Genomic DNA, 51,586 nt, shown 5'->3' on the forward strand with positions numbered 1-51,586 from the left:
TAAGGTAGGACTTGATCTCACAATCCTGAGATTATGACCTAAGCCAAAAATCAGGAGTGGGACACAACAGACTGAGCCACCCTGGTGCCCTTCTGTCCTGCATTCATGTTCAAAGTTTGGGTATAAGATTTTTTTTAAATCTGCCAGTAGAAAATGTACTATAAACTTACATTGTGTGAGCTGTTTCTTATTCAAAGATCTGTTACCAAAAATAGATGAAAAGGAAGTAGAAGACAGTGCCATATATAAGAAAAAATCTTTGGAGTCAGTTAACAGTTTCTCCTGAATATGACCTGAATCTCTGAGCTTGTGTGTGTGTGTGTGCGTGCGCATGTGTGTGTGTGTGTAAAATGGAGGTAATCTCCTTCCTCAGAGTGGTTATAAGGAGTTCACAAGAGGATATATATGTCCATAAAGTAGGTACTCATTAAGGTTGCAACATTTCATAATGGGAAGAAAGAGATTAACCCCTTATTTAAAAACCCTTTCCTTTTAATATGTATTCTTTATTGTAGAGGGAAAGATTATCAACATATTCCCAAAAGCACAACTCTGAAATGCCAGTTTTGTTTTTAAAGGACTCAAAACTTTAATGGTGTTCACATCATACAGTCAGGAAGTAGAACCACCCCTCGGAAAAGGAAAAAAAAAAAGGCAAAAATGCCAAGATCTTCTCCAGCCACAATTATTTTTACTATGAAACAGAAATTCCTTACAAATTAAGTAGTTTTTACAGTGGTGACACTATCATTGATGTGATCTGTTTAATATGACTGTAGTCAGAAGGGAAGTTGGGCCTGTTATTTTTCCAGAAATTGAAAAAAGTACCATCATTAAGAAAAGGAAGAAAAAGATTTGTATCCATCTTTTTGGGACATGTAAGGCGAGAGTGCAGTCTCACAGCTGGAGAATCTGTGGATGTTGCTGGAGGAATTGGAGATGCTCTCTAGCAAGCGGGTAATCCCGCGCCCCCGAACACTGCTGTTTTGGCCGGAAATTCTCACCCCAGATGGATAGTCACCTAAGGATATTGGAAATACAAGAAGAGAAATGTAGCAATTTTAAGGTTTTATTATACAGAGATCCCTTGACTGACTCTTATTCCACTGTAGACCCTTCATGAACAGGACAGAGATCCCTAGGAAAAGAAAACAGATACTCAGAGTAAAGGCAATAGCCACAGAAACCTTAATTGAAGTTCTTCACACACCAATTGAAAGTTCATGTCCCTAGGTGTTAAATTTTCCTGTCTGCCCAAAGACATCACCAAACTATAAAACTGTAACTGCTACTGGATGCCTGAGTGGCTCAGTTGGTTGAGCGACTGGCTTCAGCTCAGGCCATGATCCTGCAGTCCTGTGATCAAGTCCTGCCTCAGGCTCCCAGCTGAGTGGGGAGGCTGCTTCTCCCTTGGACCCTCCCCACCTCTCATTCTCTCAAATAAATAAAATCTTAAAAAAAACAAAACAGAACTATAACTGCTACAAGAATAACATGCTTTATTTTAAATGCCTTGAACAAAAGTCTGGAGGCTAAGTTAAATTATGTTAAAGTGATACAAGAATGTACATATCCAAATTGTTTCAGGTGCTGAAAGTGCCAAATTAAGCTCTCTATTCAACAAGATCCTGTAACTTAAAGCTAATTTAGAGCATCTGTTTAAGTACCATAATGTACCCTACACTTGCTGAGGCTCATTCTTAGGAAACAGAAGATGCTTACCAGTGGGTGTGTTTGGTCTTTGTTCCTGATTAGAAGGGCTGAAATGAGAAAATCCTGGACTCTCAACCCTTAGCTTCTATAAGTAACAAAGAAAAATACAAGGGGAGAAAGTTTTATTTCTTATAATTATTGGATCATCTACTTCAATTTCAAAGTATTTTTTACAAAATACCAATTAACACCCATTTTTCCAATGTGCAATCAACTTTTGAAGAGTACTGCTGTACAGGGAAGCAGAAGGCAGTGTCTGGAGGGGAATTACAGGATCAGGAGAGGGTTATTTTTAAAGATGAGACTGTAGCATGTTTCCTGATAAGGATTCAGAACGGAGAGAAACCCTGATGATGTAAGAAAGAGAAGTAAATTGTTGGAGCCATATCTTTGGGCAGGTAAGAGAGTAAGGTCTATAACATAAACTGAAGGACTGGTCTTAGCAGGAGCACAGACAATTCATGCATTAAAACAGGAGTCAAAGCAGAGTCCATGGTAGATGCAGTGGTCGGCAAACGTAGCAGAGCTCTTCTGACTGCTTCGGTTTCCTCAGAGGAGAGGAGACAAGGGCATCAGGTGTGCCAAGCACAGACTGAAGCAACCCAGGAGACTGGGAGAAATGGACAGTGGACAGTGTTCCACTAACAGCTCACTTGAAGTGGGCAGTAAGATTTAACAAGACCAGTCAGTAATGACAGTTTCTTTTCAGCCTCATTTAGCTACATGAGCATAGGAATAGAGCAGGTAAAGAGACAGAGTTAATCAGGGTTAGTGTTTGTCAACCAACTATTGGTTGTATCAGTTTTGGGGGTTTCCTTTTCATTGTTTTATGAACCATTTTAAAATAATATTTTATTTATTACCTATGTTCCAAGGCAGAGTTCTTGGCATTTTCATATACAGTTGCATTTAATCCTACAACTACTAGCCCTTATTACTGTTCTTGTTTTACAGATAAGGAATCAGCACAGGAAGTTCAAGTAATTTGCATAAAGTCACCCAGCCCGTACAGAGCAGACCTGAAATCCAATTCGGGAATTCTGACTCCAGAGTCTATACTCTTAGCTGCTATGCTGTTGTAGTAGACAGAAGTCTACTAGTAAATTACAAGCACGGAAGCTGGTAGGGAAATTAGCTTTTAATCAAACCCTGAATCAGGTCTCATACATTTTAGAGGTAAGTATTTTAAATGTTTATATTATCTACATTCAGATTTTAATTTCTGGAATGAATTCTGGATATGATTTGTATAAAGACTAATTGCTAATGTTAACTTTCTTAAAACGTCATTAAATATAGTAGAAAATATACCAGGAAGGAAATAAGATTTATGCAACTGGGTCCCACTGGATTAAGAAGCGTGTGACATCCCAGGCAGGGGTGCCTGGGTGGCCTCCGTCAGTCGAGCAACCAGCCAACTCTTGATTTCAGCTCAGGTTAAGATCTCAGAATCCTGGGATGGATGCGGGCCCACCCTGGTCTGACTCTGGGCTCAGCCGGGTAGCTGCTCCCTCTCCCTCTGCCCTTCCCACTGTGTGCTCTTTCTCTAAAAAAAAAAAAAAAAAAAAAAATCTTTTAAAAAAAGTGATATCCCATAAAAAAAACCTTAGAAAATGTTTCAGAAAAGAGAACGAAAGTCCTGATCTTTAGCTCCTGTTGAGCAGGAGCGCACTGAGCGGCACAGGTAAAGTGATCAGTAGCTCTGAAAAGTCAGTTCTTCACCTGGTAACGCCCGGCATCCAATACAACCATTTTGGGTGTCACACTGTTGCTGGCCTCATAATCCCGAAGCGGTACGTGAGTCTCTGTAAGCTGGATTCCAAAGAGAGTGGCTAGAGAATTACTGATGCAGTACCTTCAAAAGGAAATAAAAGCTCATTATCAGAACCTGATCTAATTCATTCTAAAATGATTCATATTTTAACAATTTCTAATATAAAGAAAATATATAAAATATATAAAGATATACATTTCTAAATTGGGGAAAAAAGAAACAGAGATTTGGAGAAGACATGGGGCTGGGTAGCATACATACCATTGACCGGCCATTACTGGAAAGCAATACTCTGAGTACCACATAGAATTTCAGATTCATTACAAGGGAATAGGATTAAAAGTAAAGATTATCAAAATTCTCAAATGTTTAAGGCAGGTAAAGGGCATAAACAGAAATTAGGCTACAACTTTAAAGCACTTATTTATCTCAGAACCAACTATAACCAGCCACGTGAAGAGACCACCAAAGCACCCAAAGATCTGAGGCTCTAGGTACTTTCACTACAAAAAAGAGAAAATTGTCTATATTTTTTGAGCACTTTAAAAAGGAAATGTTGTTGTTCATGATATTAGGGAATGTCATGTCCTACAAGGAAAACTTTCACTAAGTGCTTCTGAAGGTTCACCCAAATTACTCAGGTGGGAACTCTACCAAGCAAGTATGACATGGACAGAATAAAAATAACATGAAGTTAGAAACAAAAAAACCCCAAAAAACAAAAAAACAAAACAAACAAAAAAAACCCCACAGAAAACCAACCCTTTGTCTTAGAAGGGAATTACAAAAATGGAGGTCAACAGTATTTAACCCTGTTTGTAAAGCCAACAGCAAGCAAAGTGGCAAAGCACTCAATGCAGAACAGAGCATTTCAACAAAATGCCTTTCTCCAACTTACGCAATTTTCTTGCAAACAGCTAAAGCACAGAAGAGAATATCGTTTTCTTCATGCCACTTGCACCTGTATGGAAAAAGGATTTAATATCCTCAATGGCAGTAGCACTGCTTAAAGATTTTTATATGCCAGGTTTCTAACTTCCCTAGTTAAAATCATTTAAGAAAAACTGACACTGTTGCTCAAAAATTAAGGTTTTTCATTTAACAAACAAAAAATGGATTTTTAGAAAAGATTTTTAAAAATGTTATCTCCTCTGATGCAAATTCATGATGCTATGCAAACCATACATAATTGGAACAGGTAAATTCTACCTGGAAATAAAATGAGCATCTTAACACACAGACACACATTAACAACTACGGTTAATGTAAAGTTGTCTGACAACTGTTTACTGGTGCACCCTATTTACCAGGTACTGTTCTTGGCACCGGGGACGCAGTATTGAATGATACATGGGTTCATGCCTGCGGAGCCTCGTTTTAAAAAAGGGGGGAGAAGGAGGAGGGAGGAGGAGGAAGACGGACGAAGGAAGGAGGAAAAGAAAGCGAGCGAAACACAAACTCTTGCCCACACAAAACCTACTTTCTAGTAAGGAAGACAGATAAAAAAAAGATGTAGGTATAATACACAGTAAGTTAGATAAAGAAAAGTTCTGAGGAAGAAAAAAATGTTAAGGGGTGGAGGGGTGACATTTTAGATAAGGCAGCCAGGAGAGGGACCACTGAGAAGCTGATGTTTTGGGGGGGGGGGGCTCTCAGAAGGTTAATAATTGAGAGGAACAAACAAATAGCATATTTTTCAATGAAAATCAGTAAAAACCTGTATCTTTTCACTGAGTACAGTGTATTGAGACTCAGAAGAATAATACCCACGTAATTCAAAGCTTGCCTGAACCTAGCAAGAATCATTTAAAATTACAAACTTGTTAAACCTAAGTGTAAAAAATCAGTTATCTACACTTAAGTTATTTAAACGAATGGAAGACTACCTAAATATAAGATTAAGAATTTCTCCCACTGCTTTTCTAAAAAGTGATTCAGTAAATAGGATTAATAAAACTCTTACTCTAAAATGAAGGCTCAGGTTGAAATTAAGCCTATGTTCTTACAGATACACACAGAATCAAGTAATATTTAAAATTCCAGTTAATTTGGCTCCTTTTCCAGAACTTAAACCCCAAGTTTAGTGCCTCATATACACATTTCCATTGCAGATCATATTTGAAATAGATGCAACTGAAAACCCAACAATGTATTCCAGAATTAAAAACAAACCCAAGAACAAAGCTATAGAAATCTGATCCCAGGGAAAAATGCTTCCAAACCTACAGTTAAACTGTTAAAAATGACATTGTTGTCATCTGTGTGTTTTTTTTTTAAATATTTTATTTATTTATTTGACAGAGAGAGAGATCACAAGTAGGCAGAGAGGCAGGCAGAGAGAGGAAGGGAAGCAGGCTCCCTGCTGAGCAGAAAGCCCGATGCAGGGCTCGATCCCAGGACTCTGGGATCATGACCTGAGCTGAAGGCAGAGGCTTTAACCCACTGAGCCACCCAGGCGCCCCTGTTGTCATCTGTTTTTACTTAATTTTTTATTTAAATTCCAGTTAGTTAACTTAGAGTGTAACATTAGTTTGGGGTGTACAATTTAGTGATTACAAAGTTGCATACATCACCCTGCACTCATCACGAGTGCACACCTTAATCCCCATCACCTAGTTCACCCATCCCCCATGCCCCTGTCCCTGGTAACCATCAGTTTGTTCTCTATAGTTGAGAGTCTGTTTCTTGGTTTGCCTCTCTCTTTTCCCCCCTACAATCATTTGCTTCTTAAATTCCATATATGACGAAATCATATGATATTGGTCTTTCTCTGACATTTCTTCTTGATTCTCTTCCCAAAATCATCCCACCAATCCCCCTAAAAATAGGAGTGTATTTTCTAGTAAAGGAAGATTCATTCTAAAAATTTGTCAAAAATCAAAACTGCTTTGTACACTTTGTTAAGCTATTAATATTCACTTTGGAGCTTCAAATCTAGCTCTAGCTTTGACACATCTTCTTTTATGATATGTCAAATTTATGATGGACTTCTTTTATGAAATTCTACTCTAACGTCATAAGGTCACAAGTGGGTCAGGTCTTTTGGGTAATTCTGGCCAACACTATATCTCATTCGCTCAAATGATGCTAAAGGCCTCGACACTCCTCTTTGCTTCTCTGAAAAGGTCTCAATGGTCGCCTTTCCTCCTGTTTCAGGGTTAAGATTCCTCCTCCTTTTCAAGGACAGCCCAGCCCAGACCTTGCTCAGAGCCACTATCACCTGGCAGCTACACAGGCTCGCTACTCTAGCTAAATGGAGTCTCTAGCTTCTCTTCAAGGTTCTGTTCTTTCAGTCCTTGGAGTCACTGTCCAGGCCATTTCCTTCTCTTGGAAGGTCCTCCTTTCAACCTAGATCTCCATTCATAGAAATCCTATTCGTCTTTCCAGGAGAACCATATACCCCATAAAGTAGTTCATATGTTTTCAGCCCTTACACTGAAGTGATTTCCCCCGGATGTATCATCTTTTGAAATGCTTTTAAGAGTTACCAGAAATTATCATAGACAACCCCAGCGTCTTCACTGCTCTCGCTAGACAGGGGACCCGGAGGGCTAGGACAACCCTGCCACTCGTTCCCATATTTCCCACAAAACCTAGTCTCAGGCCTTATGTACAAGAGCTGCCCCAATACTGGTTAAGAATAAACTCAATAAATTGGGTTAAGAAAAAACGATTCTAAAGGGACATCAAAATATAAAGTTGCATCCTTTAAAACTCTGATTCTGGTGCTTCTGATTTAAAAATGCATAAATTTATCTCCTCTTGCTCCCAAGACTCCACCAAATGACAGTCAAAGAAAAAAAGACAGTAGCAGTCCCCAACAAAGGGAAGAGAGAAAGAGGCCTCCATGGAAGGGAGTTTAACAAACGTGTGGGGCAGAAAGTAAGTGAAGGAATGGTAACCAAGGAAGCCAGACCAAGGAAGTCACAGCCTTCAGCCCTCACAGACCCAGCCACACAAGAGATCTGCCTACAGGAAGTCAAAAGAGGCTGTGAACCCACGCGCATGTCCCTGGCCAGAGAGCAGAGGTAAGACAGGAAGCTGAACTACTTCTGAACAAAGAATAGTCAACTCCCTGATGCTGTACAAAGAAGTGACCTGTTCGTAGGAGAACCCGGCAGCGAGAATGGGTGCTGGTACCTTAAGGCAAAGTCCTCAATATCGTGACATTCAGGATTCTCACTTAACATCCAGCTCCCTCGTCTGCTTTCCCTATAGTAAAGCCCAACTAGTTGATTTTCCCCACAAAATACAGAGCACTTAAGTCAGCTTTGTAGCCCAACTTCTAAGCATGAGCATAAGCAAAGACAATCAGACATTTAAAGAAAGCACACCAGACAGAAACACCACAACTCACAAACCAGAAGAGTGAGACAATCCAGAGAACAAAAGCCAACAAACGTCCCTGTCCTACCAGGTACCCCAATGAGATCCGTGAAATTACTGCATCTATGATCCTAGTTTTCTTCCTCCTATCTTCAACCCAAATCCGCACTGATGATGGCTCTGACAATATGTCACATGCCGTAACTGCTGGCTGAGGGGCTCAGACCGCCAAAAGTCAGAGCCTACAGGGCTCTGTGCTGGGTCTCTTTTTGCCCTCTGCCAAGTGACCTCGTCGATATGTTGTAAGATCCATTGAAGGAGAAGCCTGGTCTCTCTTCATTGAATTTGCAGTGCTAAGAACAGTGCCTGGCACCTTGTGAAATGAATGCTGGCATTATCCAAACCTCTCCAGTGAGTTCTAGACCAGGACCACCAGCTGCCTGCTTGTTATTTCTAGATCTTACCTCACAAGGGCCTCAAAATACATTCTAAACTTGCTCCTTCCCCCACCCCGACTAACCTAAGCATGGTCTTTATTTCTTTTCAATCTCCCCCCCTATATGCAGTCCACCAGCAAGGTCCACTGGTTTTTACTTACTCCTCTCCATTTCTACTGTCACTCCCCTCCAAGCCATTTCTTGCCTAGACTAGAGAAATAGTCTAATAGTTATAGACTGTACTTCCTTTTTTGCCCTTTCTCAATATAGCCATTAAAAACTCGGGAGATCTTTTAGAAACTTAATCAAATTCTGTCAATTGCCTGCTTGATAAAATTCCTTCCTGTACCCCCTAAATATAGAGAACTGATAGTTGCTGAAGGGGAAGTGGCAGCAGCCGGGGGGACTAATTCCTTCCTGCAGCTAAGAAGGCTCAGGGCATTTATGGTCCCTGCTGATTTCTCCAACCTCATCTTGTGTAGTCTTCCCTCTGCTCATGCCCTTCCAGTCACACTGACTTAATTTCCAGTGAACACCAAGCTTTCACCTCCAGGCTTTTGCAATTCTCTACCCAGGATGCTGTTCCATTTTCACATGGCTGCATCACTCTCTCGCTTCGGATCTGTTTTAATTTTACATTCTCAAAAAAAAAGTTTTCTGGACTACTCTAGAAAGTAGTCTTTCCACACACTCTTCTCTGCTAAAGGAGGAGTAATATCCTGTTGATTTCCTTCTTAGCACTAATCACAAGCTAAAATCACCATTTTATCATTTACTCCAAGTTTTACTTTACCACTAAAATGTAATTAGCTTCAGGGCACCTGGGTGGCTCACCTGGTTAAAGGACTTTCTTCAACTCCCGTCACGACCAGGAGTCATGGAATCCCAGGATCTAGTCCTGCATCAGGCTCCCTGCTCAGTGGGGAGTCTACTTTTCCCTCTGATCTTACCCCCTCTTGGTGCACTTTCTCTTTCCCTCTCTCAAATAAATAAAATCTTAAAATTAAAAACAAAATGTTAGCTTCATGAAGGCAGAGACCTTCAGCACAGTGCCTGGGACAGAGGAGATACTCAATAAATACTGGCAGATTAAAAGCTGCCTTGGGGCACCTGGGTGGCTCAGTGGGTTAAAACCTCTGCCTTTGGCTTAGGTCATGATCCCAGGACACTGGGATCAAGCCCTGCATCAGGCTCTCTGCTCAGCAGGGAGCCTGCTTCCCCCTCCCTCTCTGCCTGCCTCTCTGCCTACTTGGGATCTCTGTCTGTCAAATAAAAAATAAATAAATAAAAATCTTAAAAAAAATAAAAGCTGCCTTATTTCATCCATAGGTCATACACAATTATGACAAGAAGCAACAAGGAGATGGCAGATCTATGAAATCTAAAATACCAGGATAGTCATCAATAGCCTGTTTAAGATTCTGATTCTCACTTTGTCTAACTATTCTCAATTTCACCAATACCTATCCTTTTCACCTATTTCTCCTAAAGCTACAGACAAAAATTTATTACAAACTTTAATGTACAAGCAGAACTTTAAGACAAGTGTTTGCTTATATTAACCGATTCCAACAACAGTTCCTATTGGCTACTAAACCAATCTCTCTTCTAAAACACTATACAGGGTGCCTGGGTGGCTCAGTGGGTTAAGCCACTGCCTTCGGCTCAGGTCATGATCTCAGGGTCCTGGGATCGAGTCCCGCATCAGGCTCTCTGCTCAGCAGGGAGCCTGCTTCCCTCTCTCTCTCTCTGCCTGCCTCTCTGTCTACTGTGATCTCTCTCTGTCAAATAAATAAATAAAATCTTTAAAAAAAAAAAATAAAATAAAAAAAAAAAAATAAAACACTATACATTGGAATCTTACACTAGGAAGCTCAGAAAAAGGCAGATCTATTCTGTTTGAAACAATTTTACTACCAAGGTGCTTACAGTGCTATGTAATTGTTTCCTCATGAACAAACCCCACAGCACAGCCCTTAATGTCTTACACCAAAGCTACTCTTGTCACAGCCTGTACTTACTCAACTGAGCTCAACAATATTTCTTCAATTTCAAAACTTTTTTTTCGCATTTTAACTTAAATTGGAATGCATCTTACAATTGAAGGTATTTTACAATTGCTATTGGTTAGTCTAGAATTAGTTGGATCACCTGAACATGAACAAATTTGGTTGTTCTTGATGATAAAAAACTATAACTCAGTTTAGTCAATAAACCATTGGAAGATTATTTGAGAAAGTATTGATTTGTCTCTGAACACTTTCCGCTGACATTATCTGACAAGATCACGAAAGAATCAAAACTCATAGAAAAGGTGTTTGTCAGTGGCAGAAAAAGTATTTTAATAGACCAGCATATAAATACATATAACATTATGTAAGTTTCATTTTAATTCATAAAATTCACTTTCTTTGTAGAATACTGACTCAGTCTATTCTGTTTCTTTTTTCTCCTAATAATCATACATTTTATCCATCCCCTAAAATTGTTTTTCATTTTAACTGAAGCATAGTTGGCACACAATGTTAAATGTTTCAGGTGTACAACAAAGTGATTCCACAAGTCTACACATTACACTATGTTGACAAGAGTAACTACCATCTGTCATCACAAAACACTATTAACATACCATTGACTATATTCCCTAGGCTATATATTTTTTTCTTTTTCAAGATTTTATTTATTTATTTGACACCCAGGGAGGTGGGGGGAAACACATGCATATACAAGCTGGGAGAAAAGCAGCAGCGGATTCCCCACTGAGCAGGGAGCCGGACATGGGGCTAGATCCCAGGACACTGAGGTCACGACCTGAGCCAAAGGCAGACGCTTAATCAACTTAGTCGTCCAGGTTCCCTTATACTTATCATCCCCCAAACTTAGCCATTCTGTAACCGGAAACCTGTACCTCCTACTCCTCTTCACCCATTTTGCCCAATTCCCCACCCTCTTCTCTGGCAACCATCAGTTTGTTCTCTGTATTTATGAGCCTGTTCCTGCTTTTGTTCTGTTTTTTAGATTTCACATGTTAAGTGGAATGCTATGGTGTCTGTCTTTCTCTGACCTCGTTCACAACACCCTGTAGATCCATCCATGTTTTGCAATCGGCAAGATCTCTATCTTTTTTATGGCCAAGCAACATTCGTGTGTGTGTGTGTGTGTGTGTGTGTGTGTGTGTGTGTGTTTACAACACAAACATATGACATCTTTTTTTATCCATTCATCTATATATGGACATTTGGGTTGTTTCCATATCTTGGCTATTGTAAATAATGCAGTAAACACAGGGGTGTATATGTATCTCTTTTCCAATTAGGTGTTTTCATTTTCCTTGGCTAAATACCCAATAACGGAATTACTGGATCATTCGGTATTTCTATTTTTAATTTTTTGAGAAACTTCAAACTGTTTTCCACAGAGGCTACGCCAATTTACATTCCCACCAAAGATAAAAACCTCCTGATTTCTGAAGGAGTAACTTCTTAACTTCACACCTGAGACTTTATATGGCTTTTAGGGGGAGTGGAGTCCACAAAACACTGTGGGGGAGGGGAGACGGAAGGGAAATGCAGAGTCTATGGTTAAATTATAATCATTCCAAAATGAGAAGATCTGTAAATATTCAGGAACTTGATAGTTCAGAGCAGAGAGACTTAAAATGGCCTGTAAATCTCTAGGAGGCCATGTGGAGGGGAGGGAGGGAGAAGAGTCATTTAGAAACTCTTTGGAGGGGAAAAAAGGAAAAGGAAAAGGGGGAAAATTTAGCATTTTTCAGGGCAAAAGAAAACAAAGAAAAATGGGAAGCCCCACAATCACACCCCTGCCACCCTGAAAGTATTCAGAGAAACCAGTTTGCTGCACTGACAGAGGAGGGAGCACTTGAACTATGAATCTCACACGTCCCCAAATCACCAGCCCTGTCCAAGAAATACAAAGGAACAGCATACCTTCATCTAGAGGAAGCTACCACAGGAAGAAAACGGAAAATAAAGCTCAAACTCTCTAACTGGGAACTCCTCTCTTTGCCTTCGTCCTTCGCCTGCCGAAAAGTCAGGAAGGGAAAACGGGCTGTTGGATTAAAAATCCTCAAACAAGAATTTTAAGAAATGAAAACATGCCTTGAATGAGAAATTCCAAAACTAAAATCAGCAATAAAAAGAAATGAGTTGATAAAACTCTGGAAATAAAAATTATATCAGAAAAGAACTAGATTACATACACGTGCTGGACTCCCTTCAGAAGAGAAATTAAATAAAACAGAACTAATATTAAACTACCATCAAAGACAAATTTCCAGAAATAAGACCTGATTCTGCATACTGAAAGGGCTCACCACACGTTGAGAAAACGGCCTGCAATAATATACTCAGAAAAATACCCTAATAAAACCATTAGACTTTAAAGATGAAAAAACATCCTTAAGGTCTCCAGGCAAAAAGATCAAATAACTTAAAAGGCCAAAAGAATTAAATGAGCAAACTTATTAAAAGCAGCACACAAAGACATACAACAATACAGCTGTATTTTCCAGAAACTCAAGAAAATAAAGGTCAAATAAAAAGTTTTCAATAGACAAGAACACAGGGACTGCTGGTTCCCAAGAGCCCTAATCAATCTACCAGATCAAGATTCAGCAAATTTTTTTTTCTGTAAAGGCACCAAATACCACAGTAAACAGCTTAAAACTACAGAGATGTAATGAAACATAAAAACACAATAGTGGGACTCCGGCATGGCTCGGTGGGTTGAAGCCTCTGCCTTCGGCTCAGGTCATGATCCCAGGGTCCTGGGATCGAGCCCCGCATCAGGCTCTCTGCTCAGCAAGGAGCCTGCTTCCTCCTCTCTCTCTGCCTGCCTCTCTGCCTACTTGTGATCTCTGTCTGTCAAATAAATAAAATCTTAAAAACACACACACAAGATAGTTACAGCAAACTTTTAATGCACCATTTTCATCACATGACAGATCAAGTAGACATAAATCAAGCAACTGAGACAATTTTTTTAAATAACTGGAAGTTTGTATCTCTTTATCTCCTTCCCCTATTCAGCCCATCTCCTCCCCCACCTTCCTTCTGGCAACTACCAGTTTGTCCTTTGTCGTTGAGAGTCTGCTTGGTTTTTTGTCTGTTTTGGTTTTCAGTGTCCACATTTCTGTGACATCATGGTCTCAGTCTCTCTGACCTATTTCACCTGAGCATAATACTCTCTAGGTCTAGCCATGTTGCCATAAATGGCAAGATTTGATTTTGGCGGCTCGGCAGTGTTCTCCCGTGCGGGCACGCGCGTGGGCGCCAGTAAGCTTGATCCAGTCATTTGTCAAGGAGCATCTGGATTGCTTCCATATCCTTGCTATTATTCTAAACGTGTATTTAGGGGCGCATCTATCTTTCAAGTTAGCGTTTTCATTTTCTTTGGATAGATATCCAGTAATGGAATTAAGTGGATATTGTAATATTTCTATTTTTTAATTTTTTGAGGAACCGCCATACCGTTTTCCACAGCAGCTGCGCCAATTTACATTCCCACAAGTGGTGCACAAGGGTTCCCTTTTCTCCACATCCTCACCAACTCTGGTCTTTCTTAAGAGATAAAACAACTTAAACCACACAATCAAAGTAGACCTCAGGGATAATAAAAACACGCTTACAATATTCTTCTCACACACCCACAGATCATTCACAAAACTGATTATATATTAAGTTAGCAAAAAAATGCAAAACTTTCATAAAGTAGAACAAAACTGATCACAATGCAAAGATACTAGAATTTACTAACAAAAAAACAGAAAGGCCTTTACCTCTGGATATTTAAAAGTCTCATATTAACTTGTGAGTTAAAACTACAGAATTTTTTTTTAAAATGACAAAATACTGTATATATCAATCTAGGAGATGCACTGAAAGCAGCGATTAGAAGAAAATTGACTCAACTAAACACAAGATAATAGAGGCAGAAATTAATGAGAGAAAGAATTTTTAAAAATCTACATCTAGGGACACCTGGGTGGCTCAGTTGGTTGGACGACTGCCTTCGGCTCAGGTCATGATCCTGGAGTCCCGGGATCGAGTCCCGCATCGGGCTCCCAGCTCCATGGGGAGTCTGCTTCTCTCTCTAACCTTCTCCTCGTTCATGCTCTCTCTCACTGTTCTCTCTCTCAAGTAAATAAATAAAAACTCTTTTAAAAAAAAATCTACATCTAATGAAATCCTGTTGTTTTGAAAAAAAGAGAGAGAGAGACACCATAAACTAGCTTTATTTAAGGGAAAAAAAAGGCACAAGTATACAAGAATAACCACTGAAGCAGAAGGAATTTTAACAATTATAAGAGACTAACTTTGCAGACTTTTAAGCAAATTTAAAAGCATATATAAAATGTACAATCTCCTTGAGAAATACAGATTACCAATATCGATCCCATTAAAGCTAGAAAGCCTAATCAAACAGACTTTCGTAGATGAAACAGAGAAAGTTGTCAAAGAACTGCCCCCCCCAACCATATGCCCAGTCCCAGATGTGCACAACTTGTGTGAGAAAATTTTGGAAGTCCTGAAAGATTCAAAAGTAGATTTGAGAAATGGAAACACATCTTGTATCTTTGGATAGAATTCAACATTATAATCATTTCAATTCTCCCCAAATTAGTTTATAAATTTAATGCAATCTAAGGAGTTTTATGGAATTGGATTGAAGTGAAATGATACTGCTGACTATACTTTTTTGTTTAAACACATTAAAAAGGTAAGAGAATCAACAAGGATCGCAGAAAAACAGAAATGGAATAAAACAAGAAAATGGACTGAACCATGTTTCAAAGGAATAATTCAATCACACTGAAGGGGGAAGAACCAACCCAAATAACTTTTGAACAAAGTGTTTTGACTATCTGCCTTCAGACTAAGAAACAACTGAAAGCAAATTCTGAACTATTAATTTTTTTTTACAGGGTATCACTTAACAATTCTCTAACTGATTTTTAATTAACATATTCTATGACTGAACAAACAAGAAAGAATATTGAGTGCCAGGTTTTTCTCTCAGAGAAGGGAGATACAAAAATAGAAAAATGGAAAACTAGAAAACAGTATGTGTTGAACTGGAATTATAGGTACTTAGTATGAACTCATGGTGAGACAGACATAAAAATGTGTGTGGAGGCTGTGTATATACGTAGCTCTCTCCACTGAGGGGAACTAGAATGAGCACACCTAACACCCACATCCTATCTCCTAAATACTGTCCTCCGTTTAAAGGAACAAGGGCTCCATGCAGAAATGAGTAATCCAAAACTGAAGCAGGGAAAGCAAGGATGAGCCTGGAACATATGAAGCCAGAAAGCAAAGAAGCATTCGGAGAACAATGAAGAAATGTCAAAAGGACACAGAAACCACTGCTCTGAAGGGATGCCCACTGGCCATAAAATCAAACTGAGCATAAAAAATAAGTTGATAATAACAGATAACAGATTATAAATTGATAATAACAGATTACAGCCCATTTATAGGATTTCAAATAGGAATCCATAAGTCCATACTCATAAATTATTTTTTAAAAATAAAAGCTCTCTTGGGGTGTCTGGGTGGCTCGGTCGGTTGAGCAGCTGACTCTTGGTTCCGGCTCAGATCATGATCTCGGTCCTAGGATCAAGCCTTGTGTTGGGTTTCCTGCTCAGAGGAGAGTCTGACTGAGGATTCCCTCCCCACCCCCCTTTCTCTGTCTAAATAAATAAATCTTAAGAAATAAAAGCAAAGCTCTTCCTTACAGTAGAATGCCAACTAACAAACGTAAAGTGAACTACATTAGAAAAATCACCATTTTACAAATATAATAATTACTGATTCAGGCAAAGTCATCAAAGGATATGAAATTAAGAGGCAGACTGAAGTTTGAGAATATCTACCAAATCTCAAAATATTTCCCTATAAATATTAATTACAAGGTGAAAACCAGTAGCTTTTCAATGGAGAAATCTGGGAGGCATTATCTTAAGTGACCATAATCATCAGTAATGGAACAAATGGATAACATATACATCCAGATATGATACACTGAGAAAACATATAATTTTTGTGGTTGCTCCTGCCAAAAATATATGAACTCAAACTAAAACTAAGAAACATTCTATAAAGTAACTACCCTGCACCCTTCAAAAATACCAAGATCACAGAAGTCAAATTAAGTCATTCGCAACTATCTTCTCCCATTCTGAAGGCTGCCTTCTAGTTTTGTTGAATTTTATCTTCGCTATGCAGAAGATTTTAGGTTGAAGTCATCCCACTAATATATTTTTCCTTTTGTTGCCTTTGCCTCGGGAGACAGATCTAGTAAGGAGCCACTACATCTGATGTCAAAGAAGTTACTGCTTGTGTTCTCCTCTAGGATTTTGATGGTTTTAGATCTCACATTTAGGTCTTTCATCCATTTTGAATTTATTTTTGTGTATGGTTTAAGAAAGTGGTCCAGTTTACCCACACCATTATGTATTTTTAAAGTACTTATAAAACTGAACACCCAAAAAACAATGCAGTTAAAAGGTGAGAAGACATGAACAGACAGTTCTCCAAAGAAGACTTACAGCTGGCCAACAGACACATGAGAAGATACTCCACATCACTCATCATCAGGGAAACACAAATCAAAACTACCATGGATATCACCTCACACCTGTCAGAATGGCTACAATTAACAGCACAGGAAACAACAGGTGTGGTGAGAATGTGGAGAAAGGGAACCCTCATGCATTATTTGTGGGAACATAAACTGGTGTAGCCATTCTGAAGAACAGTAGAGAGATTCCTCAGGAAGTTGAAAATAGAACTACCCTACAACCCAGCAAGTACACTACTAGGTATTTACCCAAAGGATACAAAAGTACTGGTTCAGGGGCACCTGGGGTGGCTCAGTCCATTAAGCTCCTGCCTTCAGCTCAGGTCATGATCCCAGAGTTGTGGGATCAAACCCCAGGTCAGGCTCCCTGCTCAGAGGGGTGCCTGCTTCTCCCTCTCCCTACTACTCCCCCTACTTGTGTGCTCTGTCAAATCAACAAATAAAATCTTTAAAAAAAATACTGATTTGAAGGGATACATGCACCCCAATGTTTATAGCAGCTTTATGAACAATATCCAAACTACGGAAAGAGCCCAGATATCCATGAACAAACAAATGGATAAAGAAGATGTGGTACATATATATAACAGAATACCACTCAGCCATAAAAAGAATGAAATCTTAAAGGAGGGGGGCAAGGTGGCAGCAGTGGAGAGGATCTTATTTCATCGGATTCCTCAAATTTAGCTAATCAAACCATTCTGAACACACACAGATTCAACCTGACATGTAAGATTTATCTGGATCTCCACAAGCAGAAAAATGACTATTTTTGCAAGGTAGGAGGTGTGGAACCTTGAACTTTGGGAGAAATACCGTAAGATAAATGGAGGAGCCTCCATAAGCTGGCCACCCAGAAGTGATTAACACCGGAGCAAAAAATTGGGAACCCTGGAAATCTGCCATAGTGAGAGGTACCTCCTTCTGAAAAGGGCATAGGGGATGAATAGGGCAGAATTCTAGGGGAATCACTATGGTCTCAGGATTCCAGGAGACTCAGAAAGGGGTAAGCCTAAACGGATGGACTGCCCCAGCAGTAGATGGGGAGAATGGTTACGGTTAGCGAGCCCAGAAGGGATTCTCAATTCCTTTCATCATCAACTGTGACCCAAGCCAGTAAGGAGGCCGCCCTCTGCCTGACCACCCTGAAAGAACTAGAAGGTACAGGCTGTTTAACACCCTAGGGGAGATATAAAACAGCTTGTAGCTGTTATATCAGAGACAGCTCTCTGAGCAGTGTGACCCGTGAGATGACACTGGGGCAGCACCCAGCATGACCACGGAACTGTGGAAGAGGGTACATGCTTGAGTCCACGGCCACTACCAGTTGCAGAGTTAAAGCACAGAGATGTTCATGGGTCCCCATGACTCCCTCAGGAGAGGAGCAGTGGGCATGAAATGCATGAGTCTGTGCAGTTTGGTATGTGAAGAGATAGAGACAAATCCTGGAGGATTTGTTGTGGGGTGGCAGGAAGGTGGAGGGGGCAGTCCACCACACTGCTGATCTGGGCGAGATTCCTGAACAGCCATATTTGCTCCTACCATGTAAAGGCAAGCCACCAGGGAACAAAAGTCACACAGTCAACCAGTCACATTATGCCCATCCCGCTGACAAGGTAAAGGGACACTCCACCCAGGCAGAGAGGCCTGAGAAGCCCCGCAGCAGGCCCCTCCCCCAGAAGACAGACTGGAACAACAGGCGAATGACAAGCTTATTTCCCACAGGACTGTAGAACTCCAGCAGCAGGGGAAAATAATACAGGGAGCTCCAGGTGTTCCCTCATGACTCATTTATACCGCAGGCTAAAATTTTATATTTCTTTTCTTGGTCTTTTTTTTTATCCTGTTCCTATTTTAAACAGATTCTTTTTTCCCAACCTATGTTTTTTAAGTTGCTTAACTTTTATTCACATCTATGTTTTATAGATTTATGACCCACACTAGCCCATTTTCATTCTATTCAATTTTATCTTGATATATATAAGTTCTGATTTCTTTGCAATTTTGGGATATAGTGTCTTCTAACACAAAGAACAAAAATCAATCAAGAACAAGGAGATCACCCTGCTTTGTCTCCCTGAGAGATTATAATCTCTTTCCCTGCCTCCCTTTTTAACTGACTTTTGCATGGGTCATGTTTGATATTTTGGACTCTGTTCGTTTGCTCAACCATCTCTTGAAAGAATGACTAGGAGGAAGAACTCCCAACAAAGAAAAGAACCAGAGAAAATGTCCTCTGCCACAGAACTAACAAATGTGGATATAAACAAGATGTCAGAGATAGACTTCAGGATAGCAATTATGAAATCAACAGCTAGGCTTGAAAAAAGCATTACTGACAGTACAGAATCTCTACACGCAGAAAGGAAATCTAATCAGACCAAACTTACAAAAATGCTCTGAATGAGATGCAGTCTAAACTGGGTACTCTAACAGCCAGGGTAAATGGGGCAGAAGAACAAATCAGTGACCTAGAAGATAAGCTGATAGAAAGGAAGGAAGCCAAGGAAGAGAGGGATAGGCAGCTAGTAGCCCATGAAAACAGAATGAGATCAATGACTCCACGAAATCTTCCAATGTTAGAATTACTGGGATCTCTGAGGGGGTGGGAGAAAGAGGACTTGAAGGTATATATAAGCAAATCACAGCTGGGAACTTCCCTAACCTGGGGAAGGAAATAAGCATTCGTATCTAAGAGGCAGAGAGGACCCCTCCCAAGATCAAAAATAGATCAACACCCTGATGTATAATAGTGAAGCTTGTAAATCATTAAGACAAGGAAGCTATCCTGACAGCAGCTAGAGGGAAGAGATTTTGTACACATGGAGGGAGGAATATCAGAATAAGAGAGCTATCCACAGAGACCTGGCAAGCCAAAAAGGGCTGGCAAGACATATTCCGGGTAATATATGAGAAGAACATGCAGCCAAGAATACTTTATCCAGCAAGGCTGTCACTGAGAATGGATGGAGAGAGAAAAAACTTCCAGGACCAGCAGAAACTGAGAGAGTATGTGACCACCAAGCCAGCCCTGCAAGAAGTAAGGGGGAGTCCATAAAAGAAGACCCCAAGAGCAATATAAACCAGATATTAACAGAGACAATCTATAGAAACACAGCCTTTCCAGGCAACACAATGGCACTAAATTCATATCTTTCAATATTACTCTCAATGTGAATGGGCTGAATGTTCCTATCAAAAGACAAAGGTTTCAGATTGGATAAAAATGCAGGACTCATCCATATGCTGCCTACAAGAGACTCACTTTGAACCTAAAGACACCCCCAGATTCAAAGTGAGGGGATGGAGAACAATTACCATGCCAACAGACCTCAAAAGAAAGCTGGGGTAGCAATTATCATTTTTGATTAATTAAATTTTAAACCAAAGACTGCAGTAAGAGATATAAAGGGACACTTAAAGGGTCTATCCAACTAGAAAATGTAGCAATTGTAAATATCTATGCCCCCAACATGGAAGCAGCCAGCTACATAAACCAACTAATAACCAAAATAAAGAACAATATTGATAATAATACATTAATAGTAGGCAATTTCAACACTCCACTCAGAGCAACAAACAGATCATCAAAGAAACAAGAGCTCTAAAGGGCACATTCGACAAGATGGACTTTGTAGATATACACAGAACATTCCATTCTAACACAACACAATACTCATTCTTCTTGAGTGCACATGGAACATTCTCCAGAATAGACCACATACCTGGTTAAAACTCAGGCCTCAATCGATGCCAAAAGATTAGGATTCTTCTCTGTATATTTTCAGACCACAATGCTTTGAAACTGGAACTCAACCACAAGGAAAAATTTGGAAGGAATGTAAACACTTGGATATTAAAATACATCCTGCTAAAGAAAGAATGGGTCAACCAGGAAATTAAAGAAGAACTTAATCCATGCAAACTAATGAAAATGAAAACATGTTGGCTCAAAAGCTATGGGACACTGCAATGACAGTCCTAAGAGGAAAGTAAACAGCCATCCAAGCCTCTCAAAAAATCAGAAAAATCCCAAATGCACAAGCTAACCTTACATCTAAAGGAGACAGAGAAAGAACAGCAAATAAAGCTTAAACCAAGTAGAAGAAAAATAGTAAAGATTAGAGCAGAAATCAATGAAACAGAAACTAGAAGAGCAGTAGAACAGATCAACGAAACTAGAAGCTGGTTCTTTGGAAGAATTAATAAGAATGATAAACACCTAGCCAGACTTATAAAAGGAAAAGAGAAAGGGCCCAAATTAATAAATTCATGAAAAAAGAGGAGAAATCACAACCAATACCTAGGAAATAGAGACAATAATTAGAACTTATTGCCACCAGCTGTATGTCAACAAACTAGGCAATTTGGAAGAAATGGATGCATTCCTGGACACTTATAAACCACTAAGACTGAAACAGGAAGAAACAGACAATCTGAACAGATCCATAACCAGCAAGGAAATTGAAATAGTGATCAAAAAGCTCCCAAAAAACAAGAGTCCAGGACCAAATGACTTCCCAAGGCAAATTCTACCATTTATTTTTTATTATTTTTTAAATAGATTTTATTTACTTATTTGTCAGAGAGGGAAAGACAGCACGTGCACACACAAGCAGAGGAAGCAGCAGGCAGAGGGAGGAGCAGACTCCCTGCTGAGCAGGGAGCCCAGTGCAGAACTTGACCTCAGGGCTCTGGGATCATCACCTGAGCAGAAAGCAGACACTTAACACACTGAGCTATCCAGGCCTCCCTCTACCAAACATTTAAAGAAGAAATCATCCTTCTCTCTCTCTCTGCCTGCCTCTCTGCCTACTTATGATCCTTCAAATAAATAATAAAATCTTTTAAAAAATTAAAAAAAAAAAAAACAGGGTGCCTGGGTGGCTCAGTGGGTTAAAGCCTCTGCCTTCTGCTCAGGTCATGATCCCAGGGTCCTGGGATGGAGCCCTGCATCGGGCTCTCTGCTCAGCGGGGAGCCTGCCTCTCTGTCTACTTGTGATCTCTGTCTGTCAAATAAATAAATAAACTCTTTCAAAAATAAAAAAAATAAAGAAGAAATCATACCTATTCTACTAAAGCTGTTCCAAAGAATAGAAATGGAAGGAAAACTTCTAAACTCTTTCTATGAGGCCAACATTACCTTGATCCCAAAATGAGACAAAGACCACATCAAAAAGGAGAATTACAGACCAATATCCCTGATGAACATGGATGCCAAAATACTCAAGAAGACCCTAGGCAATAGGATCCAACAGTACACTAAAAGGATTATTCACCATGACCAGGTAGGATTTATTCTTGGGATGCAAGGGTGGTTCAACATTTGCAAATCAATCAACATGATAGATCATGTTAACAAAAAAAGAGACAAAAACCATTTGATCCCCTCAACTGATGCAGAGAAAGCATTCAACAAAGTACAGCATCCTTTCCTGATTAAAACTCTTCAAAATATAGGGAGAGAAGAAACATACCTCAATACCATAAAAGCTGTTATGAAAAGCCCACAGCAAATATCATTCTCAATGGGGAAAAACTGAGAGCTTTTCCCTTAAGGTCAGGAACACAACAGGGATGCCCACTCTCACCACTTTTGTTCAACATAGAAGTCCTAGCCATAGCAGTCAGACAACAAAAAGAAATAAAAGGCATTCAAATTGGCAAAGAAGAAATCAAACTCTCTCTTTGCAGATGACATGACACTTTATATGGAAAACCCCAAAGAATCCACCTCCAAATTACCAGAACTCATAGCAGTTCAATATGGCAGGATACAAAACTGATGCCTGGAAATCAGCTGCCTCTCTATACACTAACAGTGTGGGTGAAGAAAGAGAAATTAAGGAATTGATTCCATTTACAATAGCACCAAAAACCTTAAGATACCTTGCAATAAACCTAACCAAAGAGGTAAAGGATCTGTACTCGAGTAGTGAGGAACTACAGAACACTCATGAAAGAAACTGAAGACGACACAGAAAGATGGAAAAGCATTCCATGCTCATGGATTGGAAGAATAAACACTGTGAAAATGTCTACGCTAGTTACCGAGAGCCATCTATTGTTTCAAAGTAATCTCTATTAAAATACCATTGACCCTTTAAAAAAAAAAAATGGGGCGCCTGGGTGGCTCAGTGGGTTAAGCCTCTGCCTTGGGCTCAGGTCATGATCCCAGGGTCTTGGGATCGAGCCCCACATCAGGCTCTCTGCTCAGCAGGGAGCCTGCTTCCCCCTCTCTCTCTGCCTGCCTCTCTCCCTACTTGTGATCTCTTCTGTAAAATAAATAAATAAAATCTTAAAAAAAAAAAATACCATTGACGTTTTTCACAGAGTTGAAAACAACCCTAAAATGGATGGAATCAGAAAAGACCCTGAACAGCCATGGGATTGTTGAAAAAGAAAACCAAAGCTAGAGGCATCGTCCCTGACTTCAAGCTGTATTACAAAGTTGTGATCATCAAGACAGCATGGTATTGGCACAAAAACAGACACATAGACAAGTGGAAGAGAACAGAGAACCCAGAAATTTCTGTACTAGTCTTGCAACTTTTCTATAAATATAAAATTATTTCAAAATGAAAAATACATTCCATTTATTTCACTTATATATTTCTTATATGTTAAGTCTAAGAAGTCTATGTAATAAAACATCTCTTTAAATAAATATATTCTTCCATCAGTACAAAAATTCTGAACAATAAAGCACCATGCCAGTTATCTGGTAGTGTGTTTTATTTTTAGTTGTAGACAAAATGACAATGTATCAGACAACCAATGGAATCTTATTATTCAAGGAAATAATGATTCCAAAGTTTCATAGGAAAACACTGCCTGTTGATGAAAAAGGAAAAACTAATCCTGCCATATTTTCTCAGTACAAAAAGTCAAAATCACAATCACAAAATCATCATAAATACCTTGTGTTGCTAGAATAATCCCACATGGCCACATCTAGGAGGCTCCGAACCCAGGTTTTAGAGGGCTCCTTAAGAAATTTTTGTTGGTAGATCCCCACAACAAGATCTTCTACAGTGAGCAGTTCTAGATCTTGCCTGATTTCTTCCATTGGTAAAAAGAAAAAGACAAACAATTACTGAATTTAGGCACATAGAACACATACACCAAAATGGAAATACAGATGTTATAATGCACTTCAACAGTGACCTAGTTTTACTTACTTGATGTCTTTGCCATATGCTTCAAACACCAGTTGACTCTGGCTCTGTCATCAGACTGGAGAAGGGAAAAAATTTACTTGTATTTTCTCCTACACTGAGTTAATTTTAATCAATTGCTGTCCTTTCAGACTGGGGAGGTGGGGGTGGCAGGAAGGGAAAGACTAAAGAGTTTGTGACAACTAAATGAGAACCATAAAAAAGAGCAACATATATTTTAAAAAACTGCTGCTTTTAATAACCAGTTACATTTATAAAGCAGTGCTAACAGACTCTGTGAAAAACAAAGGAAATCTAGGGTAGGCACATGATGAAACCAATGCTCAGAAAAAGATAAGGTAATCTGTTCATGGTTACACTAAAGTAGGTTAAAACCCAGTTCTTCAACTCTTAGCTAAAAGAATTTAGACAAAATAAAGAATAAAGTCTCTCCAAAGATTATAAAAGAGGATCAAGAGATTGCTACAAAAACAGTTTTAAATAAACAGTAATCTTACTTAGAAGGACAGATGTACAGATTAGAACACCCTTTCAGAGTAAAAAAAAATATTGAGAAGATATTTCAGCAGGAGAAACTAAAAACAGGAGTTCAAAGTAGAAATGTGTTCAGCTACTACCTACCACAGAAATTATACCTAATCCCATTCTAAACAATTCAGAATGAACGTTTTAACACACACAGCTAACAAACAAGCCAACTCACTTTCTTTGCGTACCTTTCATGGATCTTTCAGTATCTAAGTGGATGCCTTAATAAAAAATTCTAACAATGAAATTACCTTGCAGTAGATAGGTGGCCAGTTTCCTGGATTTGGGTGAATAAACCTATAAAGGTTTTGTAACACAGCTGCTTGGTCATGCCCAGATTCAAAGTTTGAAATAGGAATCTTGTGACTAGAATCACCTGAAGGGAATAAAAAGGAGGAAGCAGTTCAAAATTTGACCAAAATAAGTATTACAAAGTGGGTAAGGAAGTAGGGGTACAGGAAGACAGTACTCGGTAACTCATATTTAAGCACTTGTACCAAGCCTAACTACGGTTACGTACTTTACATAATTTACGCCATCATCTTATGAGAAAGGGGATGTACACATATTAGAGAAGACACAACTGACACAGAAGTTAGCACAGTAGGTTAATAGTTGGTAAGCAACAGAATCAAGAGTCAAATCCAGACTTAAGTGACGGAGCCCATACGTTTTCACTATTCCCATCTGCCTTTCATGAATCTGCTTTATATATAAGGCTGGAGAACATTATAGCAATGGCTGCTTTTTAAAAGGCTGTATGATTAAGATTTCCAATTCCAGTAAAAAAAATAAAATAAAATAAAAAATAAAAATAAATGGACCAAGTAATTCAGACTAACCTCCCACAAACATTTAATGTATCTGAGGATATCAAGAGTACGCACAGTAGCAAGAAATTATTAGATCCAGATGCAAGAGAATACAGGAATCCAGAGAGGCTCTCCAGACCGCCTCCTTCGAGGGCAGTTTTTCCCCAGCAGCTACTTCCCAATTCCAGAAGAATAAACTGATTAGCTGAGAAGTGTACTTTTGACAGCTTTTGGGACCTGGTCTGCTAGGACCCCAGCTATCTAGCAAAAGCAAACATAAATCCTCTCTGGATGAAGAGAACATCATTCTAAGCCACAAATTACTTTAAAATCATTTTTTTTTCAGTGTGGCAGGGGAAAGACGGGACAGGAAGATGGGAGAGAAGCCTGAGAAGCCACGGTAAGCTGGGCCCCTGGAGTAGCGGACGGGAAAGCTTGTCGCGGGCTGAGAAGCAAGCAGCTAAAGCAGCAGCTTGCAGATGTCCCAGTAAAGCCTACAAAGATCTCCAAGTTTGGATTTGCCATAGGTAGACACAAGACAAAGAAAGCCTAAGCCAGGGCGCCTGGGTGGCTCAGCGGGTTAAGGCCTCTGCCTTCGGCCCAGGTCATGACCCCAGGGTCCTGGGATCGAGCCCCGCATCGGGCTCTCTGCTCAGTGCAGAGCCTGCTTCTCTCTCTCTCTCTCTTTCTCTCTCTCTGCCTACTTGTGTTCTCTGTCAAATAAATAAATAAAATCTTAAAAAAAAAAAAAAGATTAAAAAAAAAAAAAGAAAGCCTCAGCCATATCCATCAAACTTGGACCAAATAAGCCTAAAAAAACTCTTGCTCCAAAAACCTGTTCAGCAGCAGCAGCAGCAGAAGCTTTTAAGGAAGAGGAAGACTGAACCAGAGGAAATGCCTCCAGAAGCAAAGATGAGAATGAAGAGTATTGGAAGGGACACACCTACATCAGCAGGACCAACTCCTTCAATAAAGGAAAAGTATGATTTCCTGGAAGCTATGGGAGTGAAATATAAAATCTCATCTCAGAAATGTCCATGACCAAGACAAATGAGGTTTCAAAAGTGGATGCAAATATGGATGCAAAGTTAAAAAGAATAGTTTCTTATTTTAAAGAATGGTAAAAGAATATTCTCGGAGCCACCTTTTTATTTTTTATTTTTTTTAAAGATTGGGTGGTGGTACACAAATAAGAGTTTGAAATTAGAGTTAATATATGTTTTGTATTCAGATTTCAAGACATTTTGCTAATTTTGTAGTATCATGTGATTAGTTTCCAAAAAGGTTACACATAAGGAAAAAAAAATCAAATGGTACTTTTCTAAGAATTACATATTTTTAGACACAACTATTAGCACATTAAAAGGAAAAGAAAAGTTATTGTCTACTTAAACTGCAGAATTACTCTTAACTCCCTTATTAACCCAAACCGGCTCCCAGGAACGCTGTATAGAGAAGGAGTGTTGTACTGGAAGGAAAATGTTGCTGGAATATATTAGATATAATTAAAGTACAGCTTTTTCCTAATAGCCATTTGTTTTAAGTCATCACAAACAAGGTATTGCACTGCTATCAGTTGGTACAGATGCTTAGCTCTTTAAATTTTTTTTTAAACTTTATGTAAATTGTTGAGTATTTGAAATAACCCACTTCACCTGAATGGGTCTTGTCTACCTTCATTAGTGTTTAAAGACCATTTGCTACCAAAGTAAATCAGTATTTTTAATGTGCTTTCCTTAGTTTTTGTTATTAGCTAGTTCTTGTAAGCATTTCCACCAAATCCTGAGGTGAATCACAAGGAAGCTCTTTTCAAATACAAATCACCACCAAAAATTTAAATTTATATATAATAAATATTTGGCTGTATTTTTCTTAAAGATAGAACCAAAAAAATAACATTTTATGAAGATGAAAAGGAGAATGATGTACTTTCTGCAACTCTGTTAAAGCTTAAGTTACTAACTTGTGAAAGTGAATTTGGACTTAATACAAGAATTCTTATTTTAGCACAGTAATATGCTCTGAACTGTATACATATTAATTAATGGCCTCTCAAAAGTATAGTTTAGGTATTAAAGATAAAAGAAAATGCATCTTTAAGCATATCTTATGGAATCTTTGACCACATATATGTTGTTAGATCTACGTATTGTAGGGCTTTAAAAAAATTTTTGTATATGAAATTTTTTCATGTGATAGTTAAACACATCTTTAAAAGCACAGTCACAGATAAGAAACAGTATATGATTTCCTTGAAAACTCCTGCAATGTTTAATTTGGAGGCAGCTCCGTACTACTTTATTGGTGATAACTACTGGCTGAGCTCTTTTAACAGGTAATTGAGAAGCAACTTGTATATATTCCTAACACTTTGTTCATTTGCATTTTAGAGTAAGCCCCAAATAAAACAATGGAAATATATATAGAACTATTAGTTCTTACATGGTTTAATTATATCAAGATATAGGAGTTTAACTTGCTTTAAGATAAGCAAACTTTCCACTTTTGTCCAATTCACTGTTTCTGTTAAAATAACCTCCCTCCATGGGCGGAAAAGAAATTTAATAAAATAAAATAAAATAACATCTCTCTCCTACATGAGCTTATCTTGACTCAAATGAAGTATTAACCTAAGGCCAAAACGTGAGAGAAACGACTGATATCAGTGTCTTTACGACAATACCAGTAAATCTGGGGCACCTGTGTGGCTCAGTTGCTTATGTGCCCAACTCTTGATTTCTCTGGTCATGATCTTGGGGTCCCAAGATTGAGCCCCATGCTGGGCTCCAAATTTCAATGGGGAGTCTGCTCAAGATTTTCTCTCTCCCTCTCCTCCTTCCTGCTCTAAAATAAATCTTAAATACCAATAAATCTGTCATACTCAAAACCAATTTTTTTCAGTCTATATGAATAAACAGGTATATGAAGAAAAAAGGATGAAACCAAACCAAATTTGACAGGAAGAGATCCAAAGGTATTCCAGCTACCCAAGTTATTCAGCACAGATTTTAAATAATCATGCTTATATCTGAGGAGATCAAATTATTAATTGCAGCATATAGTTATAAAAAAAGGATACAGAAGATACAATTGCTGATAATGACAGATTAGAGAAAAGCTGAATAAATGAAACACCTGCTTGAAAGCACTGCTGAGATAAAACTGCAGTAAGGAATTACGGGTCCAAAATCCAGGAGAGGAAGAAATGCTGGAGAGCTTGATTCTGGCATTTAGGTTCACTGGTAATCTGGGCATTTACCAGTTCTGGAAGAGGAGATTTAGAGTCCCAGAAAATGAGCAGTTCTCAACAGACCTAGACTTGTAAGAATTAAAAATACTACTCCAAAGACCCTGGCTGGCTACATCGGTGGAGCAGGTTTTGACTCTTGGTCTTTGGGTTGTGGGTTCAAGCCCCACATTGAGTATAGAGATTACTTAAAAATAATATCTTCAAAAAATAATACTCCAATATTACTTGAATATCTTTTCATTACATACTTAATATATACAATTGTATTCTGGTTTCCATTGTTCATGCCATGAAGTCAATTACAAATTTCACAGATGATCCTTTGGTGGTAATCTACTGTTCCCCGCTTTTTAGAGATCAACTAGGAATAGATGGCATTCTTAAAATATCTGAACCCAATTTTGTATTATCTCAATCTCTGAAATTGGATTAAGGTACTTTCAGATGGCTAGCAGCAGTAGCCACCTTCTGACAAAAATCAATCATAATTTTTTTAAGAGGAATAACAAGTTTTTATATCTACTGTTCAGCACTCAAAAATAATGAGACATAGCAAGAGATCTGATACCTTGACTGAACATCAAGATAACCAACAGATCCATAAAGAAGATCTCTATAATAGGGTTATCAGACATAAGACTTTATATGTTCAGGAAAATAAAAAATATTGATAATTTCAGCAAAACCATTAAAAAATAACCCAAGGTAAATTTTAAAAACTGAAGACACATTCTCTAACCCATGTCAGGATGGCAAAATATTAGCAAACCAATTTAAGAGCTATATAGGGACTATGCTCGGTTTACGGCTGGAATGGAAGGTTGGTTAGCAAATTACTAGATGAACAAAAGACACAAATCACGTGAGACACCAAAAAACCACTCACTATAATGTGCAACTGGTATCTCTAACCAAACTGAGAATAGAAGGGAACTTCTTTATCAGGATCAAGAGTGCATACAAAACATGAGAAGGAACAAAACAAAAAGCACAGTGAACAGCATACTCACTGGTGAAACATTAGAAACTACAGAGTTCCTAGCCAGAACCTACGACAAATTTTTAAAGTTTTAAATAAAAAATAGATTAGAAAAAAGTCATTTCACAGATAGGACTATACAAGGAATTCACTAAAAACTCAATTATAGCTTAGCAATGGCTAAATAAAACTTAAATGCAAAAGTAAATAAAAATATAATTTTAAGAGATGTAACTTATAACAAAATTTATAAGCTATAAATTTTACAAGATATTAAGATCACTGTGAAGAAAATTTTAAGTATTGTAAGGCATTACAGATCTAAAAAAATAAGAGTAGAACCCTGTTCACAGATAGAATATCAAGAAGCTGCCAGTTTTCTCCAAAATGATCTGAAGATTTAAAGGTAATCAAAAAGTCAAGAATAATGTTCCAAAACAAAATGAAGAACCTTGGCTAAGTATTAAAATACTGTATTTAACAGTATAGATACCAAAAACCAAGTAGACCAATAGAACAAAATAAAAGATACGGAAAAGGGCACCTGGGTGGCTCGGTGAGTTAAAGCCTCTGCCTTCGGCTCAGGTTATGATTTCAGGGTCCTGGGATCGAGCCCCACATCGGGCTCACTCCTCAGCAGGGAGCCTGTTTCTTCCTCTCTCTCTGCCTGCCTCTCTTCCTACTTGTGATCTCCGTCAAATAAACAATAAAATCTTTTAAAAAAAAGATATGGAAAAGATGCAGGCATCAAGAAAATGCGGCACCACATACTGACAAACAAGCTGATTACTGGATGAATGATGTGGAGACAACGGATTAGCCATGTGAGAAAAAAAAAAAGAAAGAAAAAATCTCTACTTCACACCATACAGAAGTCAATGTCAGGTGAATTAAGAACTTGCATATGAAAAACAAAACTTAAAAACTATGCTCTATGGCTTTCAAGTAAATAAATGATTAAGAATGAAGAGACTAAGCAATAATATGGAATCAGAATTCTTGAAGTGGGGGAGAATGAGGACAAAGACCTCTCAACCCTACAAATTCATACAGAACCAGAACGCTTCCAAGAAAAACATGGCAGTGAGGGTGGGGAGATCAATAGATTCTGTATCAATACCTTCTCCAGATTTGAAATTCTTTGATTCTAATGTGTTAAACCATAACGCCCATCTATGAAGTCTTCAGTTACTCTCACTTACGCGGTTTCATAAAAGGCCAGAGAACAGCACGGGAGCATGTGAAAGATCTACACGCACGTTCCTTAGCTTCTACTCACTCTTCATCCACATGTACATCTGCTTCAGTGTATATTCCTCTATGAAAAACCATCTTTTCCTAAGCATCAGGCTGATTACATCAGCATAAGCATTTTTTAAAAAGATTTTATTTGCCAGAGATGGCAAGTAGGCAGAAAGGCAGGCAGAGAGAGAGAGAGAGAGAGAGGAGGAAGCAGGCTCCCTGCTGAGCAGAGAGCCCAATGTGGGGCTTGATCCCAGGACTCTAGGATCACGACCCAAGCCAAAGACAGAGGCTTTAACCGACTGAGCCACCCAGGCACCCCAGCATAAGCATTTTTAGTTATTATGTCAACATGGCTGTCCCTTTAATACAATCATTTATTTACCTTCTTTAGCTGGCACACTTCCAAGGGTTACCAAGTTGGCAATTTAAGGCCTGTCTAAATTGGTGAGCTCCAAAGTGGCTTACCAGTGAGCTTTCCTGAGTGAGACTGTGACCAATTTTAAGTAGTTTGAAAAATAAGTTAAGAAAACATTCCTAGAATCTTTAATAGGTTTCTGTTAAACTGGTTAACTTGAAAATGTAAAAATAAGAGGCGCCTGGGTGGCTCAGTGGGTTAAGCTGCTGCTTTCGGCTCAGATCATGATCTCAGAGTCCTGGGATAGAGCCCCGCATGGGGCTCTCTGCTCAGCAGGGAGCCTGTTTCCCCCTCTCTCTCTGCCTGCCTCTCTGCCTGCTTGTGATCTCCCTCTGACAAATAAATAAATAAAATCTTTAAAAAAGAAAATGTAAAAATAAGCCTTAAAAACTGCTTTAAAATCAAGTATTGGGGTGCCTGGGTGGCTCAGTGGGTTAAGCCTCTGCCTTCAGCTCCGGTCATGATCCCAGGGTGCTGGGATCGAGCCCCGCATCGGGCTCTCTGCTCAGCGGGGAGCCTGCTTCCTCCTCTCTCTCTGCCTGCCTCTCTGCCTACTTGTGATCTCTGTCTGTCAAATAAATAAAATCTTTAAAAAAAAAAAATCAAGTATTTATCAGAACCAAGATAATAAACAGTAAAGCCAATGGCACTCTCACAAATGAGTCTGGCAAATAGCAAGGATTCCAATGCACTCAAAGATGAACAAACCAGAAACAGCTTAAGTAAAAATGTAGTTAATTCGCCAGCTAAACTTGTTTTTGTCTTCCCACAACCTATTTGGTGAATAACCTCAGAGGATGTAACACATGGGGAGATTAGCTCGGTTCACACTTCAAAATCTACAACGGAATTTTTCTTCTGTATTATAAACTGTTTTTCATTCAAAGCTATAAAGGGACCAACTACAAAAATTTGCCCTTGCCTTGTTCCAAAGTCTACTGCCCTGATTCCAAGCAGGCAAGCAAATAAAAAGGTCTAGTATATATTTTTCACTAAGACCTGTAAAAACTCAGAAGACAAAGGAATTCTAAAATATTCTCATTTGTAAAGAACAGCGTTACAAATAAAATAGCTGCTTGTTATAGCAGATTTGAAAAACTTACTTCTTATTGTTGTCTAACTGCTAGTTGTCTACGTTTTTAAAAAAAAAAACAACTTATTAAAACAATTACACTTTTGAATGTAAGTTAAAAATAAAACTATTATGATTTTCATTCTAATCACAGAGGAAACTAGTTAAAACCTATTTCATAGAAGAGTTTAGTTCAGAGCTTAGGTACACATATACTTTGGTATCCCATAAGTCTATTTAATATTAAAGTTTTAAAGTTTTTGAAGGTTTTAAGGCTCACATACACCATCTACCATTTCTATGAGGATTCTCCAACAATAAGGATGTTATTCCCCCAACTTAAGTTTTATGTGTCCATGTAAAGCTGTAACTCTTTTCTTTTTAAGATTTTATTTATTTGACACACAGAGATCCCAAGTAGGCAGAGAGAGAGAGGGGGAAGCAGGCTCCCTGCTGAGCAGAGAGCTGGATGCAAGGCTTGATCCCAGGACCCTGAGACCATGACCTGATCCAAAGGCAGAGGCTTAACCCTCTGAGCCACCCAGGTGCCCTAAAGCAGTAAGCCTTAACCAGGTACAGACACATTCAGTGTCTATTATTCTACCCCATTCCCTTATACTTACTTGCAGCTTGACAATGAAATCGAAATCCTCGTGGAATTTCACCTGTAATACAAAATATTTTGTTGAGAAAAGCCCTCTGGTTTTGCTATAGTCATGTATCATAGGATGACCAAGTTATAACACAGATAGGTAATCTCTACTGCTATGTGAAAATACAAAAAAATTAAACTTTCATAGAAGTTACTGTTTTTCTTAACCAAAGAATGAGAACTATTAAAAAGAATTTTGGTATATTATCTAAACTACTTTAAAAAGGAAGTTACTCCTTACAGAAAAGAAATAAAGAGGCCTCTTAACAGGACACGTGCACCCGAATGTTTATAGCAGCGAAGTCCACAACAGCCAAACTATGGAAGGAACCTAGACGTCCATCAACAGATGAATGGATAAAGAAGACATGGTGTATATATATATATACAGTGAATATTATGCAGCCATCAAGAACCCTGAAATCTTGCCATTTGCAATGGCGTGGATGGAACTAGAGGGTATTATGCTAAGCAAAATCGGTCAATCAAAGACAGATAATTATCATATGATCTCTCTGATATGAGGAATTTGAGAGGCAGGGCAGGGGTTGGGGGGTAGGAAGGGAAAAAATGAAACAAGATGGGACCAGGGAGGGAGACAAACCATAAGAGACTCTTAATTTCAGGAAACAAACTGAGGATTCCTGGAGGAGAGGAGGGTGGTAGGGAGAGGGTGGTTGGGTGATGGACACTGGGGAGGGTATGTGCCATGGTGAGTGCTGTGAATTTTGTAAGACTGATGATTCACAGACCTGTATCCCTGAAACAAATAATACATTATAGGTTAATAAAGTAAAAATTTTAAAAATTGTAAAAAGAGGCCCCTTAACATAGGGCCTCATGCATGTATAGCTTAAAAAAGGTCTGTAAATTCAATCTTTTCAATGTGTTACAACTGTATAAAGAAAAGCAGTTATTAATTTATCCTAAGGAGCAGCTCTCACAAGTGTGAGCAGGATGATTAGTTTCTCTGTCATGAAAACACAAGAAAATCACTGGATTATTCTAATGAATTTTAAAGCAACTGACAAAACTAAGGCTGAAGTTCTTTTTTTCCCCAATCTCTATTCTCCCTTCACTCTTCTCCCTAGAGATTTCTCCTACTTGCCTTAAAGGTATACTGGTCCTGGAACTACCCTTTTGGGAACCTAACTGAATCCTACGCCTTCACTGCTTCTGGGTTTGCAAGAGTGGAGAAGCCAGAAGAGCTGTTGAGAACATCCGAGAGATTCTCAAGTATCAGGCTATTTCCGTACCTTCTCTTGTATTCCTTAGACCAGGCAACAATAGGTATTATTTCCACTTTACAGATAAGCTAATAAGTTCAGAAAGGTTAATAACTTTGCTCAAAGTTACAGAACAACCACAAGTTAAAAGCTTGTGATGTCCGAAGTGAGGGATGGATTAAAGAAATAAAAGAGCAAAGGCATAAAAAACTTTTAAAAAATTCCAAGATGCAAGGCCACAGGTAAGCAAACAACAAACACATTTTCAGGCATACTATCCACCAAATTCTAACACCTTCTTGAGGTTAAAAACTTAAACTAAAAAATTCTGTGTAAACACCTAGCTCAACCAATTATGATCAGGTCTTTATTACACTTTAAGAACTATATGTCAGCTCTTAAGAAAACAAATACTGTTAAGTAAAGTCAAGATCAAACGCATGGTGTTTTAAGATTTAGCATCTAGGGACTCCTGGGTGGCTCAGTTGGTTGAGCGGCTGCCTTCATTTAGCTCAGGTCATGATCCCAGCATCCTGGGATCAGGTCCCACATTGGGCTCCTCACTCAGCGGGGAGCCTGCTTCTCCTTCTGCCAGTGCTCATTCTCTCTGATAAATAAATAAATAAATAAGATTTACCATCTACTCACTCCGACTACTTACCAGGATTTATAAACCTATGGAAATCAGCCATAATACCTTCCTGGAGAGAGTATTTCACACAGCCTATTTCACAAGGGAGGAAGCGCTGTGCACAGTGCGGAGGTAGCTCGCCATGGCTAAAAATGTTCAAAAAATAGAAAATGCCTCCAAGCAGAGCTAAAAAGAAATAAAAAGAAAAAAAAGAAGGTAAGACTACACAAACAGTTGTGAGTTAACTCCTCCACAAAAGCAAAAGTTTTAGAACCATTTTCCTTGTGCTCCTATCATCCTAAGAGCTGGAAAAAAGAAAACTGATAATTTGTACCAGATAAATGAATCAAAATTTTTATTACACTTATCAAGAATTACAGTGGTAACCACTCTGCATGAAGCAACAAAATTATTCAAACTTGCAGCCAGCTCTACATAATTTAGCTAAACATAAGCCCTGAATTTTAGGAATGACTTAAGAAAAGCTGTGACCCATATTCAACAAATATGAGAGGTTCGGGAAATAAAGCCAAGTAGAATCAGTATAGAAAAACTCTGATATAAACTATGGACAATTTAGTTCACTCTTCACCTTTACCCAATATACACAAGAGCACCAATAAATACTCAACGAGAATGTGAAGAGTCTTACTTAACAGGATTGACCACATTTAAGACTGTTAGAAGTTTATTAATTTTCAACAAATTCAGAACACAAAACAAGCCAGAAGGAATAACGAGGATTCTTATTAGGTAAGTTCTTTTCTAGGCTAGCTCAATAGTTCAACCTCTTTATAATTTATATGTATTTAAAGGTCTAGCTATAAACACTTAAATATATGAAGTATATTTATTAACATAAAAAGCAGTTATTAACCAAGAAACCCGATTTTTTGTATAAAACACAACAAAATCTCTCCACTGTTATTTCAACAAATGCAAATTACCCGATCTTTCACAACTTTAGCACCACCATATTTGAACACTGGTAGTCAATTACTCTGAAATGCAGGATCAAAATGAACAGAACACATAATTAATCATCACTATATCACAGTGTCTTGAGCACCCACATTTATCTAAGCGTTTTGCTTTTAGGATTACTCTACCTTGATCACTTTTTAGAGACAAATTTGAAATATCAGGGGGTGAAACATTCTGCCTTGGTACAAGCATGCCTGGCCACCTCAGTGGAGTGGAAACAGGTTTCTAAAGAGAAAGAAAATAATTTGTCACATACTCAAACTCTTACTGGGCACTTTATACGAATACTTAAATTTAGCAAAGTAACTGAAAAACAGTTCACAGATTACTTCGGTAATGAATGAGCCCAATGAGTAAATACGCACGCATTTGTCAATACGTATTTGTCAATGACACCAACACCCAAAGAAACAAGGGCAAAATCTATAAATATTCTGAATCAAAAGGTGAGTGGTAAACAACCAATTCAAATACTGCTGAAAACCATTTCCCACTATTGATAATCTAAATTAATCCCACTGAGTCACAGAAGTGACCATGTGATCATAGATTTGTAATCTAAAATAATCCCACGGAGTCACTGAGCCCAGTGGCCAAAAGGACATCATTCGACAAAGTTCTCTTGTTTTTCACTTAAACTAACAACTCAATCATGCTGACCCAATGAGGAACGTATACAACATGGCTTACATTTTGAGGGGAAATGTCTTATAAGAAATTACAGTTAAATAAAAAAAAGGCAAGGTTCCCCTATATAAGTACAGTTCAAGCAATTAGAGCTTCTACCCAAACATACACGTACAAAATAAAAATCTCTCACACCAAAAGCAAGCAAAGCTCTCTTGAATTTCAACCCAATGTTGACAGTTTCAACAATGGAATTTCACTATGTAAGAATGGAAAGAACACGGAGGGAGGGGAAAAGTCGACAATCACGCTGAATTTCCCCATACAAGTCAAGAAAATCTGTACTGAGTACTTTATCCTTCTACGACGTGTAAGTTTACTCGAATCAACTTCATTCCACTCTTACCTATACGGCACACTAGCATTCACCAGCGTGGGCAGGTTTTATTATTTCAACTTTTTATTTTATTTTATTTTATTTTATTTTTTTAAGATTTTGTTTATTTATTTGACAGAGAGAGATCACAGTAGGCAGAGAGGCAGGCAGAGAGAGAGGAGGAAGCAGGCTCCGATGAGCAGAGAGCCCGATGCGGGACTCGATCCCAGGACCCTGAGATCATGACCTGAGCCGAAGGCAGCGGCTTAACCCACTGAGCCACCCAGGCGCCCCATGTTATTTCAACTTTTTAAACACAACAGCGTGCCTGGTTCCAGGTTCATTGAAAAAGAGAGAACTCAGGGCGATCCAAGCTACTTTTAAACATAAAATAAAGGGGGGGGGGTCTTTTAATCATAAAGGGGTTTGAAAGGAGCCCTTAGAGTTCATGCAGTACAAACCTTAAGACCAACACTCTCATCGCTGACCAGGATTTACCGATGCAGGTTTCCCAACAGGGATTCCCCCAGCCTTTCACCACCAAGTAACAACACGTGCCCCAGTGAGGGAACCTGCTGGCTTTTTAACAGGCGCCCTAACACCAGGGGGGAAAAAAAGAAAAATTCTTCTCTGCACTCAGGGAAGCACCCACCAGCCCACCCTTGGCTTCACCCGCTCGCTCGCTCGGCATCTGGCGAACCCGCCTGTGGCCCCGGCCGGGAGCTGCTCGTCTCGGGCCAACCTTACCTGCTTCTCGGAAGGCCCAGCGTCCCTTCCCTGGGCCGCTCTCCACTCTCGCGCCATTTCTGCATATTTCTCCTTTTCTTCCTCCCTCAAAAGCTTGGGGACATTGAAGGGGGTTGAGAGAGGAGAGAAACAGCAATGAGTTCCGAGCGCCCTGGGCCCCAGGGGCGGAAGCGTAGACCGTACAGGTGGTCCCGGCGCTGGTTTGCCCCGGAGCGGGAACAGGGAGGCTTCCCTTCCCTCCAGCAGGGCCCGAGGCGTCCCTGGCCTCCTCGTCGCCTCGCCCTCCCACTGCCCAACTGCCTGGTCTGCCCCCCGCCCAGACCCCCCTGCCCCCCACGCCCCCCATCTTACCGCCCAGTCAGCAGAGCAGTAGGGGATGGCATCAGCGACGCGAGCCACAGGCAGGCCTCGCCTCCGTAACTCGGGGATCTTCTCCTGCACAAAGAAATAGTAGGCATTACGGCTGGCCCTGCGGTTTGGCATGGCGAGCGAGGCCAGGATTCGACGACGTGCGCCGGAGACCCCACAAGCCGCCGGCGCCCTCGCCGGGCTCCCGCCCTTAGTAACCGAGGCCGGCGCCTGCGCGCGAAGGCCTACAGCTCTCGACCAATCAGGGCGCGTTGCGCAGCCGCACTGGCCTCGCTGGGAGGCAAACAGCCTGAGACGGACTCGTGGGGCCGTGGGGGTGGGGTGGAGCGGCGAGCGTGGTCACAGGCGCAAAGCATTCTGATTGGCTGGGATGAGGCGTTGGTGGGCGTGCTGTCACGTGGAAGGTCTGGCGCCGTTCCTGTGCATTATTGCGTAATATGTGTCAAAGCCGGTAGAGGGAAAGAGGTCTGCAGAGTGGTTCAAGGTCTTTCGTGTTTTTTAACTGTAAAAGGCCGCCTCTGGGCCGAGCACTGGGAGGTGTTGGGTGGGGGGACAGAGTGAGGAGCGCGATAAACAAGATCTTTTCCTTCCAGAAGTTTACAGTCCGGTGGGGAGAGTTTGAGGGGAAGATGATGAAACAAGTGCATCAACCAGTAGGGGCTTTTTTCGGTTACCGCTTTTTTGTGTTTCCCCCATTCTTAAGTCACACCACTTAGAGTTATAAAGAATATGTGGTTTTTTTTTTTTTTTTTAGGCAAATTTCAATGTGTTAGGAAGAAAATGTACAATAAGAAGCTAGATTTAAATAATGTCCTTGAATAAAATTTTATAGGTTTCCTCCTAATGGTTGTGTCATTTTTTTGTTAGTTTTATTCCTGGTATGTATTTGGAGCTACTATGAAAGTTTTTGTTTCCACTGCATCTTCTTTGTTTTCTTTTTTATTCTTTAAGCTTAATTTAGTTAACATATACTGTATTATTAGTAGAATTTAGTGATTCGTCTGTTGCATGTAACACCCAGTGTTCATTACATCAAATGCCTGCCTTAATGCCCATCACCCAATTATCCCGTGTCCCCAGCCACTTCCCTTCCAGCAACTCTGTTTGTTTCCTAGAGTTCAGCTTCTCTTATGGGTTGCCTCCTCTCTATTTTCATCTTCTTTTATTTTTCCTTTTCTTTCCCTATGTTCATCTGTTTCATTTCACATGAGTGAAGTCACATGACATCTTTCTCTGACTGACATTTCACTTGGCATAATACCCTCTAGTTCCATCTGCATCATTGCAAATGGCAAGATTTCATTATTTTTCGTGGCTGTGTAATATTACAAAGTATATATACCAAAACTACTTCATCCATTCATCAGTTGATGGACATTTCACCTCTTTGCATAGTTTGGCTATTGTGGACATTGCTGTTATAAACATTGGGGTGCATGTGCCCCTTCAAATCACTGTGACTGAATGGGTCAACCAAGAAATTAAGAATTTAAAAAATACATAGAGGCAAATAAAAATGAAAGCATGAAATTTCAGAATGTTTGGGCTGCATCAAAGGTGGTCCTAAGAGAGAAGTATATTACAATACAGACCTTTCTCAAGAAACAGGAAAAGTCTTAAATATACAACCTAACATTGCATCAAAAGGAGCTGGAAAAAGAATGCCAAATAAAGTTTAAATCCAGTAGGAGAAGAGAAATAATAAAGATTAGGGCAGAAATCAATGATATAGGGAAAAAAAAGAACAGAACAGAACAGACCAACAAAACTAAGAGCTGGTTCCTTGAAAGAATTGATAAGATTAATAAACCCCTAGCCAGACTCACCAAAAAGAAAAGAGAAAGGACCCAAATTTTAAAAATCATGAATGAAAGAGGAGAGATCACAACCAACACTAAGAAAATACAATTATAAGAACATATGAGCAACTATATGTCAACAAATTAGGCAATCTGGGAGAAATGGATGCATTCCTGGGAACTTATAAACTACCAAAACTGAAACAGGAAGACATAGAAAACCTGAACAGACCCATAACCAGCAAAGAAATTGAAGCAGTCATAAAAAGTGTCCCAACAAACAGGAGTCTAGGGCCAGATGGCTTCCCAGGGGAATTCTACCAAACATTTAAAGAACTAATACCTATTCTTCTGAAGTGGTTTCAAAAAATAGAAATGGAAGGGAAACTTCCAAACTCATTTTAGAGGTTAGCATTACCTTGATCCCCAAACCAGACAAAGGCCCTACCAAAAAGGAGATTTACAGAGCACAGTTGCAAAAATTCTCAACAAGATACTAGCCAGTAGGATGCATGAAAAGGATTATTCACCACACCCAAGTGGGATGTATTCCTGGACTGTAAGGTTCAACATCTGCAAATCAATTGATGTGATACACTACATTAATTTAAAAAAAAGACAAGAGCCATAATATCCTCTCAATAGATGCAGAAAAGCATCTGACAAAATACAGCATCCTTTCTTGATTAGATGCTTCCACAGTGTAGGCATAGAGGGAATATACCTCAATACCATACAAGCTGTATATGAAAAGCCCACAGCAAATTTCATTCTCAATGGGGAAAAACTGAAACTGAAAGCTTTTCCCCCAAGGTCAGGAACACCACACGGATGTCCATTATCACCACTATTGTTCAACATAGTACTAGGTTCTAGCCTCAGCAATCAGACAACAAAAAGAAATAAAAGGCATCCAAATCAACAAAGAATTAGTTACAATAACTCTTACTGTCCTTATCTGTTGAGTCCCTCATCTGTGTCGTTTCTGGGTCTGGTTCTACTGATTGATTTTTCTCCTTACTGCTTCTTTGCAAGCTTGGTAAAATTTGATTTGATGACAATTGTAGATTTTATCTTTCTGAGTGCTGCATATTTTTGTATTCTTATAAATATTCTTGTGCTTTTTCTGGGACAGAGTTATGTTATGGAAACAGTTGGAAACCGTTGGAGTATAGTTTTTCCTTCTTTTTGAGTCTTGCTTTTATGCTCTGTAATTTGATATCAGAGCAACCTTTAGGGCTAATTTTCTCCTTTGCTGATATAATACCCTTCTTAGTACTCTGCCTGACAACCCGTGAATTTGGAAGTTTTTCCGTTTTGGCTGATGGAAATACAAACTATTTCTAGCCCTGTGTGAATTTCAAGGATTGTTCCTTCTAATCCTTTCAGGTTGTTCTTTCTCTGGCACTGTGTAGTTTCCTCCCACACATGCACAGATCAGTATTCAGAAGGGAGATCCTTAGCACATTTCCAGAGCTCTTTCTTTTTACTGTTCTCTCTTTTTTGGTACTCTGCCCTGCAAATTCTAGTCACTGTGGCCTACCTAGACACCAACTCCATCTCCTCAACCCCAGGGAGACCACAGGGCTCTACCCAGGTTACTCCTCCTGTTGCATTCTGGACACTCCCTCCAGACAGCATCCTGGGGCAATCACATGGCTCACCTTGTTTGTCTCTGTTCTTTCAGGGATTAGTCACCTTGGCTCCTTGATGTCCAGTGTCTGAAAACATTGTTTTATATATTTGATCAAACTCTTAGTCCTTTAAGATGCTGGATAAAGTCATTCCTTGTTATTCTACCTTGGCCAAGATTGCTTTACCTTATTTTGACATTTTAAAACAATATGTAGATTTAAGTGCTAAATTTTTCAATGTGTAATCAGGACAAATCTCTCTGAGGAGATGCCATTTAAAACAAGAAAGCCTGCGAAAGAATAGAGCTAATCATGTAAGGAATTAAAAAAGAGCATTCTAGGTGGAGAGAACAATATACGAAATGGTCTCAGACAACAAATAGTTTGGTGTATCATCAGAATAGACAGAAGATTGGTTGATGTTACAGTGTCCTCTCATGTGGAGAAGGCACATGCTGAGGATGGAGTGATGAGCAGGAATTTGGACATGGCAGTGTCAAGGATTCAAGTATTACTAAGTATGTGGGTGGTCATTGAGAGATATATTTTTAAAAAGTGTCATGATATGGTTTACAGCTGAAGAAGACCAGTCTTGTTACCATGTGGAGAATAGGTTCAAAGCAGTAAAAGTGGGCATAGGGTGAACAGATAGGAGGTACCTTCAGAAGTCCATGTGAGAGGTGATGGTGACCTAGAACAGAAAAGAAGCAGGAGAAATGAAAGGGAGATGATGGCTCCAAATTATACTTTGGGAAAAAAGAACCATCTGATGGATTCGATGTAGAAGTGAAAGAAGAGGAGGAATCCTAGGGTTTTGGCTTGAGTAACCCAGTGGCAAGTCGTGTCTAGCAATAGTAAGAACTGGGGAGGGAAGACAGTGCTGGTACCAAAGAGGGTCCAATGCTCTTCCTAATTTCTATTACCTGCTCCTCTCCTTCTTTGATACAACTGATGTTTTCATCAATCTTACTTACAGTAAAGTTCTATGTGAATGGATCAGTTTTCCCTGTTTCCACCCAGATTGATCTTCTTATTCGGAAATTCTAGAGGGTGGCAGGTGTTGGCTGGGGTATTGAATGGCAGGGGGGATCAGATATGTTAATTTTGAAATGCCTCTTATACATTCAAGTGGAGATGTCAAGTAGGCAGTTTGTGGTCTACGTCTGGTATTCTGCACTAGAGATAGAATTTGGAAACAATTTGGACATAAAGTTGGTGCTTAAATTCATAGAAATGAAATAGATCACCTAGGCTGAGAGTGAAGAGAGGAAAAAAGTTTCTAGGATGGAGTCCTCGAGAACACCAGCATTTAGAAATCAGAATAGGAAAACCCAGCAAAGATGACTAAAAAGGAATGTCTGAAGAAGCAAGGAGAAAACCAGGGAAACCAAGACAAGAGGGTATTTACAAGAAGTGCCTAATTTATTCAATAAATATATATGGAAAGCCTATGGAGTACCAAGCTTAGTTTTAGGACCAAGAACACATTAAACATTACAAAACTTATAACATAGTGAGGCATGCAAACAAGAAAGATAAAACTCTGTATATAATAAGATGTCTGAACACACTAGTGGACAATAAATCTAGTGAAGAAAAATAATGCAGGATAAGGGAAGAGGCACTGATTGAAGGTGAAATTGAGGGTGGTCAGAAAAGGCCCTATTTGAGAAATGAAATTAAGCAAATAGTGGAAGAAGTGAGGAAGCAAACTGTGAAGATGTCAGGCAAAGAGCCTTCCACGCAGAGGGAACAGCATGGGCAGAGACGCCAAGATGGGCACATGTCAAGTGTGAGTGAGGAACAGCAAAGCAAGTCTGTGGGTGCAGGGAGACAGGCAAGTAAGAAAATAGAGAGGGGTTTGGAAAGGGGATTTGGGCCAAACCATGTGGCATTACAAGGCCATTGTAAGAAACTTAGACTTCACCTATATAGGGAAGAAGCCATTGAAGACTTGGAGGACATTTACTGTTTTTTGGGTTTTTTTGTTTTGTTTTGTTTTGTTTTTGTTTTGTTTTGTTTTTTTAACATGAAGTATGAAGAGATTTTCAACCGGGTGTTATGAAACCAAGAACACATGGCATTTTAGGAAAATATTTTTCCTAATGCTAGTTTTTCTTCTGATGCTCGTTTAAGTTAAGGCCCTGACATTGTTCAGTGTGTATCCTGTGCTGATAATAATAGTAATCCCAGTTCATGTTCCTCAAAAGCTACTGTGTCAGACTCTGCTAAGCACTGCACGAGGGCCATCTCCTTTCTCCTTCTCACAGCAGTCTTGTGAAACAGATTATAGAATCATCCCCATTTTGCAGAACAGGAAATTGAGGCTTAAACTAGTAAAGTGACATCCCCAGCTTGCACAGCCCATGAGTGCCTCTGACCTCTATGAGATCCCTGCTTCTTAAGCGTTCTTATTCCAAGCTGTTCCTTATCGATACTCAAGGATGTTTATTACATAACGCTTTGCCAAAGCAAAAAGAGGGATTTCCAAGTTCCTCATCACCTCCAAATGTTGCCCGAGTGCACAACCATACTCAAGTAACTCACCCAAAGCCTCATTGATTCCTCTGCCTTGTTCACTCAGGCCATGAGGATTCTACCTTGTGTCTCCCTGCCATGCCTCTCCCACTTAATGTTTGCTTCCCATTTCTGCTCCCCTGTAGCCTAGTTTTGGTGCTCGTTCCTTTTTGGACTCTTGTAATGAGCTCTCACATGGAAAAGGTTGTCTCTCTTGCCATGAATCCATCCTACACCCTGTGGCCAGAATAACTTGGCTGAAACACAAGTCTAATCTTGTTCTTCTCTGAGAAATCCTTGTGTGATCCACAGCATGTGGAATTGAGTTCAGACCTGGTAGCCTGGCTCCCCTTGGTCTGACCTCAGCCTCCCTTTCTGGCCCTATTGCTGACCCTGCCCTTTGTAAAGCCGTGTCACAGGCAGCAGACCCCCTTCTGCGCTGCACCTGTTGCCTTTGTCTGCATGATCTCCTGCTCCATTTCGGCTTTTAGAAATTCTGCCCAGATCATGTTTGAGACTTAGCTCAGGGATTACCTTTCCTTGAAGAGATCTCTGACCAGCACCCCTAGTGAGTAATTGACCCCTCTCTCTTTGTTCCACCACCATACCTGGCATTTGTCCTAAAATAAGGCCTGTCACACCCTCACAGTTAAAGACCATATGTCTGTCTCTTCCCCACCCCGACACACACACATTGCTGCATCTCACCTGTAAAGTCTTTGACATAAGGGACTGTGACTCATTCATCTTTAAATTCCTTTCATCTTCAATTTCTAGACAGCATGGTATCTAGAATATAGTAGGTGCTCAATAAATGTGTACAGACTAAGTGAATGAATTCAGGGAAGAGAGAAGAAAAGATAAGGAAAAAGGAGGAAGAACCTAAAACAGTTTGCAACTAATTAGACAAAAATCCACATGGTTCCTCTCAGTGTCTAAGGCACCCACTGAGAACCGGGGTGGGAGTATGATATTAACAGTTCTATGAGAGAGCTTCAGGGAACAATGCCAACACAAAGGTCAAGGCTGCTGTTCTTTAACACCAGCTTTTGAGAGCCCACAGATGACCCCTCTTTTGTTTGAGCTGTTTCCTTTTATGCTCAGTGTTCTGGTTCTCTCATTCTAGCTCCCTTCCCTGTTCTCTGGGGGTGAGGTCATCAGATGACATACATCTTCTGGCTCACTTCCGTCTCTCAGGTCCCAACTTTGACCTGTGCCAGGGAAGAAGGGCTCTAGGAGAATGCTTAGGGCTGAGAAGCAATCCTCTGGCTTAATCATCAAGGCCTTGATAAAAATACAGGAAGACAGGCCCTCTCTCATCTTATCCTCTTTGGGCCAAAGGATACTGCTCCATCACAAAAATGGTCTCTGCTGCTGATCTGGGGGGCTGTTAATGTTGCGCAGGTCTTTAAAGGACACTGACATTGATGCAAAAAGAAACAGAAGGGGGCGCCAGGGTGGTGCAGTTGGTTGAGTCCAACTCTTGGTTTTGGCTCAGGTGGTGACCTTGGGGTCCAGGAATCAGTCCCAAGTTGGGCTCTGCACTCAGCACGGAGTTTGCTTAAAGCCTCTCTCCCTCTGCCTCTTCCCTCTACCCCCGCATGTGCTCTCTCTCAAATAAATAAATAAATCCTTAAAAACAACAACAACAACAACAACAAAACAACAAACAAACAAAAACAACAACAAAAAGAAACAAAAGCAAAAACCAGAGAAAGGGCTCATGAAAGAGAAGCAAGCTTACTTCATCTTTGGCTCTGTAACTCACAAAGAAATTACAGTTGAACTCTCAGTCAGTAAGGGCTCCCAGGGCCTCGACTGCTCATAATTAACTTGATTAACTGCTTAAGACTGAGACAGAATGAGAGCAGGTGCCCGTTTGGAGGCTTTGTATCTGGCTAAAGATACAGGCCTGACAAAACACCTGTCACTTCTTCTCTGTGCCTTTCTCCTTCCTCTAGGGATGTCCCAGAAACAGAGAATTGTGGCGCAGTTGTATCTTTTGTCTAGCAACTTTTTCTATGTTGTATAAAACATTAGAGGGTCTAGAAAATGAGGTAGAAGATAGAAACGAAGGACAGTCCTACCCAGAGATAACCATTCTTAGTCTTCTGTTGTTTCCATTGCCTCTTTTAACTGCATTTTCCATATTTTGGACCATGCTGTAGTACAGTTTTATGCGCTGCTCTTTTTTCTGTACATTGTCCTTGGAAATTGTCCTCTGCAAGGGAATTGTCATTAGAGAGCTAACTCAGGTGGAGGCTGCCCACTGTCAGTGGGGTCTGGCCTCCGGAGGGGGCCGGCAGACAACATCTAGTTCAGCACCCTCCACCACTGTCGCTGTCATTTGCTTTGAAGCTTGAGACAGCAGGCCTTTGGGTTAAATCGGCTTCAAGTACATGGAATTTTCAGCACATTTTCCCAATCTTTTACTTATTATATACTTACCACTGTTCTTGGCAGTACAGCTTTTTAAATTTTTTGGCTCTTGCATTCCACATTTGCATTTCCTTTCTTTAAAGCATTTTCTTAATGAAACAATTTATTCCTCAATCTGAAAGTGCTTCCAGATTGAAAATGTTTCTAGTTTCCAGTAGAGTGCACCTAGAATCTCCAATTTTTTTTCAGTTCTTTGCTTCAATTTGGACTTTTTAAAAAAACTTATAAGTCACTGAAGGTGGTTTGGAAGCTATGGGAGATGAGGGAAGTTAGCAAACCTGAAAGGTAGCCCAAGGGAAGGAAAGCTGAACAAAACTTAGATAAGAAACATGGTATCTATTTCCAAGTCACACCTCATAGATTCTTCCTGGAAGTCAAGATCAGAGAGGAGAAGTAGAAATGTGGTGTTATCTGTGCGCTTTAAAAAGACCTATGTTAAGCAGAATTCACGTACATGCGTGCCTGGGTGCCTGCAATGAAATCATGTTTTAAAGAGGATTCAGCTGAATTATATTTATAACAGTGGGGTTGCTACCAGCTACCAGCATGTCTCCTTGTGGTGGTTCACTTCTCTTCATGTCCTAATTCTGTTCTAAAGTGGGCAGCCTTACTGCAGCCGTTGGCTAGTCCACTCCCCGCTGTATCCCCGTGACACAGGATTCCGCTACGTCTTCCTTCAAGTCCTGCTCTGGTCCCATTCAGTCCGGTGTTCTGACCTGTATGTCTCTGGTTGTAGGAGAGAGTTTGAAGTATTGGGGCTTCAGATCCTGCCAGGGCTGGGAAGAACCAGTCTCTGCTGTCCTGTTCTATCTGGCCAGGAGAAATGGATAATCAGAGCATCTCCAGATCTGAATCTGAGCTCATTTGCAAGCAGCAACAACAATTCCCCGGGGAAACAATAAAAATAATTAGGTAGTAGCTCTTAAACCCTAGAGGGTTTCAGAAGTGCTGTTAAGACGGAGAATTTTCAGGCCCCACCCAGAGTTTCTGATCCCAGTTTTTTATAAGAACCAGGGGATCTTCATTTTAAGCAAACACTTTAATGTGATTTTGATGCGGAAAGTTCAAAAACCACACTTGGACGAGCACCAGGATTCTGATGTGGTACCAGTACCTCCACCATCAGCCCTACAGGAAAATAACACCATGGCTCTGCCTTCTTCCTATTACCATCCCTCAGGCTGCGTGTTTTGAATCCTTAGGTGTACCCTCAAAGTTTCTCTTAACCTTCCATTAGCTTGGTAGTAATGGTGCATTTGGGAGGGACACGCACTGTAATTTCTGGTTTGGCACCTCCTTAGCAATGGCTGGGAGCCCCAGCCACTCCAGAAGATGCAGGCTAGACCAACTGCTCCTTTCCAGCTGGAAGGTAGACATGCAGAGCGATACACAGAAAACAAATGCCCAGGTAGGTGGACAAGGCCCCGGGGTTCTATGACTCACTCTAGCACAAGTTCCTCCCCCAGTGTCTTGAAACCACGTTGACGTGCACACAGACGCATACTTAGAGCACACATCCAAAGCTCACTTCTTCAGCGGGGACTTATTTTCCACTTCCAGTACCTTTGCAGGTTCTCTTTGCTTAGACCCTCTCCCGTTCCCAATTTCTCAACTCTCGAAAGTTGTCCAAGGGTTGCATAAAAGACTGTTGTTCTGTGGGCTTAGACACTAAACACGGCTCACACTTTGGGGCATTATGTGCACCTGCCCATGCACACACAGCCACATGCACGCATACGATAAATGGCAGAGCATAATACAAATACGTCATCCATCGCCCATCAACTCTCTGGTCTAGGCGGTCCTTTCATGGCGCAAGGGCGTATGCGTTAGCATCAAAAGATTTCATTTCAAATCCTACCTCTGCCATTTACTAGCTACCTGATCTTAGAGAAGTTAATTAAGGCTTGTGAAACACCTAGGACTGTGCTGAGAACCCAATAGGGAATGTTTGGTACCTCCTTTACTCTTATTTTTCTATTTTAATTTTTTTTCTTTATGAAAGAAAGAGTCCTCCAAATCTCTCTCACAAAGCATATTATTCAGGATTCTTAACTGCAAGTATCAGAAATCATCTCTGGCCAAAATACACAGTGAGGGAATTTATGAAAGGATATTGGGTGGCCCACAGAAATGCCAGGAAGGCTGGAGAACTAGGTGCAGAAAAATGGGCTGGAACCCAGAGAGATCTGTACAGCCAAAATCACACCTCAGAGCAATCTGGTGGCCTGACCTCTGTCCCAGCTGCTTCCAAACACTGTGTGCCCCAGAGTGAGACGGTCCCTGGCCATGCCTGTGGCCTGGGCCAGTACCCCAGCTGGGGTGTTTGGGGAGGTTGTTCTAGATTCTGTGGCCTCCACGGTTGGAAGTTTCTAAAAAATAATGATGTAGGCTGGCTGAGTCTGAGGACCCAGAGGGGGTCCTACAGGACCAGCTAAGAGGGTCCTTGGCTTTGTGCAGGATAGGATAGAAATCAAACGTGAGTGGACAGGAAATGAGAACAGGGTTTCCTGACGACAGAGAGAGTAGATACTGACAGAGCATCTGAGGGACTCGGAAAGGAAAAGGAGAGTGAGTCTTGTCTTTGCTTGGGGTCTGAGTATTTTATTGGGGTTGTGGTCTGGTGTGCATGTCTTCTCATACATCCAGGAACCAGTCCAAACAGGATTAGTGCTTAGATGTCCTCCATAAGTTACTTATGCCCTAGAGCAGAAGTCTTGGCATCAAGATGTCTGGAGTTAGTGGTCTACATGACAGCCTCACCCAGTCACTCCATAGATGTGAAATATGGCGCAAGAAGTCTCCAAAGAAATCACTAACTCCTTGACCTGTACGAGGATGACAGACAGTATCTGTACCGTAAGACATGTGTAAGGTGGGGATGTGGGTCTTAGCAAGAATAAAGGCAGGAAAAAGAGCAAAAATGCAGTCCTTCATCCGTCCTTTTAGTTTCCCTGTCTCAATAAGAAGGGAATTCAGTTGTCAAGCAGTCATAAAAGATCAACGTCCGGAGTCTTTTCTCGCCGTTTCTAATGGTCACATCTCATCTCTGTTTCACATATAAATTCGCTGTCAAGTGTGTAGTCTTTCTCTCCAGGAACTCTCCTCACACCTAGAACTACTCTGTTTTTGAGACAATTTTACACCTTTCTGCCTTGTCTCCTTTCTTTTCTCTCTCCAGAATTCCCGATCCTGCCCCCTTTCCACCGCCAATCCCAGTACAGCCCAAATCTTCCCCAGGCTACAAATGCCACAGAAGATGTTACCATTTCTTTCTTGTGGTGCAGCACCCCGTCCCTAGATTGCTCCTTCTATTGTGTTCTGAGGGTACTTTCTTCACGTCTCAATTATCACCTTTGCTCCATTTCACTACCAACATGTATTTAATGGCCTATCCTTCCTCCCTTTCCTGGACAACATGAAGCTCTGGAAGGGCAGGAGGTCTGCTTTATTTACACTGTAGCTTTGGTTCTTAGTACCTAGTAGATGCTTAAGAGAGACTTGTCAACCAAAGCGTAAGTTTCTGCTTACTCGTCTCTTAATATGTCCATTCAGACTCCTTTCCTACATACATGTGACAGATGCTTTTAAAAATGGAAACAATCGGGGCGCCTGGGTGGCTCAGTGGGTTAAAGCCTCTGCCTTCAGCTCAGGTCATGATCCCAGGATCTTGGGATCAAGCCCCGCATCAGGCTCTCTGCCTGGCGGGGAGCCTGCTTCCTCCTCTTTCTCTCTCTGCCTACTTGTGATCTCTGTCTGTCAAATAAATAAATAAAATCTTTTTAAAAATGGAAACAAGCTCTTCGATAAATGGTGCTGGGAAAATTGGACAGCTATAGTAGAAGAATGAAACTCGACCATTCTCTTACAAGTACACAAAGATAAACTAAAAATGGATAAAAGACCTCACCGTGAGACAGGAATCCATCAGAATCCTAGAGGAGAACATAGGCAGTAACCTCTTTGATATCAGACACAGCAACTTCTTCCAAGATATGTCTCCAAAGGCAAAGGAAACAAAAACGAAAATGAACTTTTGGGACTTCATCAAGATCAAAATCTTCTGCACAGCAAAGGAAACAGTCAACAAAAGAGGCAACCCATGGAATGGGAGAAGATGGTACGGACGGTACAGACAAATGACAGTATAGACAAAAGGCTGATATCCAGGATCTATAAAGAACTTCTCAAACTTAACACACAAAAAACAGATAATCATGTCAAAAAATGGGCAGAGGACATGAACAGACACTTCTCCAATGAGGACATACAAATGAAAAACAGTCTGAGGGCTTTGAAGGGACAGAGGGGTGGGAAGTTGGGCCAGCCTGGTGGTGGGGATTAATGAGGGCAGGTATTGCATGGAGCACTGGGTGTGGTGCATAAACAATGAATTCTAGTACACTGAAATTTAAAAAATCAAAAATTAAAAAAACAAAGGGAAACAATCCATGTGCATGCACCCTGCACACTGTGAAGTGTTGGCCACATGCATGGGATCTTAGCCAAAAGGCCGATCCGTGATTTAGAGTCGGACACACGTTAAGTGATAGACTTGTTTATTTCATTCGAGTTTTACATATTTTCTGTTAAAGAGCCACATGCCCTCACTATGCCTCACAGTGTTTCCACAGAAGGTCACAGCGCGGGTCTCCCTCCTACCTCTGAGCCTCTGGTGTCCTTGCATTGCCAAGCAGGGAAGCAGCCCGGGGCATGGGGGGCCCAGCAGAAGCCAACACCTTTGCCCAGAGGACCTGCTAGGCGAAGTCCGGGGACAATTGATGCCAAGTCCCCACAGGTCTCCCTCTGGGTCTGTCTGTCCCTGTCCCGGTTCAGGCTGGCCACAGCCACCTGCGTTCACCCCTCCCCCCGCCAGAGCCCCCCCCCCCTGGGTTCCCGGCCGCCGGCCCCCCCGGGGGCCGCCCCCCCCCCCCCCCCCCCCCCCCCGGCCCGCTCGGCCGCCTCCCGCGCACCCTCCGCCCCGGCGTACTTTGTTCCCAGGCGCGACCTCGGGGCCGGCACGTGACCCAGAAACTTCGGAAGCCCCGGGGCGGCGGGCGGCGGGCGGCGGGCGGCGGGGAGGAGGAGGCGGCGGCCGAGCTCCCCCGCGCGGCGGGCTCTGCGGCCGGGAGGCGCTCGCCCCGCGCCGCGCTCACCCCGCGCCGCGCTCGCTGCCTGGGCGTGCGGGAGCCGCGCCGGGGAGCCGCGCCGCAGCCGGGAGCCGCGCCGCAGCCCGGAGCCGAGCCGGGCCG

The 51,586-nt window shown here is 40.5% G+C and overlaps 1 protein-coding gene across 2 annotated transcripts; it reads right to left on the reverse strand.

Annotated features, from left to right (window-relative positions):
- Positions 1-652: 652 nt before the first annotated feature.
- On the reverse strand, positions 653-38,059 carry MAEL (maelstrom spermatogenic transposon silencer). Of its 2 annotated transcripts, XM_059412480.1 has the most exons (12): positions 37,928-38,059; positions 37,577-37,669; positions 35,952-36,051; positions 34,873-35,028; positions 32,957-32,998; positions 24,812-24,936; positions 24,036-24,090; positions 23,775-23,916; positions 4,386-4,448; positions 3,436-3,568; positions 1,723-1,798; positions 653-1,021 (listed from the first exon to the last, which is right to left on the reverse strand). In XM_059412480.1, exons 1-12 carry the CDS (start codon positions 38,057-38,059, stop codon positions 834-836), a joined length of 1,305 nt encoding a protein of 434 aa, XP_059268463.1. In that variant the 3' UTR covers positions 653-833. The 2 variants fall into 2 exon arrangements, with proteins under 2 accessions (XP_059268463.1, XP_059268464.1); XM_059412481.1 differs by lacking the exon at positions 37,577-37,669.
- Between the last annotated feature and the right edge of the window lie 13,527 nt (positions 38,060-51,586).

This window comes from Mustela nigripes, chromosome 10 (assembly GCF_022355385.1).
Source record: "Mustela nigripes isolate SB6536 chromosome 10, MUSNIG.SB6536, whole genome shotgun sequence".
Lineage (NCBI taxonomy): Eukaryota > Metazoa > Chordata > Mammalia > Carnivora > Mustelidae > Mustela > Mustela nigripes.

Coding starts and splice junctions, on each gene's coding strand:
- MAEL (XM_059412480.1), bottom strand. CDS start 38,059: ATGCCAAACCGCAGGGCCAGCCGTAATGCCTACTATTTCTTTGTGCAG. Junction 24,091..24,811: donor GGCCACCTATCTACTGCAAG/GTAATTTCATTG, acceptor TCCCTTCTCCAG/TCTGATGACAGAGCCAGAGT. Junction 23,917..24,035: donor GCATATGGCAAAGACATCAA/GTAAGTAAAACT, acceptor TACCAATGGAAG/AAATCAGGCAAGATCTAGAA.